This window comes from Schistocerca cancellata, chromosome 5 (genome assembly GCF_023864275.1).
Source record: "Schistocerca cancellata isolate TAMUIC-IGC-003103 chromosome 5, iqSchCanc2.1, whole genome shotgun sequence".
Lineage (NCBI taxonomy): Eukaryota > Metazoa > Arthropoda > Insecta > Orthoptera > Acrididae > Schistocerca > Schistocerca cancellata.
In genome coordinates, this window is record NC_064630.1 from 475,895,146 (window position 1) to 475,967,234 (window position 72,089).

Genomic DNA, 72,089 nt, shown 5'->3' on the forward strand with positions numbered 1-72,089 from the left:
ACGTTTTACGATTTTCAATCTTCTGTCGTAACTGTTTGGCAGACCTACTTCTTTGTTTTGATTAGCGGATAGGGAAGCCGTATAAAAGTTATAAATTTACACAAGAATTAAGTGTGTCTCACGAGTAATCTATTCTGAACATAGGACATACTGTAGAAATTAATAATTACACATTCATATAAGCGGGTGTTAATCCAGCAGTTAATGCTGTTTGTGAATAACATATTTTCAAGGACGTTATACAACGATTTTTGGTTCCTGAAGCAGATTAGTAATATCTATGAAGTGAACATTCACACATGCAAACAAAATTTTTATCACCAACATACACCAAGTCCAGAAGTCATAAAACAACGGTGCAGCGGAAGATTTACCCCTTAGCGGTCTCCACGTTCTGAATGTCGTTACAGTGTTATGACAGCAAGATTACAATCAGGAGGACCGTAGAGTTTGTATACACGTTTCGTATTCATACAAACAATTGGTATTTGATATTTGGAATGTACACAGCTTTAAGTTCTGAAGAGACAAATCCAAGGACATTTCGATTTTTATTAACAAATAACAAAGCTCGTATATCACTAATCTTTTATACGGGAAAAAGAAGGAATAGCCTCTGCTAATTTAGATTTTGTACTGCGTTTGACCATACTGTCTTTGTTTTAATAAATTAGGCTGCTGTGGCATTGTGAAATTGCTTTCAAGTAAACCAGAGAGAAAGTGTCACGAAAAACCTCGAATTTGAAGCTGACATGCAGCAAATTAGCGATTTTTCACGTACTGAAATATTTTTAGGGAAGAATTTTTTTCGGTTTTACTTTCTGGTCCAATCTTCGTTTATCTTTAGAAAAACTAACACATTAGTAGCATGCAATCATTCGTCACGTCTTAGTAACTTAACGACTATTGTAAAATAACCTCAATGTTTTGGAAAACTGAATGATACGAAGGAAATGATTCAGTCAGTCATATATAGACTGCACAGTATTCTTGACTGTTTCTCTTTATTTATGTTAACTATGGAACAAAAAAGGAATTTATTATAGTGTGTGTTATGTAAATTTTAGCAATTTTATCAAACCAGCTATCCCATATACCGCGTGATTAAAAAAGGAAGAACAGATTTCAGTTGTTTCTTACAGACAAACTATTAAAGGCTGAAATGATTACACACGTCATTGGATAGAGGAAGGTTCAATGGTTTGACAAAGCTGCGCCGTTATTTGTTTCAAGCACCATAAGAGAAATAGTTTCGTGTGTTGGAATATGAGCGAAGTCAGCCCATTGCTCAGGAGCAACGTGCATTCCGCCGTCGACTCAGCAAGAAACCGCCTCTGCACAAGCAGAGTGGCATACAAAACTCACGGAAGTTGGTTGCATATACAAAGGGGAAAACACTAGTCGGTCACGCAGTAGATGACAAAATCGAGAGTATCCTAGATGTTTTCGCACAGAACCCTCGGAAGTCCACAAGACGTACAGCCCAGGAACTTTAAAGCTCTCAAACAACGTTGTGGCGTGTTCTGAAATGACGTCTGCATATGAAGCCTTACGAGTTGCAGTTACTGCAGCAATTGCATCCCGGCGACCACAACAGAAAGTACGAATTTCGCGTTTCATTTCTCCAGGATACAGCAGAGGACACTTTTTCCGACCGACTCATCTCTTCGGACGAATTGATGTTTCATCTATTTCTGTTGGTTTTTTCCTCAACTTCATCAAGATTCCAATGTTTTAATTTTTATGCATGACGGAACCCTGCCTCACATTCACCTTGATGTTCGGCGTTATCTTAACAACACCATTCTCCACAAAGCTGGATTGTAAGAGGTGGACAACAAAATCTTATTCATTGCTTTTGGCCTCCTACGTCAACAGACCTTAGAGACCTTGCCTCCCCCTTCCCCCGCTCTATGGAAACTACTATTCAAGAGTTGAGGAATGGAATTGTTAAAGAGCTGTCGATTCAACAAACAGGGACCTGTTGATTCGCGTGTGGAATAAAATGGACTACTGTTTCCATGTTTCTCGAGTAACGCATGGTGCTCATGTTGAGAATATGGTACACTTTCTGTGCGATCATAAAACATTGAATCATCCTCTGTCCAGTGACATGCCCAATGTGTTTCTATCTTTCATTGTTTGTCAATAATAAACAATTGAAATCTGTTCTTTCTTTTTGAATCACCATCTAGATACTAGCTTTTACTCTTTGTAACACCCATGATTGTTCTATGTTGTAGTAATTAGAAGATCGTTTTCGCTTTTGTTCTTGGCTTTCACATTATAATCGCTTGAACTGACTGAAATGAAACTCATTTTACGTAGATTGTATCCGAAACGAGTAAGTATCGAGTCTGTTACTCCATTATTTGCTATCTTTAATTGTGTGATCTACCTGGAATCAACAACTGCCCTCGTTCAACACTACACATGTTATGAATAAAACTGAAGAATTATCAAAGTAAATCACTTTACTACCAACCAATAATTATTTCCGACATTTGCGATAAGAGTTTTCTCATTTTTTATGTCTAGTGGCAACGAATTAATATTTACATGACCATTAATAGACACGTAAGGCGCGATGTCGCATATCTCCATATTAACCAACACATAAAGGAACTCTTAATAGTTTGATAACTATAATTAGGCAGGTGTGATACTTACCTAAGGAAAGTAGCATGTACTGCTTTGAGGAATTTTGATTTGCGTCCATATCAGCATCAATTATTCAACACAATAAATATAAACGCAGAGCTTTGTAGATACAAAACACGTGACAATTTTTGCTTGATTTTCGCGACGTGATCACCCCATATATATCGCTACTCTGTGGTTATTCAAGCTAAGAAACTTAAGCTAAAGAAAGTACATTTGTGCTGATGAAAAATTTTGCTTCACATTTACTAGACTCAATTACACGTAGCTGACATAGTAAATATAACACTGGCGAGCATACCCACTGAAAAATACACAATACGGAATTCAACAATACTGGTTTCAGTGAAAGGACGAGAGGACGAAAAAACGTCAATCCATGTGGAGGTCTTCTATTGCGTCTGGTGGACTAGAATGGGTACGGAGATGAGCTGTAGCGTTACTGAAGAAAATATCCTGTCTATAGCGTGAAGTGCATTTGAGAAATTCCAGAAACCCTAAATGAGAATACAGTATGGCGATTTCAGTCTCGCTCCTCACGGACATTATTCCTGTTTCTTAATTACTGTGCCAATACTTGATATGTGTTTCGAATTTCCTCATTACACACGCAGAGCACAAATGCACTTAAGAGCAATAACTGTCATTTTACATTTGCGGAGAGCCGTTTGGATATGAACCACAGACCAATAGATAAAAACAGTGATCTGAAAATTCTTAAGCTCAGCAGCATGCCTCCACAGAAACGTATAATACACTCCTGGAAATTGAAATAAGAACACCGTGAATTCATTATCCCAGGAAGGGGAAACTTTATTGACACATTCCCGGGGTCAGATACATCACATGATCACACTGACAGAACCACAGGCACATAGGCACAGGCAACAGAGCATGCACAATGTCAGCACTAGTACAGTGTATATCCACCTTTCGCAGCAATGCAGGCTGCTATTCTCCCATGGAGACGATCGTAGAGATGCTGGATGTAGTCCTGTGGAACGGCTTGCCATGCCATTTCCACCCGGCGCCTCAGTTGGACCAGCCTTCGTGCTGGACGTGCAGACCGCGTGAGACGACGCTTCATCCAGTCCCAAACATGCTCAATGGGGGATAGATCCGGAGATCTTGCTGGCCAGGGTAGTTGACTTACACCTTCTAGAGCACGTTGGGTGGCACGGGATACATGCGGACGTGCATTGTCCTGTTGGAACAGCAAGTTCCCTTGCCGGTCTAGGAATGGTAGAACGATGGGTTCGATGACGGTTTGGATGTACCGCGCACTATTCAGTGTCCCCTCGACGATCACCAGTGGTGTACGGCCAGTGTAGGAGATCGCTCCCCACACCATGATGCCGGGTGTTGGCCCTGTGTGCCTCGGTCGTATGCAGTCCTGATTGTAGCGCTCACCTGCACGGCGCCAAACACGCATACGACCATCATTGGCACCAAGACAGAAGCGACTCTCATCGCTGAAGACGACACGTCTCCATTCGTCCCTCCATTCACGCCTGTCGCGATACCACTGGAGGCGGGCTGCACGATGTTGGGGCGTGAGCGGAAGACGGCCTAACGGTGTGCGGGACCGTAGCCCAGCTTCATAGAGCCGGTTGCGAATGGTCCTCGCCGATACCCCAGGAGCAACAGTGTCCCTAATTTGCTGGGAAGTGGCGGTGCGGTCCCCTACGGCACTGCGTAGGATCCTACGGTCTTGGCGTGCATCCGTGCGTCGCTGCGGTCCGGTCCCAGGTCGACGGGCACGTGCACCTTCCGCCGACCACTGGCGACAACATCGATTTACTGTGGAGACCTCACGCCCCACGTGTTGAGCAATTCGGCGGTACGTCCACCCGGCCTCCCGCATGCCCACTATACGCCCTCGCTCAAAGTCCGTCAGCTGCACATACGGTTCACGTCCACGCTGTCGCGGCATGCTACCAGTGTTAAAGACTGCGATGGAGCTTCGTATGCCACGGCAAACTGGCTGACACTGACGGCGGCGGTGCACAAATGCTGCGCAGCTAGCGCCATTCGACGGCCAACACCGCGGTTCCTGGTGTGTCCGCTGTGCCGTGCGTGTGATCATTGCTTGTACAGCCCTCTCGCAGTGTCCGGAGCAAGTATGGTGGGTCTGACACACCGGTGTCAATGTGTTCTTTTTTCCATTTCCAGGAGTGTAGAAGAAAATTGCTACGCTACTGGCCATTAAAAATGCTACACCAAGGAGAAGTGCAGATGATAAACGGATATTCATTGGACAAATATATTATACTAGAACTGACATGTGATTACATTTTCACACAGTTTGGGTACATAGATCCTGAGAAATCAGTACCCAGAACAACCACCTCTGGCCGTAATAATGGCCTTGATACGCCTGGGCATTGAGTCAAACAGAGCTTGGGTGGAGTGTACAGGTACAGGTACCCATGCAGCTTCAACACGGTACCACAGTTCATCAAGAGTAATGACTGGCGTATTGTGACGAGCCAGTTGCTCGGCCAAAATTGACCAGACGTTTTCAATTGGTCAGAGATGTGGAGAATGAACATTTTCTGTATACAGAAAGGCCCGCACAGGATGTGCAACATGCGGTCGTGCATTATCCTCCTGAAAGGTAGGGTTTCGCAGGGATCGAATGAAGGGTAGAACCACGGGTCGTAACACATCTGAAATGTAACGTCCACTGTTCAAAGCGCCGTCAATGCGAACAAGAAGTGACCGAGACGTGTAACCAATGGCATCCCATACTATCACGCCTGATGATACGCCAGTATGGCGATGACGAATACACGCTTCCAATGTGTGTTCACCGCGATGTCGCCAAACACTGATGCTACCATCATGACCCTGTAAACAGAACCTGGATTCATCCGAAAAAATGACGTTTTGCCATTCGTGCACCCAGGTTCGTCGTTGAGTACACCATCGCAGGCACTCCTGTCTGTGATTCAGCGTCAAGGGTAACCGCAGGCATGGTCTCCGAGCTGATAGTCCATGCTGCTGCAAACGTCGTCGAACTGTTCGTGCAGATGGTTGTTGTCTTGCAAACGTCCGCATCTGTTGACTCAGGGATCGAGACGTGCCTGCACGATCCGATACACCAATGCGGATAAGATACCTGTCATCTCGACTGCTAGTGATACGAGGCCGTTGGGATCCAGCACGGCGCTCCATATTACCCTTCTGAACCCACCGATTCCATATTCTGCTAACAGTCATTGGATCTCGACCAACGCGAGGAGCAATTTCGCTATACGATAAACCGCAATCGCGATAGGCTACAATCTGATCTTTATCAAAGTCGGAAACGTGATGGTACGCATTTCTCCTCCTTACACGAGGCATCACAACAACATTTCACCAGGCAACGTCGGTCAACTGCTGTTTGTGTATGAGAAATCGGTTGGAAACTTTCCTCATGTCAGCACGTTGTAGGTATCGCCACCGGCGCTAACCTTGTGTGAATGCTCTGAAAAGCTAATCATTGACATATCTCAGCATCTTCTTCCTGTCGGTTAAATTTTGCGTCTGTAGCACGTCATCCTCGTGGTGTAGCAATTTTAATGGCCAGTAGTGTATATACAAAAAGCCACAGCTGAAGAAAAAGAAATAGTGCATACCCAGACCTCTGCAATATTATCTGCTCTGAAGCAACTATCAGAAGATCCAAAGAAATAACGTTAGGGGCCGGCCGCGGTGGTTTTGCGGTTCTAGGCGCTGCAGTCCGGAACGGCGGGACTGCTACGGTCGCAGGTTCGAATCCTGCCTCGGGCATGGATGTGTGTGATGTCTTTAGGTTAGTTAGGTTTAAGTAGTTCTAAGTTCTAGGGGACTGATGACCTAAGATGTTAAGTCCCATAGTGCTCAGAGTCATTTGAACCATTTTTAACGTTAGGGAATGCGCCCACGCACGCACGTACACATCCATGGAAGTGCGCGCATGCGCGCGCACACACACACACACACACACACACACACACACAGTCACACACACACACACACACACACACACACACACACGCGCGCGCGCACGCACGCACATAAAGGCCAATTTACAAAGACCACCACGCGTAACATGTTCTCAGATCATTTCCTAAAGCCATTAAATTAACATAAGCAACAACTAGTAGAAGTTATTTAATTTATAGATTCACTTTAGTTATATTAATTATTTATTCAAACTACAACCGGTTTCATGATGTGAAAATCTCATCTTCAGGTGTATGAAATGATTGTATTTGGTAACACGTAACATGCGGTGGGGCCAATCACTGCAAGAGCTCCAATCACTGCATGTTGGCAGAAACTGTCCGCCGCCACGCAGCCGCATGGCAGGAATGCCAGCCTCTACTGTAGTGGTCGGTGTTCCTGCCGTATGACCATCCACTCGCAAATACAAGGGTTAAACACCCGCCTGTATGCCTCCGTAAGAGCCCTAATTTCTCATACTTTATATTCGTGGTCCTAACAGGCAATGTATGATGGAGGCAACAGAGTCGTTCTGCAATCAGTTTCAAATTCCGGTTCCGTAAATTTTTTGAATAGGTTCCTCTAAAGTAATGTTGTCTTCCCTCCAGTGAGGGGTTCCTATCTCAGTTCCCGAAGCATCTCCGTAACTCTTGCGCGTTGTTCGAGCCTATCGGTGATAAATCTAGCAGGCCGCCTCTAAACTGCTTCGATGTCTTACTTAATCCGACCTGGTACGGATCCGAAACACTCGAGCAGTACTCAAGAATAGGTCGCACTAGCGTCGTATTGCAGTCTCCCTTACAGATGAACCACACTTTGCTAGAATTTTTCCAATAAACCGAAGTCGACCATTCACCTTTTCTACTACAATCCTCACATGCTCGTTCAAAAAAAAAAAAAAAAAAAAAAAAAATGGTTCAAATGGCTCTGAGCACTATGGGACTCAACTGCTGAGGTCATTAGTACCCTAGAACTTAGAACTACTGAAACCTAACTACATCACAAACATCCATGCCCGAGGCAAGATTCGAACCTGCGACCGTAGCGGTCTTGCGGTTCCAGACTGCAGCGCCTTTAACCGCATGGCCACTTCGGCCGGCACATGCTCGTTCTATTTCACATAGGTTTGCATCGTTGCGCCCAGATATTTAAACGACGTGACTGTGTCAAGCAGGACAGTAGCAATACTGTATCCGAATATCACGGGTTTGCTTTTCCTACTCATCCTCACTGACTTACATTTTTCTACATCTAGAGCTAGCTGTCATTCGTCTGCGTGTCTAAAACAGAATGCTGATTTGAATGTCGCCGACGTCAGGACACGTTGCTCGAAATATTCCATCAGCAGATAGTCAATAATAGATGACAAAGGACTCAGCATCGCAACCTGTTGAAATATCGATGGTTGTCGAAGACGTCTCCTTCTACATTCGTGTGAGTTGTCTGAATATTTGATACCTAGTGAGATGCTCGAGTTTCATAATATCGTACACTTGTCCGAAGTACTTGCTTAACAAAGACACAAAATTTCATATGGTGAAAGAAGCACTCCGGAAGAATGGAGGATGAGCTTAGTCTTGAACCAGCAGTATAGAGGAAATGCATCACACGGTGTGTAGTGTTGGTGTGTACTGTGGATTTCGTCGTCCTTGCCTCACACCTTGATTAGCCACATGCGAAGCTACTTTTACCGTCCACGTAGGAGCTGAATCTGCCAGTGATCAATGAGTTATTTCCCACATACAGTGACTACTGCACTGAGCTGGCAATATGCCCGTATTGTTCCTCTCTGTCGTTGTCACAGTAAAGGAAGGCACCCGAACCATTAAGCGCATTACATGGGTCTGAGTACACATGGTTAAAGTTAATTTTATACTAACTGAAATTGCACAATGAGTTCTTCTCGGCAAACAGGAAATACTATTAATTTCTGGTCGTTATTGACTTGGAAGGAAGGCTATTGCAACTTCGGTAACTACTTCCCAAAGGGGAACATGAAAATTCGAGAAACTTAGCAGTTTAAAATGTGTTCATAATTTTTAATTGGTCAAATACCGAATCCTGTACTAACTGGAACACCATACTGGAGCTCCATTATCACAGCATACAAGACCCAACGTATCAGTTATTATTCAAGATGATAACTTGATGTTACATATAACTTGACCAGCCCCAATTTTCGTAATGCCTTACATCCAGTAATACTGCATACCTGAGTCTGTGTTTGTACATATGCTGGTGAAGATCCATTCTTCATCCATTGAGATATTCAAGGTCTTATGGTTTTATAAAACACAACCATGTATTTTTATTAACGTCATTCTATACCTCCTAAAATAACGGTAAAATAACATAGCCCATGTTAATGTTTAGAGAGAAATATTAAGAAAAGATAACTCTGGAAAGTGCGAAAAGTTTAGCAGAAAGCTGCCGACATTGCGCAGTGTCATAACTCTTATCCGACATCTGTGCGGCGATATTTTTCAAAGCGGTCTGTCGGCAGCGCTTCTCACTATTAGTACATTCCCCTATACCTTTAGTGAATCTGTGGTTGAACATAGGTGTATTTACTATATCAGTATTTCTGTTTTTAAGATGTGCCAACAACAATTAATTCAATCGATGAAAGTACACTCCTGGAAATTGAAATAAGAACACCGTGAATTCATTGTCCCAGGAAGGGGAAACTTTATTGACACATTCCTGGGGTCAGATACATCACATGATCACACTGACAGAACCACAGGCACATAGACACAGGCAACAGAGCATGCACAATGTCGGCACTAGTACAGTGTATATCCACCTTTCGCAGCAATGCAGGCTGCTATTCTCCCATGGAGACGATCGTAGAGATGCTGGATGTAGTCCTGTGGAACGGTTTGCCATGCCATTTCCACCTGGCGCCTCAGTTGGACCAACGTTCGTGCTGGACGTGCAGACCGCGTGAGACGACGCTTCATCCAGTCCCAAACATGCTCAATGGGGGATAGATCCGGAGATCTTGCTGGCCAGGGTAGTTGACTTACACCTTCTAGAGCACGTTGGGTGGCACGGGATACATGCGGACGTGCATTGTCCTGTTGGAACAGCAAGTTCCCTTGCCGGTCTAGGAATGGTAGAACGATGGGTTCGATGACGGTTTGGATGTACCGTGCACTATTCAGTGTCCCCTCGACGATCACCAGTGGTGTACGGCCAGTGTAGGAGATCGCTCCCCAAACCATGATGCCGGGTGTTGGCCCTGTGTGCCTCGGTAGTATGCAGTCCTGATTGTGGCGCTCACCTGCACGGCGCCAAACACGCATACGACCATCATTGGCACCAAGGCAGAAGCGACTCTCATCGCTGAAGACGACACGTCTCCATTCGTCCCTCCATTCACGCCTGTCGCGACACCACTGCAGGCGGGCTGCACGATGTTGGGGCGTGAGCGGAAGACGTCCTAACGGTGTGCGGGACCGTAGCCCAGCTTCATGGAGCCGGTTGCGAATGGTCCTCGCCGATACCCCAGGAGCAACAGTGTCCCTAATTTGCTGGGAAGTGGCGGTGCGGTCCCCTACGGCACTGCGTAGGATCCTACGGTCTTGGCGTGCATCCGTGCGTCGCTGCGGTCCGGTCCCAGGTCGACGGGCACGTGCACCTTCTGCCGACCACTGGCGACAACATCGATGTACTGTGGAGACCTCACGCCCCACGTGTTGAGCAATTCGGCGGTACGTCCACCCGGCCTCCCGCATTCCCACTATACGCCCTCGCTCAAAGTCCGTCAACTGCACATACGGTTCACGTCCACGCTGTCGCGGCATGCTACCAGTGTTAAAGACTGCGATGGAGCTCCGTATGCCACGGCAAACTGGCTGACACTGACGGCGGCGGTGCACAAATGCTGCGCAGCTAGCGCCATTCGACGGCCAACACCGCGGTTCCTGGTGTGTCCGCTGTGCCGTGCGTGTGATCATTGCTTGTACAGCCCTCTCGCAGTGTCCGGAGCAAGTATGGTGGGTCTGACACACCGGTGTCAATGTGTTCTTTTTTCCATTTCCAGGAGTGTATAAGAATTTTAGCCACACATTGATCAGCCAATAGTGTGTTTGCCCACCTTTGGAGCGTAATACACCCGATTCTTCTCTGCGCAACGTTATTAAAGGTCAGTTTTTTGAAACCCCCGCAAGTGTCTTCCATTGCGACAGATAAGAATTAAATTTGGCTCGAAGATTCTACAGGCTTCCTCTGTAACCGTCGCTGTTTCGGCGACGCTTGAAACAGCAAGAGGCCGACACATGCGGCAAGAATGCCAGAGGCAGAAGTTAATTTGAGATGTAGATTGTATTAACTGCGTCGCATTGGCAACAAATTTCACAACAACTTTGCCCAAAGTCACCGTTGACGTGTCACACGATAAGAAGGTCGCCACATCCCCTCTTACCCACCTTTAATCCTTTTTTTTAAGGCCTGTGTGATGAAGCTCAGAAGCGCTTCTTCCAGGGTTTAAATTATGAGGTTTTGTTATAGGTGGCAGAGGAAAACATTTCAGACACATCTCCCCTCAGTATCGACAAGCCTTAGAGCGTGGCATAAAGGGCGTCAATGGAAACACCCCTTCACACACATTTCGCGGTCAAAAACAACAGTTCGCAGGGCAGTGAGCAAGGACGACGTTCTTAACAAATGTTCAAATGTGTGTGAAATCTTATGGGACTTAACTACTAAAGTCATCAGTCCCTTAGCTTACACACTACTTAACCCAAATTATCCTAAGGACAAACACACACACACATGCCCGAGGGAGGACTGGAACCTCCGCCGGGACCAGCCGCACAGTCCATGATTGCAGCGCCCCAGACCGCTCGGCTAATCCCGCGCGGCGACGTTCTTAATAGTCTTAGACATTGCTGATAGCATGCGGATGATTTAACCTTTCACGAGAAACATCGAGGGCCTGCAACGCCACTGAATGTAATCACGCTGCTTTGGAGGCGACAACAACGTTTGCTCTGGTATTAATTTTCGAACACTAGAGACTATTCAAAGACATCCGACTAAATTTGAAAATGTTTCGAAGCAGCCAAGGGTGTTCATGCATTCAGAGACCTCTTGTTTCGCGCCCTGCTGTGATATGATCACGAGTTGCCGTGACATTGATACATGCATGAATAATGCAACAAAGTTACCTCAGTTCTCCCAGTTATGCAACACCTTCGTTGCTACCTACGCACCTTTAAAAGATTCCTCTACTGAGACAGTCATTGATTTCTAGGCACCGGAGTGACAGGCATCCTTTCCGACAGCAATGAGATTTCGACACTGTGCCACTCAGCTCAGAAGTGTCGAAGTGAAATGATTCGAAAATGGCTCTGAGCACTATGGGACTTAACTGCTATGGTCATCAGTCCCCTAGAACTTAGAACTACTTAAACCTAACTAACCTAAGGACAGCACACACATCCATGCCCGAGGCAGGATTCGAACCTGCGACCGTAGCAGCAGTGCGGTTCCAGACTGTAGCGCCTTTAACCGCTCGGCCACTCCGGCCGGCCCGAAGTGAAATGAAATGATCGTATAGCATTGTTGGCCGGGAGGCCCTATTCGGGGAAATTCGGCCGCCGTAATGCAAGTCCTTTTTAGGTGACGCCACATCGGCGACTTGCGAGTCACTGATGATGAAGGACACACAACGCCCAGTCCCCTGACGGGAATCGAACCTGGGTCTCCCGCGTGATAGGCAGTAACGCTACCGCTACGCTACGGAGGCGGACAGTGTCGAAGTGGTGTGGCTGTTTGTCACACTGGCGCCTAATAATCAGTGATTGGTTGTCTCTGTACATGAACGCTTTCAAAGAGCCCAACAAGGGTGTGCAGGCGGCACTCAGGGTGTGGCAAAACTGAGGGATCTCGGAGAGGGCATTTACCGTTTTATTCACGCATGTGTCAAGTCCCACGATCACACCGCAGGAGGGCCCGAAGCCGGAGGACTGAAATAACATAAACACCATTTGCTGTATCGGATCACGTCCAAATTTCGTCGAATGGTTTTGAAAAGTATCTAGTGTATATCAGAGGAGAAACAGTGGTCTCACTGCACTCCAAAGCGGTGTGACCACGTTCATGACGTTTTTAGAGGAGGGTTCAATCGTCCGCGAGGTGTCAGCAGTGTCTGAGAGTGTCAAGAACGTCGTCCTGTTGTTCGTCGCACTGCAAAACTGTCGTTTCCGACCGGGAAATTTGTTGGAATCAACGTCCCGAAAGAAGAGGGTTTCCACTGACGCCCTTTATGCCACCCCTCAGAACGTTTCGTGGTGGTGTGTCAGAAATATTTTCCTCGGTTCCTCGTAAGGAAACCGCGAGATTATAACACGGGGCATCACGGTTCTGACGTCCATCTCATAGGCGAGAAAAGAAGGGGAGAAAGAATCATTTAGCTACAATATAGCAGCTTCACTCCAACTTTAAACGCAGCCAAAACCTGTCAGACAAACAGAAGCTAAACGATGTCAAAGTTAGCGTAAGGAGGGCTATGCGTGAAGCGTTCAGTGAATTCTAAAGTAAAATTCTATGTACCGACTTGACAGAAAATCCTAGGAAGTTCTGGTCTTACGTTAAATCAGTAAGTGGCTCGAAACAGCATATCCAGGCACTCCGGGATGATGATCGCATTGAAACAGTGGACGACACGCGTAAAGCTGAAATACTAAACACCTTTTTCCAAAGCTGTTTCACAGAGGAAGACCGCACAGCAGTTCCTTCTCTAAATCCTCGCACAAACGAAAAAAATGGTTGACATCGAAATAAGTGTCCAAGAAATAGAAAAGCAACTGCAATCACTCAACAGACGAAAGTCCACTGGACCTGACGAGATACCAATTCGATTCTACACAGAGTACGCGAAAGAACGTGCCCCCCTTCTAACAGCCGTGTACTGCAAGTCTCTAGAGGAACGGAAGGTTCCAAATGATTGGAAAAGAGCACAGGTGGTCCCAGTCTTCAAGAAGGGTCGTCGAGCAGATGCGCAAAACTATAGACCTATATCTCTGACGTCGATCTATCGTAGAATTTTAGAACATGTTTTTTGCTCGAGTATCATGTCGTTTTTGGAAACCCAGAATCTGCTCTGTAGGAATCAACATGGATTCCGGAAACAGCGATCGTGTGAGACCCAACTCGCTTTATTTGTTCATGAGACCCAGAAAATATTAGATACAGGCTCCCAGGTAGATGCTGTTTTCCTTGACTTCCGGAAGGCGTTCGATACAGTTCCGCACTGTCGCCTGATAAACAAAGTAAGAGCCTACGGAATATCAGACCAGCTGTGTGGCTGGATTGAAGAGTTTTTAGCAAACAGAACACAGCATGTTGTTATCAATGGAGAGACGTCTACAGACGTTAAAGTAACCTCTGGCGTGAGACAGGGGAGTGTTATGGGACCATTGCTTTTCACAATATAAATAAATGACCTAGTAGATAGTGTCGGAAGTTCCATGCGGCTTTTCGCGGATGATGCTGTAGTATACAGAGAAGTTGCAGCATTAGAAAATTGTAGCGAAATGCAGGAAGATCTGCAGCGGATAGGCACTTGGTGCAGGGAGTGGCAACTGACACTTAACATAGACAAATGCAATGTATTCCGAATACATAGAAAGATGGATCCTTTATTGTATGATTATATGATAGCGGAACAAACACTGGTAGCAGTTACTTCTGTAAAATATCTGTGAGTATGCGTGCGGAACGATTTGAAGTGGAATGATCATATAAAATTAATTGTTGGTAAGGCGGGTACTAGGTTGAGATTCATTGGGAGAGTCCTTATAAAATGTAGTGCATCAACAAAGGAGGTGGCTTACAAAACACTCGTTCGACCTATACTTGAGAATTGCTCATCGGTGTGGGATCCGTACCAGATCGGGTTGACAGAGGAGATAGAGAAGATCCAAAGAAGAGCGGCGCGTTTCGTCACAGGGTTATTTGGTAACCGTGATAGCGTTACGGAGATGTTTAGCAAACTCAAGTGGCTGACTCTGCAAGAGAGGCGCTCTGCATCGCGGTGTAGCTTGCTCGCCAGGTTTCTAGAGGGTGCGTTTCTGGATGAGGTATCGAATATATAGCTTCCCCCTACTTATACCTCCCGAGGAGATCACGAATGTAAAATTAGAGAGATTCGAGAGCGCACGGAGGCTTTCAGACAGTCGTTCTTCCCACGAACCATACGCGACTGGAACAGAAAAGGGAGGTAATGACAGTGCCACGTAAAGTGCCCTCCGCCACACACCGTTGGGTGGCTTGCGGAGTATAAATGTAGATGTAGATGTCGGCAACTGGAAGCAGTTAGCTCCATAAATTATCTGGGAGTGATTTAAAATGGAAGAATCCTAAGGAACTGCAATCCGAAAACAAAGGAAGTAGGTTACAGTACACTTGTTCGCCCACTGCTTGAATACTGCTCAGCGGTGTGGGAACCGTACTAGATACGGTTGATAGAAGAGATAGAGAAGATCCAGGGGAGAGCAGCGCGCTTCGTTACAGGATCATTTAGTAATCACGAAAGCGTTACGGAGATGATAGATAAACTCCAGTGGAAGACTGCAAGAGAGACGCTCAGTAGCTAGGTACGGGCTTTTGTTGAAGTTTCGAGAACATACCTTCACCGAGGAGTCAAGCGGTATATTGCTCCCTCCTACGTATATCTCGCGAAGAGACCATGAGGATAAAATCAGAGAGATTAGAGCCCACACAGAGGCATACCGACAATCTTTCTTTACACGAACAATACGAGACTGGAATAGAAGGGAGAACCGATAGAGGTACTCAAGGTACCCTCTACCACACACCGTCAGTTAGCTTGCGGAGTATGGATGCAGATGTATCGGTAGGTGTAGGTGTTACGACCTTCCCATTGTGTGACGCGTCCACAGTAGCGTTGGCCATAATTGCAGTGAATTTTGGTGACAATGTGACACAATCAACCTCTCTTAAACTTTTGAGCTCTGGTCTTTTTTTCGCACTCTGCTGTTCGAAGCGTCGCTGAGCCCAATGGTGGCGTCACAGTGCGGCACGCGCTTGCACGATCACAGGGTGGGGTTTTTAGCATTTTGAGCCGAATTTGCTCAGTTGCTATCACGCTTGTATGAAGCAGCTGCACAACGATTGGAATTCACGATATCCAGTGTTATGGCGCTATACGATAAGTTCGTTGATTTGAAAAAAGCGTGTGGGGCCTGAAGATGACAAAAAAAAATGAATTGCCGAAACTGGTTGCTTTCAGAATAAAATAAAACATCTTAAAGTGTACGACTGTTGGTTAAGTTTGTTGACATTGAAAAATACGCCGATGTCCCCTAGCCGTAATGGACCAACAGAGATTGCTACACAATTTGTCAGATCATTTATTATATGTAGAACGGGAGTGGTCCTGTCACATTTCTCTGGGGCACTGCTGATGATAGCTTTGTGTGTGTTGAACACTAGCCGTGCAGGACAGCGTACTGGTGTGATGAGAATTGTTTGAGCACCTCACGTACCAGGGAATTTGTTCTGGGAATCTGTTCTGACAATCAGCAGTGGGACACTGAGTCAAACGCTTTCTGGAAATCTGTAGTCTGTTCTGTTGTCCTACATCGTTGGTGACGCATTGAAATGAAGTGAACTACGCTTCGTTTTTGAAGTACTCAAAGATGTAGTAAGTCTTTACCAGGTTTTACTTTCATTTCACTATCACAGCCGAACTGATGGAGTTTTTGTTTACATTCAAAAGGGGCGAATTCTGCTTCCTTTGTTCTTTAGTGCTGTCAACGGCAGTGTGTCTAATTGTAACATTGAATCTCTAGTTGACGTCCAAGTCCTTAGAACTGAAGAGTCAGCTGAGACTGGACACTGCTACTGGGTACCCAAGACTAGCATTCGTAGGAGCAGAGTGCACATCTCCATCTAGACATCAATATTAAGGTCTTCCACGGTTTCCATCAATCACCTAAGGAGTGGTACTTTGAGAAGGATTCAACGACTTCCTAATTGAACTTGTGCTCTGTCTCTACGAACCCTGATGTAGACTGAACGTTGCAGACTAGCTTCCAGCCTTCTTCCTTAGACAAAGATATGACATAAAACTGGCAGTGTGTGGCCTTTTTGAAGAATCTGGAAGTTTGGCAATCACTTAAAGTGATTTATGGGAACCGCGTGAAGCTTAAATCGAGATACATATACGTTTCTTGAGTATTTCACTAAGAGGAAAATATAGTTCCTTGTTTTCCACAACTTACTCAAACAACATAAGCGACGTTTGATAGAAGTATGTGTTCTTGTTGTGGCCTTCGCCCGAAGATTAGTTGGATGCAATTAAAAACTTCATAGAAAATTAAAATACAAAACGAATTTTTTCTTATTTTCTCGCCCCCACCCGCATTCTTTCCCCCCTTCTCCATTTCTCTCTCTCTCTCTCTCTCTCTCTCTCTCTCTCTCTCTCTCTCTCTCTCTCTCTCTAGCTCTCGTCTCTCACCTACGCCCCCACACAAAGTAAAAGGAAAAAAAAAGGAAAACGAGGAACTACGAAAGAATTATCCAAATGGGGCGGGAAGCGATAGATTTGATCCTCATATCAAGACAAACAAATGATTATAATTTAAACGTTTGCATTTTTGTGGCCACGAACACGCTGAAGTCGTTTCTTCGGTTTCTCGAGGGTAGTACAGAACACTTCTGGATCGATCATTTCCCCGTGGAGCACAGCAAACAGAGTAACCCCTTTAGATTTCCAGAGAGCCGTCACCATCACCTTACTGGCTGAGGGTGCGACTTCGAACTCTTTCTTCCGAGAAGAGGTCATCTGACGCCATTCCGTAGAATGCTATTTTGTTTCCCGTTCGAAGCGACGAAATCGCTTGTGACGATGTTCGACAAAAAATTGTCACGAACAGGCTGTGGAATCTGGTTTCGCAGGATGGAGAGGATCAGGTTATGGTTATGGAGGGGACCATAATAAGTTACTGTTAGTTGCACAACACACACAAACTTTTATTTTCCTAAGAACAACTTAATTTCATATTGTCTTAAAAGGATCAAAATATAACAATGTGGCTCAAGGCCAAGTTAAGAAAACTTGAGATACCTCCTTAGCTGAAGGCCCAATACCACGTCAAAAACAGGAACGGCTGAAGGCCTGAACAGAAGTTATTAAAAATTGCTTTAAAGAATACATGCGGCTGAAGGCTTTATTAAATAGAAATAAATATCTGGCTGAAGGCCACACACAGGACACTGAACAACTCAGGACTTAGGGCCTGTATAACAAGAATTTCAGAAAAAAAATTTAAAAAAATTAGTTTTAAACAAACCAGTTTTCAAATTTTAATTTAAGATGGCTGAAGGCCTTATTTTAAAATTAAAACAAAGTAAATTAATAGATGGCTGAAAGCCTCGCACAGTACTTCAGACGAAAATGAAAATCACAATCTAAAACCAACAGAACAGTGGTGCTCAGAAGTATTCTAAGGGTCAGCCTGAGGAGGTAGCACTAACGTAACATGGGGTGAGACAGGCAGCCAAAAGTAAGGTTAAATAATCGGATGGCAACCCGACCCAGGGACGGCTGAAGGACCGATCAACAATGTAATCAATTCCCTTCCGCCCGACCAATGGCACGGCAACAGAAAGTATCAGCCGAGGACTAAATACCAGCAGCACTACTTCTTCAAAATTAGCGTCTAAAAACAGCCAAGGCACAATAACCACCCTAAGAAAAAAAGATGAACATACAACTAAAAGGCTGTCGAACTACACGCCATGCCGGACAGAATCAACATGGCGAGGAAAAACACACTGCCGGAAAACTGCGCTAACGACCGGGGCAGGTAACAGAGGCGTTAACAGCCACAACGCAGAAAATACCGCTGATGCACTTCACTGATAAGTAATAACCAACTGAATAGTTAATGACCATACAGGAAGATGGCTGCAAAATTTCACCGACTACAACACACCATACATTGCTGCTAGCTCGAACGGCTCAGGAAGCAACAATCGGCAATGAACGTAGAGATGTCACAGCGGTTGAGGTTTCACAACAGGTTAACTGATCACTCAACTTCAGTGTCCAGGTTCGGTGGGCAACGAACTTTGTATCTCTCGCAGCCAAGGCCTCACGGTCCGACCGCGCGTGCACGCCGCCAGCAGGCTCGGCCTGCCCTCACGCTGCGGAGACTTCCTCGCTGCTCCGTTCCAACCGACCGACTGAATCCAAGACGCAGAGAGCGTTAGAATAAGTGGTCAGTCATAGCTACACACGGTTCCGCAGAAACACTTCCACAAACAACTCGAATGATACTAAAACCAGTCACTGAGAACACAGAGAACCCAGAAGCGGTCGGCGACCAAATACACATCGTCTGATGAGACGACCGACCGAACGACCAACCAAGATCGTCCCCACTCAAATCGTGTGTGTCGGCAACGATCGGGCGAGTCATGGCTATCCGGACCCCACTGCTGCTCCATCCCATCTCAACTCCCAACACACGACTACCTGGAAATACAGGGCTATTACAAATGATTGAAGCGATTTCATAAATTCACTGTAGCTCCATTCATTGACATATGGTCACGACACACTACAGATATGTAGAAAAACTCATAAAGTTTTGTTCGGCTGAAGCCGCACTTCAGGTTTCTGCCGTCAGAGCGCTCGAGAGCGCAGTGAGACAAAAGGCGACAGGAGCCGAGAAAGCGTATGTCGTGCTTGAAATGCACTCACATCAGTCAGTCATAACAGTGCAACGACACTTCAGGACGAAGTTCAACAAAGATCCACCAACTGCTAACTCCATTCGGCGATGGTACGCGCAGTTTAAAGCTTCTGGATGCCTCTGTAAGGGGAAATCAACGGGTCGGCCTGCAGTGAGCGAAGAAACGGTTGAACGCGTGCGGGCGAGTTTCACGCGTAGCCCGCGGAAAATTGGCTCATGCCACAACTGGAGACCGACAGCGCCGACTTCATCTTTCAACAGGATGGTGCTCCACCGCACTTCCATCATGATGTTCGGCATTTCTTAGGAGATTGGAAAACCGATGGATCGGTCGTGGTGGAGATCATGATCAGCAATTCATGTCATGGCCTCCACGCTCTCCCGACTTAACCCCATGCGATTTCTTTCTGTGGGGTTATGTGAAAGATTCAGTGTTTAAACCTCCTCTACCAAGAAACATGCCAGAACTGCGAGCTCGCATCAACGATGCTTTCGAACTCATTGATGGGGACATGCTGCGCCGAGTGTGGGAGGAACTTGATTATCGGCTTGATGTCTGCCGAATCACTAAAGGGGCACATATCGAACATTTGTGAATGCCTAAAAAACCTTTTTGAGTTTTTGTACGTGTGTGCAAAGCATTTTGAAAATATCTCAAGTAATAAAGTTATTTTAGAGCTGTGAAATCGCTTGAATCATTTGTAATAACCCCGTACAAGCGGTCGCTCAAAGATAATACGACAGTGCTCTTATCGATAAGCGCTGCTGCTGTCACTGATGGCAGGCAAGCCAGTAACTTAGTGCCGCCACTAAATAGAATAAGAAACGAGGCAGCAGTACCATAAACACAAGATGACAAGCAACAACAGCCGTGCTCGGCTCAGGCTCGCAAGGCACAAGCAATTCTGCACACGTGGTCCTTTGTTGCTCTTTATTGTTTTCTGTAAGGTGGCGAGGAACCTAGCGGGCACACACCTTTGAGTACCCCAATTGGTGGACGAGTGTGTCAGCACTACTAACAGAGACATCCATTTGTGCGGCGAGGTGTTTGATTGTGACTGTCGATCACCTCGAGTGTCCGCACGTTCCAACACTGCAGGAGCCACAGTTATGTCGTTCGGCCGGCACGCGGCAGATCGTACAGACAAGCGCGATGTTGTTACGATAATGACAGATGTTTCGCCCAACGACTCACCATGCTTTTGTTCACTAGCGGATCTCAGTAGACATTCTGCAAGCGCGTATCAATATCTGCGATGCTATATTACAATTATGTTAGAACAAATAAGTCCTCGGTCACAAATATTAAGTCAAAATTGACCAGGTTTCAACGCTAGTATGAGCGTCGTCTTCAGAATTAAACTAACTGTTCTCAAACATAATAGGTATATGGAACATTAATAAACTAAAGTGTGTGCTGACTGGAAAGAGATGCAGTACTTACAAGTCACATTCTAAAAAAATTTAAGGAAAGGCGACGTCATGAAAAGTTGTAAATAAGATAAGATGGTGAGCCGCTAAGGGCTGCTCGTTCCTGAGTGAACCCGGGTTGCAACAAAACTGAGGCGCCCACGTTAGAAAGTGTGGGCAAGTAAACATGGTGTTGCTACGAGCGCCATCTAGTAGCCGCAGAAACAATTAGGCTACTGTACATTCAAAATTAGACACATGAAATTGTAATGAAGCTGATTCAGGCATAACGTAAGCACTAATAATAATAGGATGAGATACATTTTGTAACGTAAAAAAACGTCAGTTGTGACACACAAGAAAACAGCAAAGAAGTAACAGGAAAATAACATTTCGGCAAACTGAATGAGGAAATCTGAAACAAAGATCAAGCACCGGCTTTATACAGTCGAAAAAGTTTTTATTTCGCAGCTGCAGATGTTCGTTGAAAATGAGGCCATCATGATGAGATAGATGTTTCAAAATCTCCAATTCCTCTAAAATATCTAACCTACGCCCCTTCTTTTCGGTATGCAGAATATTGCTATCGCCAATGGCTTTAGCCAAGTGTCCACTAATTAAGAGATGATCGGCAAGGGATGAATTTAGGGGACTGGTGCTGTTTTTTCTCAAAAGATGTTCTTTATGTCTGATGGTGAAAGCACGTCCAGTTTGCCCTATATAATAGGAGGAGCAGGTATCTCAGATGATCTTATAAACGCCAGAACTTTCTGTAGGGGAGCGAATGGATTTCAAATTATCTGCGATGCTCTGATTTACCTGCAAAAGAAACTCAATGAGAGCTCTGTCCTTGGAAAGCACATCTGTTACAGAAGCCATTTTGACGGCTACGTGCGGCGCCGGCACGTGTCGGAACTTCATTACACTGAAGCGGCTGAAGTAGAGAAATTCCACGACGTCCCACAGGAAGATACGAATTTTTTCAACCGAAATTGGCCGAGAAAAAAAATGTGTAGCATTATTTGTTGAATGACCCTCAAAAATTATTACTTGTGCTGAAAAACTTACAAGTTCTTAGTCGAATAACACGTCAGTTACAATCAAGCATGTATATTTTAGAAAAAATCACAAAAATCGTAGAACAAAAGAGAGACGGGAAGTAAACACAATTAACATTAATTTTTGGACAACATAGTTGCGTGGAGATAGCAGCGATTGATTTACTTATAATCAGTCAATCAAAATGACTGTCACAATCGCGTTATTTATTTTATCGCCAACCGGTTTCAACCCGAGATGAGGTCATCTTCAGGTAAATTTACACCATTTGGTCGCTCGCTGGAGTTGTCACCCTGCCTGTGCACGGTTGGTAACCGGTTGAAACCGGTTGGCGACAAAATAAATAACGCGACTGTGACAGTCATTTTGATTGACTGATTACAATTAACATTGTATATTTCCAGAAGTAGTAAGCAGGACGTAAGAACAGAAAGTAAGAAACCATAATAAAGCAACAAAATAGAAAAACACCGGCAGTTCCGTTAGAGGTAAAGGATTTCCGGTTCATAAAAAGTAGAGTAGCACGAACAACTTTCTTTTCTTTAAACGAAAAAATGTAAACAAATATCACTTGTACTACGCAAGCCAGACAGTTACATGAACAACCAAATGTGCTGTTAAAGTATACTTTTTTCTAGAAACGTGATCTGACAACTGTCTTTCATGTATGCTTCCGAATACGTGTCCAGTATTTCACCACTTTTCATCTCACTCAGTATGCCCCATAAAAAAGAGTGGTTCAGTCCCCAAACAACATTTCGGATTTCAGTCTCTTAGAGTCTAAATTCGGTATATCGTCCACGATAAAAAGATTAAGAGTTGAGTGCTTTGATAGACGTTGGGAAATCCCTTGCTGAGTCATCGCTGCTCTGCTCTCCGCAGGCAGAGCACGTTGTCCAGCACTTGAAATGGAAAAGAGAAGCACATGAAACGAGACATTAGTGAGAGAAAGGCTGGCGGGGTGAGTGCCTTCAAAAGCAGCCGAAGTGGAACGACAGACTTCTATGCAGCGCAAATTATTCGGAGCGATGTTTTTTTTTTTTTGCTAAAACGGATACAATGCCGCGTATAGTAGTAGCCGTCGGCTGGGAGCAAGTGGTCAGTTAACAACCCAGAGACGGTACAATGTGAGAACCTGCTGGATCTCTTGTTTCTTTAGCAGGATGCAGTTTACCTTCCGAGCACTACCGCGGAAGTATCAGCGTTCTTTCCAGAGCTTTGTGCACGAGGCTTGACCTCACTCAGAGAAACTGTTCGTGTAAAACTGCATACAAGGAAACTGGTCACCGTAAGAAACACAACGTGAAATCAGAGGCCCACAAGCGAAAGAACGCTATTGATTGTCAACGAGAAGGTCATCAGCAACGAGTAGAGTAATTGTATTTTGTTCGGCCTAGCATTCCTTGAGGAAACTAAGCAAGTGTAATGCCGCTATTTCTTGTCTGCATATTGTTACAGAAAGTTGAGTCGCGAGATGGAACTTACGAGCTACTACAAAGTTTATCGAGGTCAGTGTGGGGAACTAACAGTAAATCACATGCGTTTTTCTGTTAGAGAATTCCGACTGAATTTCGGTGCGCTCTTGTTCACTTGATGCAAGAGAATACTTAATTATCGTCGTTCGTCGTCGTACTATTACTGTGAACGCTAAAAGTGGAACAATGTACAGTAAACAGACGCCTCCACATAACTGACGCGTTCATCATAATTTCCGTATTCTGTAATGTACTACAGACAGTAAAGCAACGATATACTGATACAGTGCTCTGATTAGCATAGTAGAATCAAAAGGATAGATCGCTACTCAACGTACAGAGGAGACGTTGAGATGCAGACAGGCACAACCAAAAGACTGCTTTACATTTAAGCTTTTAGCCAGAAGGCCTTCATCTGAAGTAGTAAATAGACACACCTTAACACAAGCCCAATTCACACACACATGACTAAGGTCTCTGGCCTCCGACACAGAGAGAGTGGTCATGTGTCTAGATTGTGCTTGTGTAAATGTGTGTATGTTTTCTACGTTAGAAAATGTTCAAATGTTCAAATGTGTGCGAAATCTTATGGGACTTAAACTGCTAAGGTCATCAGTCCCTAAGCTTACACACTGCTTAACCTAAATTATGCTAAGGACAAACACACATACCCATGCCCGAGGGACGACTCGAACCTCCGCCGGGACCAGCCTTACAGTCCATGATTGCAGCGCCTGAGACCGCTCGGCTAATCCCGCGCGGCTTTCTACTTTAGAAGAAGGCCTTTTGGCCGATAGCTTAAATGTATAGCACTCTTTTCGTTGTGTCTATCTACTGCTCAACATCTCCTCTATATGGTGAGTAGCAGTCTATCCTTTTCATAATACTGTAGTTATTCCATCCTTTCCACTGTTTCAAAGGTAGACTACGATGACACCGCCTATAACCGGCTCACAACGACGAGCTAAAGTTAAGTGAGGAATTCGAAGCATAGTGCAACTGAGTTTCTCCGATACACAAAACACTGCTGGTCGCTTTAAGGTAACAGAAATCGCAATGCTGACTAAGAATTGCTCCAGACTTGTGTTCCAGGGTTTTATTTAGTATATGGATTACATGGATTTTGTATAATATAAAAAAAATAATATGTATAAAACAAAGCGATAAAATTTCAGTGAAGCCACAAGCATGAAACAGAACACACAAACAGCGTATGTATCAATTTATTTTTTAAAGCCGAGTCTATAAATCCATCAAATACACAGTTTGAAGCTTCAAAGAAATCACTTTTTTCTCCTGGATATGCTGGATGTAAGGGGGCATTCGGTAAACAGTCTGACCAGTTTCTCCGTTGTCGCGGGTAGGTGATTTGGTTATTGCCCATTTGTGGAATGAGTTACGAAGGATGCCATGTTCTTATTCTATTGAGGATTTTCCATACGTGGCGATGCAGTTCCATTCTTGTAATGGTAAAGCATGGTCTATAATGTGTGGCGCTATAAGGCGGTTTCAGGTCTTCACAATATTCTCGACACATTTCATTAATTTTCAAACTGTCCCTGTGGACAGCGGCGGAGATCTAGACTTTAGCCTCTGCAGAGCAGCATGATCCAGGTCTCTGTGCATTGGAAGCCTACTATATTGTTGTATCCATTAACTAATCTATCTTTCCTGCGGATATGAGGAACAGCGATTTATTTCAATGTCTGACAACTATGCATTACACACACCTGAGCTGTGCCACAAATATTAGCGGTATTTATTCTGTTTGGTTAGTGTCTCACGTAATTTATGATAAGCGTTAGAAACACTGTCATATGCAAGCATAAATAATATATTGCATGCTAGGTCGAACTGTACGCTTATGTTCATCTAAAAGTGTTTTGTCACTGGTGCGATATCCTGTGGCGCCACAGCCAGACTGAACTATGGTTCCCCCCCACACCAGGAGTAATAATTACTAAATGACAGCGTCTAGTACGCTCAAGTGAAACAATATTTAATTTTATTGGTATCAACATCTATGTACTGCAGCGATGCATGAATTTTGTAACCAGTAATGTGATAAATATTACGGAAAGATAACACTGTGAGAATATTGTAAAAGAACATGTACGGGAGTGAAAAGCTCTCTTTTTATCTTATTCTCTTACATAGGCCTTTGAAGCTGAGCTATAATAATAAAAGTGAGCCTGATTTGCGTATGTAGGCTGAATGTTCATTAAAGCATAAAAAAATAAATTGCGTATTACAACTACGTTATTTGAAGATCCTCCTTCATTTTAGGCAAAAGGAAAAATACGGAGCCTTTCGTTCAGTCCACGGTTATTTCAAAAGCCATTATGTGTGTAATTATTATTTGCATCCTACGTTCATTAGATCCTACAGTCATTTATTTTTCTGAAAATCCGATAATTTTTCTGAGAGCAGTAATTAATAACTTGATTGATTTTCAGTCAGTAAATTACCAAACGAAGTGTTTCCAAGCTAACTGTGGGCTGCAACTATTTTGCAGTTTGAAAAGTAAATGAAGCTAACAGAATTATTATCATTCTTGTTTTTTACGAAAATAATTGAGATTAGACAAAAGAGTATTCGGCCGCACTTTTCAAATAGTTTTACGGGACAGTTCATGCGCTTGAATACCAGATATAGATTATAAAGCAAATTTCACATAATTGCAGGCGGCAATGTTATAATCCTTAGTGAGGTTTTAATAACAATGAGGTACCACTAAACAGTAATAATACACTTGCATTGTCATATTTGTGTCGAAACATATTTGGGTGAACGTAAAAATTATTGCCGTACTTAAATATGCAAGAACTAAGTACGATTACAGATGCTCAGCTTCATGTCAGTGTTGAGATGTGAAGACTACGGCAAGTCCTTACTCCGCCTATGAATTAAGTAGTGCAGTTACTATAGGTATGACTTTAAAAAACTGAAACTAACCTTCATTTAGACACATAAAGTCTTTTGCTGATCAGTCGAACTATCTTGTCTGAAAAACTACCGCCAGATTTGAACGGGTAATAACTACGAGACTGGTAATGCGATTCATTATGTGTCGTAATGTGGTTCAGAAGAAGGGTGGCTCTACACAGGAAATAAGACGTTGTATTGTCCGGGTAGGAATGCTGCATCGAAGATGACAGTGATTCGGAAAGACCGAACCATAACCAGACATACTGAGAGCTGAAATCTTTAGTGTCCTCAGTTTTCCTTTACGGCGCTGAAACGTGGACAATAACTGAAGGGGATCGCAAAAGAACTGACGCTTTGAGATATGGACATATAAGAGGTTACTGAGAATATCAAGGCTGGACATACGGACCAAAAAATCAATCCTTTAAGTGAATCCTGTATTTCTTTGGTCACATGATTTGACGACAGATGATCATCCAAGTCGAAGAAATAAGATGGAAGGGAAGACCACCGAGACGATGAATAGACCGGATAAAGGAGAAGACATACCAAACGTGGGATCAGCTACACCGAGATGCAGAAGATCGGGTAAAATGAAGACAGGCCATTGAGAGGATTGTGTGATGGGTCACCAACTTTCAAATGTTGATATAGCAATGCGTAAAATTGGAAATTTGTGGTAAGGATTATGGGACCAAACTGCTAAGGTCATCGGTCCCTAGGTTTACGCACTACTTAATCCAACTTAAACTAACCTACGCTAAGGACAACACACACACACCCATGCCCGAGGGAGGACTCGAACCTCCGACTGTGACAAGACGCCTCGGACCGCACGGCTACCTCGCGCGGCCAATGCGTAAACAATGGTTAACCCTGCAAGGGACAGATCATGACTGTTCGTGTCTGGCTCACAATATTTATTTTGACCATGACGCCATGGTGCCAGTGTAGATGCATGCGCGTAGTTGTTACGATTCAGCTTTGTGTAATGTTATAAACTGATGTAGCGCGAAAACGCGTTTAGTCTGGCCATTGATTCGGGTGTCACTGTGAAGAGCATGTGAAGCACTACCAGGACACAATGCCAGACAATAAAACTATTTCTCGGAATACAAGTGAACATTGCTATTAAGCTGAAAGTTAGACAATACACTGAGCTGATCAAAGTCATGGGATACCTCCTTTTGCCCATTGTAGTGCAGCAACCTAACACGGCATAGGCTCAACAAGTAATTGGAAGTCCCCTGCAGAAATAGCGAGCCATGCTGCCTCTACAGCGGTCCTTAACTGCCGGTGCAGGATTTTGTTCACGAAATGACCTCTCGATTATGTCCCATAAATGTTCGGTGGGATTCATGTCACGCAGTCTGAGTAGCCGAGTGATTCCCTCGAGCTGTTCAGACAGTTCGACAAACCTGTCGCGAACAATTGTGGTTCTGTGACGTGGCGCATTGTCATCTATAAATATTCCATCGTTGTTTGGGACTATGAAGTCCATGAATGGTTGCAAACGGTCTCCAAGTACCCGAACATAACCATCTGAATCTAGGAATAGGTTGCAGGAGGTTAGTTAGGACATAAGATATAACGAAACAGGATTCTCCTCAATATTACTTATACTACATATCACTTTTTACACATAATAATTTAGAAGTAAAAAATTGAACTCTCAAATTAAAGCAGAATCTGATGTATTAACGCAGGAATGAGTATAACACCTCTTGTATGTACCCTTGCAATAAATCAAATACGAAAATATTACTGTTTCCAGAATTCGCTTGGAGTAAAGCTATTACTAATAGTCACCAACAAAGGTAAGTACAATGGTTCTAGAATACTTCACTATGAGGAGGTTTGAGAGGTAAGCAAACTACAGTGCACACGTTGAAACCCTCCCGTCCCCTCTAGATCTCTTTCGTTATGCAACCTTCCCTTCTACAATAATTTATGAAACCTTCCCTTAGGATTTCTATCTCTTGCTCAATAATAACAAATGAAATGTTCCCCTTGAAATTAATTCTCTTGCTCAGTAATAATAAGTCCAATCATCGTATACAAATTTAAATGCTGCTTATTAAAAGTGATTTTCTGATTATTTCGACGAAACATAGAGTGTGTCGTCGTCATGGCCCTCAGTCGTTACCTCCAATAACCCAAAACTGTTCCTTACCTTTTTTACTGTTACTGGAGCGCCATCTGACTGCTACATCGAACTGCGACATGAATATACTTACTCTGTTTAACTATACTCTATTAGCTGCTGGCGGGCTGTCATAATAAGGGGCTGTATTTATTACCAAAGCTGGCGTTATTCTTTAATTAACTTGACTGAAGTTACGTAATTCATAGTTAAACTTTTTCTTGACAACAATAAAATTTAGCAAAATTTTACGTTGATGGTTTTTGGGATATATTATAATCAGTAATGCAATATTGCTGGCAAAAATTAATTATATTCTGAAAACGATTCTTCAAATATTTACTGTTGGTAATGAAATGATTTTACAGTCGTTCAAATGGGACTTACTTTTTACAATAATCTTACAACTAGCACTGCGCAAACATACCTTCAGCAGTCTTGAGTTTCTCAAAAAAATAATTCAATAATATTAGTTCCTCTTATGATAATAGTTGGCTGATGTCTCTGTACATCCGCTTATAATCGCTTGTAAATCATAGCTAGTGGCTAGCAGGCACACCGCTCCTCTCAATCTCTCGCTTCAGACCTGCTACCGACTCGCTGCACGTCTCGCATACTACTGACTTCCTACGAACGCTAAAGTGCGGTCTCTCCCGCCAACATTGCTTTCTGGTGCAGACAATCCCTGCTACCATTACAAAAAGTATCAATTCGCCGTCTTTCCCGCTCTTTTCTTAAAATGTATCCATACGCGGTCTCTCCAGCCCTTTTAAAAATTGTATCAATGCGTGGTCTCTCCCGCCAAAAATACTTTGGCGCAGACAATTCCCTGTTACCACAATTATTTCCAAAATGACAAATATTAATTATTCCTACTTAATCCTATTAATAAAGTATAAACATCTTTCATAAATTGTGGTTTGACGATGGACAATAGAAATATACACGTCTTACAACTTGTCTTGAGAGGTGACATGCCACTTTAAAACAGTATCATTCAGATTAATGTTCACATTTAAGGTCATGATTTCGTTATCCCCCACTACTACATTTGGTATGTGTGGCTTATGACTTTTTTACGTAGGGAAATTGTAGGCAGAATGTTCTTATAACTGGATGGGTAACCTGTAGAGAACTTGTACCCGAGGGGCCATAGCAGAGGCGATGGAGAACAGGGAGAGAGATGAATTATGGGCCATAAATGCTGCGTGCAGTGATCCAATCAGGTGAGTGATTCTGGGAAGCACGCTCAGTGGTTCTTACCCACAGAGGGATTTCTGGCCGATGCCCTCTCCTCGTTCCGCTTAGGTTTGGACAGAAGGGCGCTGGTTCACTTAACATGTTACCTAGGCCAAGCGGGAGTCCATCGCGAAGGCAGTTGGATGGCGGAAAGTGGATGAAGGAAGCCGTTTAAGAGAGACTACTGTAGGCTGATGTTTTGTGCAAATACTGGGAAGGGCATAAAACTCTGTGCATTCTCATGTTCGATGCTGCGGCGATATTGACAGAGTGGCTGGTGTATGTGTTTAGTGGAGGCAAGACCGTACCCTCCCCTGGTGCCAGGATGTCACCCGGTTCTTTTAGTGAGTGGCAAAAACATATATTTCACAGGTACAACTGTCTGGACAACTTAACAGCCTTCTTTCAGAAACTGGAAATGGTCGGCCTGGAAAGATTAGATCCCTCCGTATGAGGACGGCCGGTGTGGCCGAGCGGTTCTAGGCGCTTCAGTCTGGACCCGCGCAGCTGCTACAGTCGCAGGTTCGAATCGTGCCTTGGGCATGGATGTGTGCGATGTCCTTAGGTTAGTTAGTTTTAAGTAGTTCTAAGATCTAGGGGACTGATGACCTCAGAAGTTAAGTCCCATAGTGCCATTGTATTTGAACCATTTTTGAACCTCCGTATGAGGGACCGTGATCCCAGCTAAGCACTCCGTCTTCAGGCCACAAGTGGCCCATCGGGACCATCCGACCGCTGTATCATCCTCAGATAAGGATGCGGATAGGAGGGGCGTGTGGTCAGCACACCGCTCTCCCGGTCGCTATGATGGTTTTCTTTGACCGGAGCCGCTACTATTCGGTCGAGTAGCTCCTCAGTGGGCATCACGAGGCTGAGTGCACCCCGAAAAATGGCAACAGCACATGGCGACCCGGACGATCACCCATCCAATTGCCGGCCACGCCTGACAGCGCTTAACTTGGGTGATCTGACGGGAACCGGTGTTTCCACTGCGGCAAGGCCGTTGCCGTGATCCCAGCTAGGTAGCTTGCCGTTCTGTGTTGCCGCCTGAATCAAGGTGAAAGGATAAAATATTGCTGCACTGGCACACGGTTGTTAAATGGTATTCACAGCTCCCTGTCCTCGGTGAACCAAGTACTCCGTGTTCAAGCCTCAAGTGGCCCATTGGGACCATCCGACCGCCATGTCATCCTCAACTGAGGATGTGGATGGGAGGGGTGTGTGGTCAGTACACCGCTCTCCCGATCGTTATGATGGTTTTCTTTGACCAGAGACGCTACTGTTCACCTGAGTAGCTCCTCAATTGGCATCACGAGGCTGAGTGCACCCCGAAAAATGGCAACGCCGTACGGCAGCCCAGATGGTCACCCATCCAAGTGCCGACCACGCCCGACAGCGCGTAACTTCGGTGTACTGACGGAAACCGGTGTAGCCGCTGCGGCAGATGAACCATAGTTTGTGGTATACTTGATCGTAGCTGATTCCATTTGAATAGAGTTGGGCTTTACTAGAGTCATATTGCGTTGTAAAAGGTATTACCTCAAGGGAGAGCTTGTATACCTTCCACCCCAAGGTATGATTTCCAATCAGACACGATGCCTTTTCTGGCTTGTGTTTGTCTTTTTTGTGTAAGATTTATCAGCTAGTTGTAGTTAAGATAGGGTTATTTAAACTTGTCACTATTTTGTAAACTTAAATACTCCACTACGCTCATTCATATTCTTTCTGCTATTCACTGTTTTATTTTTTTGTGGCGGTACACGAGAACACCAGTAATTTAAAGATCAATCTTATTAAATTAGATAATTTGATTACCAGTTTGAGTAAATTTACTAATTAATTTATAAAAATTAAGGGTGTAGCTCACGATTTGAAGGTTATTTTCTTTACGTAAAAATAATAGTATTGAGCAAAACTCAGACATATATTTATGATTAAAGCAAATGATGGCTTGCAATCTATTAGATGTAGGGTTTTCATCTAGTGTAAAGACTTCGCCAACGACAATCCACTCTTTTCTGATTGCTCGAAGTCAAATTGTTTAGTGGCTGATCCTATCTGACGCGCGTTGTTTACCAGCAAACTCCATAAAATACCATATAATTCAACATGCAAAAACACAGCAAATACACCTTTATTTCCAGTAAAAGACGAAAAAACATGAAATGGAATGGTTTGTATCGCTGCAGAAAGTTAAAGGAATGCCACAAGTAAGGAAGCATTGTCAATAATAAAGCCCCTGTTATAGCTTTTAAATAACTGAGCAAAAAGTTTAACTGCAAATTTAAGCTGCAGTTTTTTAAATTAGTAAAAAATATTGAAAAGACATGGGAATAAATTGACGTGATTCAGATAGCAACGAAGAGAAGTTGTGCATGTAAATTCTAAAAATGAATTATAGGCCCGAGACATATCGTTCTCCAGACAGAATTACGAGAGAACAATCACAATGTTCACTGGAAACAGCAGTCGGAAACGGTATGTCGTTATCTCACGTCGGTGACTCATAAACCATGTTACAACAGCGTTAAGCGCTATTAGGAAGTGCAACCGTAACTGTCTTCCTAAAGTAGTCACTTACTTCACGGTCCAGTAGAATGTGTCGTTTATAATCTCCATGTTAATTGAAGTAACCGAAGTTGATGATCTAGAGCGAATGTGATTCAAAAAATGGCTCTAAGCACTATGGGACTTAACAGCTGAGGTCATCAGTCCCCTAAACTTAGAACTACTTATACCTAATTAACCTAAGGACATCACGCACATCCATGCCCGAGGCAGGATTCGAGCCTGCGACCGTAGCAGCCACGTGGTTCCGGACTGAAGCGCCTAGAACCGCTCGGCCACCGCGGTTGGCGAATATGATTCACACAGGGAACGTGCTGTCTGCCAACTTCACTTCATGCAATAAACATTTCTCACCACAGTTCGAACTTCGTATTTTTTTTTTTTTTTTTGCACACAAGCCATTTCCTTTCTTACAGGCCAAGAACAACGTCATTCAATTACTGTACTTACTTATCGATTCGTACTTCTACCCAACAATACGATACTGAGTGGTCTCACTCTTTCGCAGGATATTAACAAAACTACAACTGTTAAACTTGTTCAAACTGGCTGCGTTTCAGATGTGTGTCACTATAATTTAAAAAAAGAACAAAACATATTGCGAACGAGTTTAATCACACAAACAGCAACATGTATTTGTGGGTTAGATATTATTTGAAGCTGTCAGATGTTACTAAACTCCGCCACAGCCGGTCTCAAGACCGGTTGAGACAGAAGGAGAGGGAAGAGCGACACCTTGTTAAAAAACGGTGTTTCACCTGGCCCGGGTGACAGTTCTTCATGAGGGCCTCTTGGCAGGGTACGGCCATGACTTCAACGGCAATGAAGGCGGAGATGGAGAGCATCGGGAAGGCGGAGTTTGCGAATGAACAATCCTGCTTTTAGGAATAGTACGGAACCGTTGGAAAGAGATATCTCACAGTCGCAGTGAAGGCGAGAGCATACCTAAAAGAAAAATCCCCTGGGTCTCCACGTTGGGGGTTCTGCTACAGACCGGCTCCCTGTACGGGTAAAAGAGTTATTGCTACGTATCTCAGAAAGAAAGAAACCGATGGATCTCATGGAAAACGGCAATGGATTCGTAACAGTACTATTCGAATGAAAAGTGGAACATACAGAGCTTGAGCAATAAATTAAAAGAGATGGTATCAGACGTTGAGAAACAGCAAGCAGATGTTTTAGTTTTGACAGAGACGAAGAAGATAGGTAGAGACATTGAAAATCTTAATAAAATTCTGATTATATGGAGTGGTGGTGCCAAAGGCGCTCTTGCTAAAGGTAGGCTGTCTGTTTTGGTGTCAACTTCTCCGTATGAACAACTGTTTGATCTGGGAGACTTAAACAGTGAAACTGGGTCTCAATTAAATAATAAAGTGGTTGGAAAATTTGGTGAAGAAACAGTGAACAACATTGCAAGTGTCATTGACTGAAGTTTACAACAGGCGCAATGTCATATTATGAATGAGTTTTTCCGACAGAACGACATCCATAAATGTACATGGATTCAACCAACGAGGAATTTCAGGTTAATTATAGAATTAGTAATTACCAAGCCGGATAGAAGACCGATAGTTCTGGATGTGAGTGTATTACTAGGGCAAGAATGTGGATTAATTCATCTTATGGCATCGGGAAGAGTTACAATCACCCTATGACCCAAATACGCAGAAGGGGAACAGGAAGGAATCAGCGTCGAAATGCTAAGGCTAAATGTAGGCTTTTTCAGGATTGGAGTATACGAGACCTCTATCGGAGGTGATCTAAGCGGAAGTCAGATTGGGTAAGGACGGAACTGTTACATCACCATACGGGGATTTAAAATGCTGTTAACTAGGAGCTACTGAGGGAGCTCTTAGAAGAGGAGGAAGAGGGAAGGGTGCTGAGTGGTTCACTCAGGCCTTAAGAGAAAAGATTCGAGAAAAGACCACTGCTTATCAGAAAAGGTTAAGCTCTAAAAGTCAGGAAGATAGAGATCACTATGACTCACTTAAGAGAGAAGTTAAAAGGATGATTATCCGAGCTAAAGAGGAGTCATGGGAGAAGAAACGTTTCGACGTTGAACATATAGTTGGATACAACAGAGCGTCAGAAGTTTGGCGACTTTTATGTCAAGTGAGAGCTCCTGCTAATACGATAAGAGGAGCTAGAATGATTGTCATTTCGGACTGGAAGACATATTTTAAAAAGTTTCGCGGAGAACTTAATGAAGTGGAGATTTATCCTGTGGAAGATGTGGCTGCTAATGAAGTTTACCAGACCCTTCAAAAATCGAAAAAATGGAAAGCCAACCGGTCTTGGAGGAACGGTAATGAAATTAATGAATTACGGAGGATCTAAAGTAGTAGCAGCACTAGTAACTACTTTTAGTAAAGTGGATAATAGGGGAAATGTTGCAGTGAATGATGCATTAATAGAGGTGGTGAAAAGGATGTACGACCAATGCGAGGCAGTTATGAAGGTTGGTGCTAATATATCGGAAAGTCTTAAAACAATTAGACGATCAATACAAGGATGTTCTATGTCGCCAACTTTATTTATGTTGTATTTAGTAGCAGCTGCTCTTGGTTACTGAAATAGACATTACAGAAGTTTGGGCGCGGCAGTACAGCATCAGTGTTTACATTCAGTACTGTTGGCCATATGTCAAGTACTAATGCCTTTGGGTAAGGATGATGCCATGTATCAAATGAGAAAGTTAATGGACGCTTATAAACAATGGGGACTAACATTCAATATGGATAAAACAGAATATCTTTATTGGAATTGGGCAAGGTGAGAGTTTTGATTTTGAGTATGACCAGGTAAGGAAGATTGAAGTGTTCAAGTATCTTGGTTCACTAATCGATGAGGCTGACCAGTGTGAAGTGGACATATCCGACAGGATAAACCATGCGAGGTTAGCTGTAAGTCATTAAACGGTGTGTTTTAGAGTCGAAGCTTATACAGACGGACAAAGAAAGTAGTGTTGCATGCTGTGGTTGAAATCATTCTAACGTATGGCTCGGAGTGTCGGACACTAAACGAGAGACGAAGGGGGAAAACTGAGGCTGTCGAAATAGACGGGTTACGGCGGGGCACGAGAGTGACCCACCCGGATCGGTTGCGGAATGAGTGTGTAAGATTGGTTGGTTGATTTGGGGGGGAGGAGACCAAACAGCGAGGTCATTAGTCCCTTCGGATTGGGGAAGGGTGGGGAAGGAAGTCGGCCGTGTGCTTTCAAAGAATCCATCCCGGATTCCGCCTGAAGAGATTTAGGGAGATCACGGAAAACCTAATTGAGCATGGCGGAACGCGGGTTTGAACCGTCTTACTTCCGAATGCGAGTCCAGTTTGCTAACCATTGCGCCACCTCGCTCGGTAAGTGTGTAAGAATGCAGATGGGTGCAGTGGAATCAGTGACAGATAGGACTGATGGACGAGTACGACGAATGGAGGAACAACGATGGCCGCAGTGTTTACTCAACTGGTTTCCACCAGGGAGAAGGAGCCAAGAGAGGTCGCATGCAACATGGAGGGAAAGGAGAGATTTGTCGGAAAAAGATGGCGGGAGAGAAGTTTGTGGCATGTGAGAACAGGAAGCACTTGTGAAGTGAAGTAATAAGTAAATGTTGCCGAAATTCGATGTTAGTAATCGACAGTAACTGACAAAACTGTTCTTCTAGCAGTGTAATCTCACAAGAACTGGCAAGTCCGATCGAGTCCAAACACATTGTCATACATATCTGCTTTATAACTATTGTTTTTATACGCGAGAAATTTGTCGTAGTGCGATCGTAGGTACTGAGCTTTTGGAAGTCTTGTACTGAACCGTGAGGCTGTCAGTTAAGACGGAAGAGCTGTTGGACGGAAAAGACGGACTTGGCGAGATTTATCTGAACTGAATTAACGAAATTTGTTTCTGTGGAAAACATAAGTGTTTTGTTTTTAGTGCTTTTTTGATTTACGTGGTTGTGAATTGTTATCCAGTTTCGTCTTCGGGGAGAATTTAGGGAGACAGGGGGAGCCATTGCGTTGTGTACGGCGGTGTGAAGCCGGCTGGTGTGGCCGAGCGGTTCTAGGCGCTTCAGTATGCAACCGCGAGACCGCTTCTATCGCAGGTTCGAATCCTGACTCGGGCATGGGTGTGTGTGATGTCCTTAGGTTAGTTAGGTTTAAGTAGTTCTAAGTTTTAGGGGACTGATGACCTCAGATGTTAAGTCCCATAGTGCTCAGAGCCATTTGAACCATTTAGCGCTGTGACCATAGGTTAGCACTAGCCGCCTAAGTTCGCCTCGGAAAATGAATCGAGCTCTGGGAGTAGCGCTAGGGGGCGGAAATTGTTTCTGGTCGTCGCGTGGGGATGTTGTCTAACTCGGCGAATTGACTTTGTTTTCCTGTAGTGCCCATGCGAAGAGAAGGTTAGCCGCGGCACACCTCATGGTGCTGAATACTGAAGCACAAGTAAACTGTGGATGAAAATATATTGCACGTAAAAGATCCGGCCGGACAGGGAACCCGGCGTCGTTATTGCATCTGGATTGTGCAGTGTTGTTCAGGTACCGTGTACGGGTCGCCACGATTACCGTCTTTCTTTCGCCTACGTAGTGGCGCTAACTGATGAATGACATGTTTTGTGCTTCCGTGTAATACAAATTCCGCGGGTATACACCGGTATTGTGGCCTCAGTTCGAGGGTAGAATGTGCTTGATTGATTAATATTTTTGCGGTTGCTACCGTCTCTGTTATGGTAATGTTGTATTTTGACGTTGATGTGCGCTGTGCTGACTGACTTGGTTTTGAGGCTCATTGTTGTATTACACATATTGAACGGTGCTCTGAGTTGTATGCCAAAGGGCTGGATGTAAAGGCGCGTCACCAGGGATCCAAACCGACTGACAAATAATGGCAGGAACGCTTCTTATAGCCTCTGATAGTTGCTAATATGTTTGAGGCATTGGTTGTGACATCCTGATAAATACTGCCGGTTTGACATTGTCTGAATACCTGTTAGTCTACAACTGCAGGTCAGGATTAATTGTCTTTCACGTAGTCCTACTCTGGTTAAGAGTAACAATTTCCACATTCGCTTTTAAGAAAAGGTTGACAGTTATATATACGTCATGTTTCGTGTGGCTGTCTTTTTTTTTTTTTTTTTTTTTTTTTTTAACTCTACGTGACTGCGGAGAATGAAAGACAATATTACGGTTAGGTTTTTTTTTAATTTCGTAAAATTGCTGACTGGCTAATATTACAATTTTTAACTAAAATATACCTGAAAATTGTTAAAAGTTAATAACTTGAATGTAAAACTTTTGTATGGTAGCTTGTCGTGGTTTTTGATTAAGTGATTTCTCACCTTTTCTTTTATTTATCACAGTAGTCGTTATTTCGTTTATTGTTTAATGTATTTCCAAGACCGGTACCCACTTGTTACCTGAGTCGAAAGCTAGGGATAAGAGACATATCTTACTGAAATTTAAAATAGTTTTGCTATTGTGCTGATTTGTGTGGGTCATTGTTTTCTGAAAAGGCTCGTTTTCCAATTGCTTTCTATCTGTATGATACAAAACGTGTTGTTATATTAAATGGCGTGTATTAAAAGTGTAAATGTCTCTGAACTCAGTCAGTCGCTCCACCCTTTGTTTGTTTTATTGTCCCTAACCGTGCTCCACCAGCTAGAGTTGTTGAGTTTACAGCAGACAGTGTACATCCTCCAGAGCAGTGGCCGCATGTTGGAGCCGTTCTGAGTCCAGTCAGCTTGTATCATTAACACAGGAACCGTGACTATTTTCTGTCTCGTCTGGTCACCTTCACCATGAAAGTGAAGCGGTGTCGACAGTCGATGTGGAGAATGCCGCTAAACGCATTCCTGATTAATAATAATAACATCAGACTCAACAGTCAAGTGCAAGTCTTTCGACTACAAGTCAGTTCGGCGATTTGTGTCCCTAATTTACCCCACTTGTCCAACCGGGAAAAGGAGCCTACAGTTTAACGCAGTATGTAAACCATGAGTCATTCCTGACGAGTCCCCGCATCATTAAGAGGTGAAGGTTAGATTCCAGGCAGGCTGAAAATTTCCATGATCGGAGCCGGTTTTGATCCAACGGTCTGTCGATTTCTAGGCGCTCGATTTACTGCCACGTCAGACTATTTCAATTATAAGCTACCTAACACACCACTATAACAGTTCACAAAAGCAACAAGAATTGCTCAACAACAAAGTTGAAACTAACTCCGTTAATTTGTGTAAAAATATTTGTCTCCCACTAGAAGCACAGGTTGGAAAGAAGGAATCCTCTCTCGCAACACATTGCTAGGCAAGCCTATATACGGGGACGCAAAAAAATGTAACAGCCTCAAGGACAAGACCATTTTTTGACACGTGAGATGACATCGTTGTAGGAGTACTTGATAAATACTATACGTGTACAGCTGGCGATAGATCTGGTGCCCTTGCTGGCCAGGGCACGCGTATGTGGACGGGCATTGTCCTACTGGAAAAGTACAACACCGTCCAGTCGAAGAAATGGAAGTAACGCGCGGATAGCAGCCTGTGCATTCTATTGAGTGTTGTTTCCTTTACCATGAAGAAACAACAAATGTGACCGCTAGTTGTAAATGATGGTTCCCCAGACCATGAAGGCCAGGATGGGACTTGTGAGCGAATGGGCTCTGGATTCGGCATCTACGCCATACACTTATACGTCCATCACTTCCACCCAGACAGAACGCACTCTCTTCGCTGAAGATAACAGGACGCCATTTCACTCTCCAGTCAATTCTTGCACGACACCGGAGTAGTCATGCTTGGCGATGTCGTTGTGTAAGTGGTAACCTGGCCAAAGTTTCACGTGATTTTAATCAAAATGCACGCAGATGGTTCTCAATAGTCCACGGTGTCAAAGGAGATTCGACGTGTGCCCTGATTTTGTCTCTGGATGATGGTTGATCGGCCACTGCTGCTTGCACAGTGCGTCATCTTGACCTGTGTCTGTTCTACGTTGACGTCTACAACCTGGTCGACAGGTGTTGGAATGTCCCACAGATCACTGTTCAAAGCAGCGACACAGCAACGATACATTGCGCCCAACATATGCAGTAGTTCGTCGATAGATTCGTGCAGCTTCCCACAGCCGCACCATGAGACCCCGTTCATATGTCTGAAGCTGTTCGACAGCTGTAACAACTCGTTGGCGGAGTGTGATTGTACCATGGAATGAATGCTGCGAACGCTGTTCGCCTCTGAAGTCAGCACAGTTACTGCCTGCAGATTAACAAAAGAGGATGAACAACCAGGCCTCCTGAGTGCCATCTAATGGTCAACAGGATGTATGCGACCCAGAACAACCGGGAGATCCGGGAAAAACCCGGGAATTTTTTCCATTCGGGAGAAAACCGGGAAAAACCCGGGAATTGTTTAGAATTCCGGGAATTTTTCATTGTTTTAGTTTTCAGTTAAATTTTTGTGATTTTGACCGGTAAGAACCAATGCTCTAACAAAGGATATTACTGTATCCCGCTATTGCAGAGTAATACTGCAGCAACAAAACATGAATGAGAGAAAAAAAAACGAAAATAAAAGTTAAGTTGCAAAGGAAATGCTCCGTGTACAACAACAAAACACAGTGCTCATACAAGCGTCTGCCAACAGCAAAGTGTGCCAAAGCGTTTAGGAAGACTGTGCAATGCTTCATAACAGCAAATTGCCTCCGATGAGCGTGGCGTGACAACTGTTTGAATTAGATTCGTTTGAGCAGTTGTGGGCGGGCTCTTGCGCATGCGCAGTTGAGTCGCGTATGAGTAGTACCTTCTTTCGTTTCTGGTTACGGAAGTATGGCTGGACGCCACTACTCATAATATTGCCCCGGTCCGGAAACATAGTAAATCTGGAGCTGATGCCCAGAGCAGTCTGAGCTGTGGTAGGGAGATGGGTCGTCTCCACGTGACCTGTGTTTACGTTCAGTGATTTGGTTGTTTTCTCTTCGTTTATTGCTCCCACGTTAAACGATAACAAATGGATTTTTGCTGCCGTGAGTTATCAAATGAATTAAAATACGTTCGCATAATTACGGAAGGCTAAAATATGGTATTAGTTTTAGATTTCATTTGCGCCTTCCGCACAGTCAAGCATTAATCGACTTGCAGAACAATGAAGTTATGTTTGTCGGTTTGTTAAAGAGATTTGGCTTTCATTAATCTTTTCTGCTTTATTTGAAACGAAGTGTTTAATTTCACACTATTGGCTAGTTTCAACTGTTCGCTGCATTTCAAGTGCACGTATGGCATATGCTATAATAAAGAAGCAAACATGAGATAATACAGTACTGGTTCAAAAATGGCTCTGAGCACTATGGGACTTAACATCTATGGTCATCAGTCCCCTAGAACTTAGAACTACTTAAACCTAACTAACCTAAGGACAGCACACAACACCCAGCCATCACGAGGCAGAGAAAATCCCTGACCCCGCCGGGAATCGAACCCGGGAACCCGGGCGTGGGAAGCGAGAACGCTACCGCACGACCACGAGATGTGGGCAATACAGTACTGGTACTCTAAGAAAATTTACATACGAATCCGGACATATGAATGTGCATTTTAAGCCGAATTATGCATTTTAGTGTGGTTCACGAAATTCCGATGCTCTTGAAGTATTCTCTGATGTCTTGTTTCTTTTATGACTTAATGTAAGATCTTTTAACGTTTTACATGTACGAACATATGGGTTTCCTGCGTCATCGTATCTGCGTAAGCGCGGTCACGCCTATTACCTGGCGCTCTCTTCCAACTGCTGAAACGAACCTATTTCTAACAGGTCGCAGGAAAATATTGCAGATGTTGGTTTGAGAAGCGTTACATTCAAACCAAATTTCCTTTTACGTAAGATGAACTATGTGCGAGAATGTACGATGAATTTCTTAAATCACAAAGCGTTTGACTCGTCTTTCAAAACGTGTTTTTCCCCCCTGAGTTTCGTTTTCTAAAGTGCCGGGAAATTCTACGTCGGTATATAAAACCTTAAACATTCAAAGAATTGATGAGTTTTACAAAAAAAAAATGGTTCAAATGGCTCTGAGCACTATAGGACTTAACTGCTGTGGTCATCAGTCCCCTAGAACTTAGAACTACTTAAACCTACCTAACCTAAGGACATCACACACATCCATGCCCGAGGCAGGATTCAAACTTGCGACCGTAGCGGTCACGCGGTTCCAGACTGTAGCGCCTAGAACCGCGCGGCCACACCGGCCGGTAGAGTTTTACAGTGTACTGTCACTTAACACGGAAAAAGTGTATTTTTACCCGGGAGAAAGTGTATTTTTAACCGGGAAATCTGGGAAAAATCCGGGATTTTTTTCCCTTGTCTACGTATACACCCTGGTCAATGACCATGACACTTGAACCACCAGCAGCACAGCCGCTCAGTATCCACATATCGTGGTGCCAAAAAACACACACATTTAGGATGGTACCTTTCTTTCCCGGCAGTGTACGATATTTGATTCGTAGCATAATCGCACACAGATATCTGCTTTTTGCAGGCAGACTGCTACACATTACGCCCAGTGCACCGCACGAAACACCTGACAAACTCAGCGTGATGGTAGGACTGGTACCAAACGTTGTTACTACGTATCAGGTGTTCAGCAGTGTTTTTCTGATAAGCAAAATGAATGTTTTCTAAGCGAAATAATAATATACGCTATTTTCCTCGTCTAGCAGATAAGGTCTGTATCACAACATTCAGTGAGTGCAGCTTCCGAGGTAGCACACCGTCAGGGCGGCAAAAATATGAACGAAGGGTGGCTGATGCAGCGCGGTGTGTTTGCTCCGTCGGCTGTGGAAATTTTCGCGATTGAGATCTGCCACTTCGGCAACTGTACTGCAGCGGCGAGTGAACGGGACTTTATCAGACGTGTAACGGGCAAACCACTGGCAGCGCAGGCGATGTGGGAATGCCCGCCTCTCGCCACAGGCAGCTGACGTAAGCCTGGCCGCGTGTTGTGACAGGACAGAGCTGCAGACGATTGTCGCTTAGGACAATGGAAGCAGCCTCTGCGCTTTCGCCGTGGCTGTTCAAAGCACCGACCCAGAGCTGCGGTTTCGTGCCGAATTAGCCCTACCTACTTCTGCTGCTCACTAATCCTCTCTTGTTGCGGCACGTTTTGTGACAGTAATCATTGCGATATTAACTTATCCCTTCTGACATTTGTTGTCATAAACGAATTACAGTTTGGAAACAGTAGTGATGGGGAATGCGAAGTTGTAATACTCGCAGAAAAAACCCCTTATAAAGTCCAAAGTTTTCAAGGCAATGTCTCTAAATGTGGCACAGTAGTTAAGGAATGTTATATGGATAAACACACATTTTCCTGCTTATTGAAGCTCCAATTTTTAATTATAAACAATTTAAATTTTTTCAGGAAGGTGCGCACAGAAGTTCATTTTTTGGAAACTCTCTTAGAACGAGATTAATGTATTTTTCTGTAACGTTTAATATACCATTATTACAGATATCTGTGGAACAGAATATTGATATCTTCTTTCGCTAGATTTCTACAGCTCTCCAAATTTCTGTAAAAAAATATCCATATCTTGGAGCTTTTCTCTTACATAAATGCTTTACTACTGTAGTAAAAGAAAATATCTTCCACAGAATGTTTCGCTGTAGTATTGACTAACTGCATGCGAAATTAAAGTACTGCAATGTCATTAGTTTGTGATCAAAAGGTACCCAAAGTTGCCATAATGTAAGTTACTGGAAAACTAAATCGTAGATTTGACAGTGTTCGTGTTAGACGGTGTCTTACCTGGGTGAACTAGAGCCTTGTCCTCTTAGGTAACCTGGTTTCAAATTGAGTAACAATAATATTGTAATGTCACAATTTATCATGAACAATTTTATTAGTGAAGTGACTGTCTGACACTGTGGGATGAACTTATGAATCAAAGACTCTATAATCTTGTAGAGAGATATGAACAATACTATCATTTCTGATTTATACATAATTTTTGTTGTTATCTGGAACGTTAATTGTTCTGACTACTGTTCTTTGGACTATTGTTCTCGTTAAGATTATCTTGAAACTACTACAGTTCAATAGATGTATTGTATTGTGTCAGAAGAAATAAAAAGCTCATGTCAACCGATTAATACGAGGTGCATTCAAGTTCTAAGGCCTCCGATTTTTTTTCTCCAGACTGGAAAGAGATAGAAACATGCGCATTATTTTAAAATGAGGACGCGTTCATTGTCAATACGTCCCAGAGATGGCAGCACCGTACGGCAGATGGAACTATACCTCCAGCGGCGAGAATGAGAACTGTTTTAAATACTTAAAATGACGACGTTTTCCTTACTTGAACAGCGTGCAATCATTCGTTTTCTGAATTTGCGTGGTGTGAAACCAATTGAAATTCATCGACATTTGAAGGAGACATGTGGTGATGGAGTTATGGATGTGTCGAAAGTGCGTTCGTGGGTGCGACAGTTTAATGAAGGCAGAACATCGTGTGACAACAAACCGAAACAACCTGAGGCTCGCACAAGCCGGTCTGACGACATGATCGAGAAAGTGGAGAGAATTGTTTTGGGGGATCGCCGAATGACTGTTGAACAGATCGCCTCCAGAGTTGGCATTTCTGTGGGTTCTGTGCACGCAATCCTGCATGACGACCTGAAAAAGCGAAAAGTGTCATCCAGGTGGGTGCCACGAATGCTGACGGACGACCACATGGCTGCCCGTGTGGCATGTTGCCGAGCAATGTTGACGCACAACAACAGCATGAATGGGACTTTCTTTTCGTCGGTTGTGACAATGGATGAGACGGGGATGCCATTTTTCAATCCAGAAACAAAGCGCCAGTCAGCTCAATGGAAGCACACAGATTCACCGCCACCAAAAAAATTTCGGGTAACCGCCAATGCTGAAAAAATGATGGTGTCCATGTTCTGGGACAGCGAGGGCGTAATCCTTACCCATTGCGTTCCAAGGGGCACTACGGTAACAGGTACATCCTACGAAAACGTTTTGAAGAACAAATTCCTTCCTGCACTGCAACAAAAACGTCCAGGAAGGGCTGCGCGTGTGCTGTTTCACCAAGACAATGCACCCGCACATCGAGCTAACGTTACGCAACAGTTTCTTCGTGATGACAACTTTGAAGTGATTCCTCATGCTCCCTACTCACCTGACATGGCTCCTAGTGACTTTTGACTTTTTCCAACAATGAAAGACACTCCCGTGGCCGCACATTCACCAGCCGTATTGCTATTGCCTCAACGATTTTCCAGTGGTCAAAACAGACTCCTAAAGAAGCCTTCGCCGCTGCCATGGAATCATGGCGTCAGCGTTGTGAAAAATGTGTACGTCTGCAGGGCGATTACGTCGAGAAGTAACGCCAATTTCATCGATTTCGGGTGAGTAGTTAATTAGAAAAAAAATCGGAGGCCTTAGAACTTGAACGCACCTCGTAGATGGGACTCGAGATTAATTAGTCTTCTACGTTTACATTCTCATAAATGTCTTGAGAGTTCCAGATATCTACGCTGAAGTGCATTTGGAGAGACGCTGGAGACATGGCGAGTGAACCTGCAGTCACTCGGCGGTTCTCTAGAGACTCAAGAATTCTCAAGTAAATAACGTTAACATCATTTTAGCAAGATTTCATCACTGAACACACTACGCATACGACGAGTTTCATTAACAGTACATCACTTGAAAGCCAACAGCACAAACCAAAATCTCGTCCAAATAATATTCCAGCACAACATAGAACACCACAACAAATAAAATAACAACTGTCGTCCACAGACAGAACGTGACTTGTTACTTCACAGAAACGGAAATATTATAACGTACTGTATTTTACGGTAAATGATAACAGCCAAACAGTTGCAGGATAAAGATTTATTGAAATCCTTGAACACGGTTTCAGTATATCAAAATATATCTTCATCAGAAACAAAAATACACCTGAACAGGAAGACACCATCATTAGCAAAAAACTTAGTAACTTAACTAAAATAGAAGAAAAAACAAACACTTATAGCTTTTAAGTAACCATGAAAATTCCGAAGTAATTACAAGCACAAAACTATTAGTCACATACTAAAATCACACCCTGCTCTGAAGATGCATAGAACAATCGTGCCATAGGCTTCGACAGTAGTTAAAATAAGATTATCACCTCCATATGTACAGCATCTGTACAGCGTAAGTGTTTGTTTTTTCTTCTGTCTCAGTTAAGTTACTAAGTTTTTTGCTAATGATGGTGTCTTCCTGTTCAGGTGTATTTTTGCTTCTGATGACGGTACATTTAGATATACCGAAACCGTGGTCGAGGATTTCAATAAATCTTTATCCTGCAACTGTTTAGCTGTCATCATTTACTGTGAAGATTTTCAGTAGTTGCTGCTTCAGCCATGTTTAAAATTTTGAAATATTGTATTTTACAAATATCGTAGGTACTACTGTTACAAGGAATAAAATTGTACTTCTTTTCCGTCTATGATTTCTCGAGTACTATTGGCGGAGAGGTGTACATAATAGAAAGCTGGAGAGCAAAGAACTGTAACAGCAGTACACTATGTAGTAGTATCCGGAAAGAAGGCATACTTTTTCACCTCAATCTCCGATGACTTTTCTACTGGTGTTATAGGGAAGAATTAGTGGTAGATAGGCACTTTCCTTTTTGTGGATTAGACGTAGTTACTACCAAAGTTTATTTGTGTCAACTATCTGTGCGACGTTATCGCTACGTAAACGGTATTAGATTGTTTCTGGCGTGCTGTTGTGTCACAGGTGAACACGCTTTTGTTTTGTTGAGGACCTAGTTGCAATTAATTTAAGTAATATAAACTGTGTCACACGATCTGTTTAAGATATTAGTAATTTTGGGGTCAGAACAAGAAAGCAGGCTAAAATGGCAAAACAGAACGAACAAAATGTTCCGCAGGCGAATATGCAAAAGGTTGCTAATCTGAGTACGTTACTGTTAGCGCATACTGAACAAATGTCAATTGAATTAAAAACGGAATGAACTGCAGAACAGCCAACAGTGCTGCATAGAGAATTGTAGAACAGCCAAACAGTTCCAAAAACAGAGTTAAAAACGGAACTCAAAACTGAATTCAAAGTAGTCAGACAGCTCCAAGAATTTAATTGCAGAATAGTCATACAGCATTAAAAATGAATTTCAAATACAATTTCAAAACTGTCAGATTGAATTAAAAACCGAAATGCAGCCAACTAAAACTGCATTGCAGAATCAAGTAGTAGAGTCGCAAACTGTACTTAACAGTGCAATTCAACAGATATCTAATACGAGAACGAGTTAAGCCACTGAATGTGTCAGTTCCGATATCAACGTAAGCATTTGACATATACATTTAATTCTTTCAAATCGGTATTTGAAAAAGTGAAATTAGGCCAAGATGAGCTGTCGAACGCTGTTGCTGAGCTGTCACAAGCAGTATATAATGTAACTCGGGGTCAGCGTGACATAAAAGCGCTAATGATGCAACAAACGGAACAATTTACAGACTTTTTCGGGCAGTGGTCACGTAGATCAAGACACACAGCTGACTAATACTACCGAACAAAAGGTTTAGTCTGCGGTAAAGGATGTCAAGGCGGACAAAAATTTAACCAATCAGGAATTTGCTAGAAGTTTGCAAGAAGTTTGTAAGTAGGTCGTAGATGTGAGCAAGCAGTTAAATGATTTACGTCACGCTTGCCAGGATAATAATTTAGTTGTCGCCGACAATGAATCCGTGAACGAAAGATCTAGTCCAAACATAACGCGGCAAGTTTTTAGAACTAAGGGACAGGGTCATACACGAACTTTACCTCATGTGAATGTAATGACAAATCATTATGGTGATCAAGCGGCGATATATATGGAGGAGAAATTAGGTAAGTACATACAGTTTCCGTCTTATAATCAGCAAAAGAAGACTGTTCATCGAATTGTTTTTATTAGATCATTTATAGGAGTTTTACTGTGAATATAGAAGGAAACCAGAAGGTTAGTTATGTGAGTGGGTATATTTTAGGAGATGGAATCCCATGTGCAATTGAAGGTTGAAGCAGCAGAAACCTGCAATACATATGCTGAGCTTGAACAAGCATTTATTGAGAAATACTGATCTGTGATACATGAGGGGATTCGTAAGCAGATGCAACCACGAACTTTAAGATTCACGTTTAAGCACACTACGTAGATACTTTGGGAGGTATCATAATAAGACTAACTACTTAAGAGAACCAGTATCTGCCAAAGACCTCATAAGAATATTGAAAACATACTTGCCACTGAACATACAAACTAAATTGTTGCTTGTAAGTGAAACCAATTTCGATGGGTTTTTGACTACAGTAAGTGCCATAGTTATTTTCATGGAATACACTGACAATGACAATGAACATAATGGGTCAAACAGAAAGAATTATGGAAATGGACATACAAACAACTGTCAGCAACATACGAATACTGATGCAAACCAACAAACAGGTTCGCTCAACACAGGATTTAACAATGGCAATAATCAAAGAAATGTCAATGCCCGTGACCACGGATACAAACACAGGAACAAGAAACATGATAGGCGATTTACTCTGAGTTATCAACCGAATTCAAGAACATCACACTGGAATCAGAATAGTAATATTCAACCAAATCAATATGAAACCAGTAATGATTGGTGGAATCAAAAAAAAAAAAAAAAATGGCTCTGAGCACTATGGGACTCAACTGCTGAGGTCATTAGTCCCCTAGAACTTAGAACTAGTTAAACCTAACTAACCTAAGGACATCACACACATCCATGCCCGAGGCAGGATTCGAACCTGCGACCGTAGTGGTCTCGCGGTTCCAGACTGCAGCGCCAGAACCGCGCGGCCACTTGGTGGAATCAATCACCAATTATTACTGATATTACAGATGAACAACATCAACGAACCATAAATGGTACAAAAACTAGACACAACCAACTTTAGCCCCAAAAAATGATTGGAGTTTGTGAACCGGTCTGTGATGTAATATTAAGATGATAAAGTACAATCATGGTGCTGACATTAGGGATGAATGATTGCGTGGTAACAGACCTGTAATTATAATCCGAAAAGTATGCTGCAAGCAGCTATTGATGCGAACGTTGTTGGATTCAGTGTTATAGCAATCTTAGACATGGGATCAGGTGTAAATACTATCTCCACAGCTCTTATGAAGAGACTGCAGGAACGAGCAAATTTGCCAACTTTACTTGTGGTGAACTGGAAAATACTTGGTGCTGTAGGAGGACACTCTCATTCAATTAAACTGCAAACAAGAATCAAAATGGACCTCGATAATGAAGCCGTTAGACTGCACATGCCTAGAGTTAACTAATGTTGTTGTGGACTTAATTTTGGGCCATAAATTACTGAGAGAGATGAATGCAAGAGTAGACTTTGTCTCCAGTAGGTTCGTGTTGACAACAGACGGAGTACTTCAGACAGTTAATCTGGTACAGATGCAGGAACTGCATGGGCACTTTGTCAAAGGACTGCTATAAAATTACTTACTCAAGATAATCATGCGAAGATCACAATGCAGTGACTAGTGATTCTAGCCTAAACATATTAAAGCAGATTAACATGAATATAACTGAACCTAATGTGCCAGTGCCACAGTACAATAATAAAGTAAAACAGTTATTACAGGGTTATACTATGGCATTTGAAGAGGAACCAGACATAATAAGAGGATATGTATATGATTTAAACATGAGACTTCGTAAAACATACTGTCACAGCTATTACTCTATTCCTTGGACACCAAGGTCTGCCACCAACTGAGAAATAAAGCATATGTTTAGCTGGGGCATTAGTGAGCCATCCAATAATCATTATTGTGGTTCATTACATGTTGTACCCAAGTCAGATGGGAGCGTTCACTTGGTTCTGGATGCCAGAGAAATAAATAAAACTTTTCTTCCAGTAAAAACACAATCTCCTGAAATAGAGGAATTAATCCAAAAAAATTCGGGTATGAAAATTTTTTTCCACAATATATTTAAGTTCCTCATTTTGGCAAGTCGCATTAGACTTGGAATCAAGAAAGTATACTGCCTTGCCTTTACTTGGGGTGCAGTTAGTAATTTACTGTACTACCAATTGGTCTTAATGTGAGATTGTGTCTAGTCATTTCTGCACCAGATACTGTCTTAGCACATGGACTCTGTGATTGTGTCACACCATTTGTGGATGACATGTTAACTGCAACATCTATTTGGGATTAATATGTTGAGATTTTAAGATGAGTGCTGGAGAATTTCCCACAAACAGGGTGACTGCCAACCTCAAGAAATCAAATTTTGCACTAACTGAGATAAACTTCTAGGAGATCTGATTTCTCATATGGGATTTTACCTACAAAAAAAAGAGATTAGTGCTATACAGAACGCACCATCACCACATAACAGAACCCAGTTACAGCCATTCTTAGGATTAGCTTCATTTTACCATTGTGTCACATCAAATCAAGTCTTAAATTCTGAAGCATTGTTGTCTTTATTATATAAGAATGGGACTCATGAGTGTGAGATAGCATTCTACAACATTAAAACCACTCTTATCAATACCTGAATTAGGCGTCGCTTTGCTGTCGATTTTGATAAGAATAATCCTATCACTAAAGTTTTCACAGTTCACACTCTCTGCCCTATCTCCCCATTCATGACTTCAGACTTCTGAAATTCGACGCTCTCATCTGAGGAGAAATCCTTGTCGTCTTTCTGTTTCAATTCACTAACCCGTTGGCGTCTTGTCTCGGTTCACGCAGACCCTCCCGTCGGAGGTTTGAGTCCTCCCTCGAGCATGAGTGTGTGTGTTGTCCTTAGCGTAAGTTAGTTTAAGTTAGATTAAGTACTGTGTAAACCTAGGGACCGATGATCTCAGCGGTTTCGTCCCATAGGAACTTACCACAAATTTCCAAAATATTTCCACTAACTCCAATGCTATGTATCTATAAAGGCCTTCGTATTTCTATTTTCAGTTTTTCTAACCTCCATACGACCTTCAGAATTCTGAAATTCCAAGCTACGACTTGTAGAACATTACCCTCTCTTTGGTTATACAACATTTTCTTCATGCTCATATTCTCTTGCGCATTCCACTCCCAGAGATCTGAATGAAGGACTAATCCGGAAGCATTAATAGCCTGTGAATGCACATGATATGTCTTCAATGCACTGGTTTACATTGCCCTTCTGCCTCATAAAGCCGTTGATCATTGCTCATTCTTCCGCTTTGTAGGGACAGTTTCTCATCCAAAGGGCAACGGGGTGACCTGAACCTCTATCCGCTCCTCCGTTCTCATCGACACGGGCGTTGACAGAACGAGAGTGACTACCGATAGTGGAACTCTTCAGATTCGATTGCCCATGATGTTATTAAAAATTAAAGCGGTGGTTGGTTTCGAACCCGGGAGGCAGGACGTTTAGATTACTTGTCAACGACGTTTTGCTTTTTGCCCTTATTATCCTGCTGTCATTAGAGTTCTGTTTACTGCTGGTGACGTTGGAGTTACGAACATTATCCCGCTGTCATTAGCGTTCTGTTTACTGCTGTTTACTACTGGTGACGTAGGAGTTACGAACATTACTACAACGAAAATCCGTTTGAAATCTGCTCACTTCTCGGTACCAAAAGTCTTCTTTTAAAGATGAAATTCAGGATCCTGATAAACCTTCCTCATCCCTAGACCAAGATTATCACCTACAATTTCTTCAACCTACAACTTTCAAAATTGTCAATGTCCTGAAGAACCTCAGTCCAGTACCTACTGGAGTACATTGTTTACAAGTCTTCATAAAACTGCTCATAAAAAATATCACTTCGTCTTCAGGCCACAAATGGCCCATCGGAACCATCCGCCCGCCGTGTCATCCTCAGTGGAGGATGCGGATAGGAGGGGTGTGTGGTTAGCACACCGCTCTCCCGGTCATGATGATGGTATTCTTGACCGAAGCCGCTACTATTCGGTCGAGTAACTCCTCAATTGGCATCACGAGGCTGAGTGCACCCCGAAAAACGGCAAGAGCGTATGGTGGCCTGGATGGTTACCCATCCAAGTTTCGACCACGCCCGACAGCGCTTTACTTCGGTGATCTCACGGGAACTGGTGTACCCACTGCGGCAAGGCCGTTATCCCATAAAACTGCTCATTCGTAAAAAAAATAAAAGAACTCAATGGCTACATAAAACTTTTAGTTTGTGTGTTGTTACTGGACTTGCATACGAAGACGTTTTGATGAGCTTTGTAGGAAAACAAATAAAGAAGAAAACAAAAACCATGCAAAGCAGAGACTAAATTTGGAAGGAAAAGAGACTAATAAACCAAAACAGATTAAAGCTGAGAAACCCAAAGGAGAACAGAAAAAGAAACGCAAAGGAAAAGTTGTGAAGAAACAACTGAAGACATTACTTCGTAAGGAAACACGTTGATGACAAGTTACATGGAAAAAGTAGTCTGGCGATGGAGACGCAGCCTACCTTTTCTGCGAAGGACTACTTTCAAATGACAACAAAAGGGCGTCAAGTACAGCCTTTGTGCACATAAAGATTGTGTGGGAGTGCAAAGGGTTATTTACACCCCGTCTATGGCTTTTGTAAAAAGATTGAAGGAAATTTAAGTAGCTTCCTATGTTCTAATTTTAAATGTTCTACAATATTACGTTAATGGTACGACGGTACTGGGCACTACGCACTGTAGATGAATAATTAGCTCGAGCCCCCACGTGCTATGGCACAAGAATATACACTCCTGGAAATGGAAAAAAGAACACATTGACACCGGTGTTTCAGACCCACCATACTTGCTCCGGACACTGCGAGAGGGCTGTACAAGCAATGATCACACGCACGGCACAGCGGACACACCAGGAACCGCGGTGTTGGCCGTCGAATGGCGCTAGCTGCGCAGCATTTGTGCACCGCCGCCGTCAGTGTCAGCCAGTTTGCCGTGGCATACGGAGCTCCATCGCAGTCTTTAACACTGGTAGCATGCCGCGACAGCGTGGACGTGAACCGTATGTGCAGTTGACGGACTTTGAGCGAGGGCGTATAGTGGGCATGCGGGAGGCCGGGTGGACGTACCGCCGAATTGCTCAACACGTGGGGCGTGAGGTCTCCACAGTACATCGATGTTGTCGCCAGTGGTCGGCGGAAGGTGCACGTGCCCGTCGACCTGGGACCGGACCGCAGCGACGCACGGATGCACGCCAAGACCGTAGTGCCGTAGGGGACCGCACCGCCACTTCCCAGCAAATTAGGGACACTGTTGCTCCTGGGGTATCGGCGAGGACCATTCGCAACCGTCTCCATGAAGCTGGGCTACGGTCCCGCACACCGTTAGGCCGTCTTCCGCTCACGCCCCAACATCGTGCAGCCCGCCTCCAGTGGTGTCGCGACAGGCGTGAATGGAGGGACGAATGGAGACGTGTCGTCTTCAGCGATGAGAGTCGCTTCTGCCTTGGTGCCAATGATGGTCGTATGCGTGTTTGGCGCCGTGCAGGTGAGCGCCACAATCAGGACTGCATACGACCGAGGCACACAGGACCAACACCCGGCATCATGGTGTGGGGAGCGATCTCCTACACTGGCCGTACACCACTGGTGATCGTCGAGGGGACACTGAATAGTGCACGGTACATCCAAACCGTCATCGAACCCATCGTTCTACCATTCCTAGACCGGCAAGGGAACTTGCTGTTCCAACAGGACAATGCACGTCCGCATGTATCCCGTGCCACCCAACGTGCTCTAGAAGGTGTAAGTCAACTACCCTGGGCAGCAAGATCTCCGGATCTGTCCCCCATTGAGCATGTTTGGGACTGGATGAAGCGTCGTCTCACGCGGTCTGCACGTCCAGCACGAACGCTGGTCCAACTGAGGCGCCAGGTGGAAATGGCATGGCAAGCCGTTCCACAGGACTACATCCAGCATCTCTACGATCGTCTCCATGGGAGAATAGCAGCCTGCATTGCTACGAAAGGTGGATATAAACTGTACTAGTGCCGACATTGTGCATGCTCTGTTGCCTGTGTCTATGTGCCTGTGGTTCTGTCAGTGTGATCATGTGATGTATCTGACCCCAGGAATGTGTCAATAAAGTTTCCCCTTCCTGGGACAATGAATTCACGGTGTTCTTATTTCAATTTCCAGGAGTGTATATAATTGTTACACTCAAAACTCAGCTTAATTGGGCGGCCCAGAGATGTGGCTGCTCTCAATGTTTGGCTACGTTTATCGTCATAGGGTGCCAGCTCACACCTGTCCTAAGCTCAATTTTCAAGCTGAAATGAAATATTAAAAAACAATGTAGGCAGGTATTGCAGTGAAATTTAAAAATATTGAGTCACTCACGTTGATTTATAATTCGAACAAGTAGTCTATTTCTATTTTTCCACGAATAGTCATCAATATATTGACTATACACTTAAAATGCACTCTGAAGGGGCTTTTACTTAAGGGCAGCCGTTAATAACTGATGCTACAACTGCGCTTCACTATAAAATTCATATGTCGTGCTCACGGCACTCGACAGTCTGTTCACAGTTCACAAAATACACTGTTGTCTGCTGTCCTAAACCACTATATTGCGTTCAGTTTGATCGTTTTCGAATGTCGCTACATACATACTTGTCCCCAATTGTGGCTACCAACCCAATACTAACCCTAGATGGGCGGCACGTCCGGCTCTTAGCGTAGCTCAAACTCAACTCCCCTCAAAGATGGTCGCCCTATGCACCCTTCAAACGACTGCCTAACTCAAAACAATGTTTGACAAAAAACTTACGAATATTCTAAACACACAAACACATATGACACATTGAGAAATATGGAAATTTTCCGGGCAACAACGACCTAAAGTCTAAGTTTTTGTACCTGCCACCGTCTTTTCACAAATAATGTTCTTGTGGTGTGACTTTGCTTTTCCCGGATTTTTTATACTAAACATAAATAAACAAATAAATATTTAATTACTCACCTACCTCTTCAAACTAGAATGCTGCCACCAGTTTCGTCTCTTTAAATTTATTTATTACTAAAAATACAGTTTCTCTCAGTCGAATCCCATATTCCGACTGCTCATTCAAAAATGGTACATATTCTGCTCAATCGGCTATGACTGCTGGATGCAGGTCTACTAGCCGCATCTGTAAACACTTTGTTCATCTTAATAGGCCGAAGAATTACTGAGATATTAGCTTTTGAACTTTCATAAATTTGCAATTTTTAAGACTATAATAACTTTTAAACTAGTACATATTTTTGTGGTGCATCTAAATAATTTAGCTTTTCATATTTGTTTGTTCATGAGTGCCAACTTGCACCTCCGTGTCACTCTTAGTTCTGTTTTTATCAATTTTTCTCTGGCACATAAATTCCTCCAAGAGCTCCAACACGGCCATACGCACCCCTGCCAAGCTTCCGCTCGGGTTTTTCCATGGCCGCGTAATCGCTAGCCGCTCGCCACGGCCCCGTAGCAACCTCCAGCCACGTGCTCTGCGGAGGAAAACTGCAGCTCTTCTCTCCCCCCACAGCTTGTATGTTCACAGCTACCCCACATGCTACTCCATAGACGCAGCGCACGGTGTCGCAAGTAGCACCAGACACAATCTGCACCCTCAGAAACGAAATAATACACAAAAATAAACTCTACATGACAGCAGAAAAATCGAAATGAACAAGTCCCTGTATCATGTTATGCGGCAGCACTTGCCACCCCAACTTAACTAAACTTACCCTAAACACATTTATTCATTAGCATTTCCATGTCGCTGATGCGACTGGCCAAAGGTTGTAAGTAATAAAACATAAACGAATCGAAGGTGGACCAGCAAATTTCTTAAAGTCTTCTAACTGTTGTCCCTCTTTTTCCAATTTTTTATTTCGATGCACTGTATTTCTTAGTAGAAATTACGGAGCACATGCAGTAAGACTACACCTTTTGTTGTCTGCTGTGGTGTGCCTCTGCCTTGTATCAGTGCTGCAACTCAGACCTCAGGCGCCATTTCTCAAGTTCTACTGCCAGTCAGCTAACACAATTCTACCAGGAACAAACAAAATTCAACCGATCAATTTCATGCTAGCAGAGCTGTCTGGGTACACAAGAACTAGTCGGAGGTAAACCCACCCTGTTAAAGCCAAATTCCAGGGCGAAACCTGACACAAACATACAGATGGTAGTGTTTGTCAAGAGATACATGCTGGCTACAGATTTTCTTTGATCGCAACAGTTTGTTCCGCTCAAGAACAGAAACGGCCCAAATCGTTGCAACTGCACAACATTGAGAGAGGGTTTCTCTAATCAAAGTGAAACTAGAGAAATATGTGACCAGAATAGTAATCAAAAATTTATTATATGATGGATTCCATGGTAGGTTCCAGCAATACTGTCTCTAGTTTTAACCCAAACAATAATCCAACTGCTGCTCAATGACAAATGAAAATTACAACACTGTAAACTGAATAAAATCAAATATATAAAATACCCCAGAAACAACATGATCCACGAATCAGCCTACATTTTCCTGAAACTAAGTAATCCTAAACAAATAGACAAAAATAAAAACAAATTATATATCCCCCCCTGATCTAAACATTTCTTCAGTGAATACAAGAACATATTCTCATCAGTCAATCCCATGCTGAACTATCTCCACCCCCACACACAAAAAAAGTGTGTGACTAAATCACAATCACCACTCATCAAAAATTGAATCAATATTTGTGTCATTATAAACAATAAGAAAAATGCCACTCAATGTCCCTCTCTGACATTCACATCCTATCATATACATATAAGTGCTGTATAGTGACTACAATGGTTGTAGCCTGTATCACTAGTCATTATGAGAGAATTAGCTATCTCAACCAACTGTTCCACAACTTTAAGTACCACCATGGTTCAAAATGGTTCAAATGGCTCTGAGCAATTTGGGACTTAACTGTTGTGGTAATCAGTCCCCTAGAACTTAGAACTACTTAAACCTAACTAACCTAAGGACATCACACACATCCATGCCCGAGGCAGGATTCTAACCTGCGACCGCAGTGGTTCCGCGGGTCCAGACTGCAGCGCGTAGATCCGCTTGGCCACACCGGCCGGCGGTAGTACCACCATACTTTTACCAAGATAAACATGTAAACCACTAGGCAATCCAGAAAGTTCTTAAAACTAAACACACATGTAAATTGTATACAGCAAGGAGTCCCTTGCAAAGAAAAAAAAATACACATGATAAATTATCCTCTATATATAAGCACCATAAAGTAAACATCTATTCTTACTATAAAAAAAAGGATTCAACCCCATTACAGTGTCTGTTTGTACAGTCGCAACACAGTTACATTCCTCAATACCAGTGGTTTATGTGACATAGGATACTCCAACGTGTAAGCATTTGGGTGAGGGCAGATTACCAAAACAATTCAAAAAAGCTTTTTGATCTCACCATCTAAACACTTTGACCGTTCCTTTGTCTTTACTAATACAAGGGCTGGAACTTAAATAGTGGCAACTATTTATTCACAACCGATACAAAAGAGTTACATGTTTGCACCTGTTACTGTTCTTCAAAGTATTCACCACCGTTGTGTAGAACCCGTTGCTAGCGATGTGGAAGGCGTAGTATACGTTTAGCAGAGCCTGTTCAGTTGATGGTGCGAATGGAGCGGTCTACTGCCTAACGAATCTCTGTAACAGTCCTAAAGCGAATGCCACGAAGTGGTTCTTTCGTCTTCCGAATGAAATCAAAGTCACAAGGACTTAAGTCCTGGGAGTACGGTGGTATGCTCCAAAAACGAACAGTAATACTGTGCATGACTCCCTGTGGCCTTTCTCTGACCTCCATATCCCACTTGCTCACACTGTGTTTTCACGCTGTGTTTGGTTACTCAACCTTCTACTGAGATGCTCCGATAACCAGGGAACCATGTTGTAAGGTGTCTATCAATTCGTCTCTCATATAATTTTGGTGGTTTTGCTTTGTCAAGTTCGGTAGAGTACCTTTTCTCTGTTTGTATTTGCTCATATTTTTGGTGCCCATAGTTTCCGTGCATCATGTGCTTATAACTCTGGAGGCCTATATTTGTGTGTCTTTATTCTCATATTAATTACAAATAACAATCAGCAAAACAGGTACAAACAATCATGTGTCCTGAATGTTTATGCTCTCCCATTTTGAATGAATATGGGTGCAATTACAGATGCATGCATCTAGACCAATTCAGTTGAAAGCTCTTGGTTTATCTATGCAGTAGCAGATGGGAAGGCAACTGAATGTTACTTTCGAAGACAGCTCCGGTGACGACGGTCTGTCGCAACACTCTGAGTCACTACATGTAGCTGAGCGTCCCCAGCCGTGTGGCCACACGATTGGTGCTTTCGAATCCAAGCGCTGGGATGTCGTCTTCAAAATTTCAGGAGGGGGAAATTGTATGCCAAAAAAGCCTGGCGTCTCCTCTCTTGTCTTCTCATTCGAGGAGATGCCTACTCTTTCTGAAAAAGTATCTTGGTGATTACTCAATGTGCCTCCAGCAAGTTGGTTGCTCTTTGTAAGCAGAGCTGAGGCAATTTATGATTTTGGAGAGAACTTTCTGGGCGCAGACAGGGCCTGTTGCAGAAAGTAGTCACAACTACTAATCAAGTAGGTAGTGATAAGCAGTGATTGCTCGATGGGTGTTAGTTCTACGTCAAGCTAGGTTCGTCTATATCGATGAAACTATGTCGTTAGGTGCATTGCGGATTTCTCGCGAGTGATGATTTCGGTATCGTTTTACGTCAATTCAGATAGAGCCGAATACGGTGTTTTATCAGTTACGATGCACTTTCTAACTCGTGTGCTCAATTAATTTTCATGATTCTTTTCCCTGTGAGTCACTTGTTTTCCCTGATGCTTTATTTATTAAACTTCGTTTTCGGATTTTTGTGTGTGAAAAACTGCGCGTTTCCGCAATCCAACCATTCCTTTGCTGACAGATAAGTGATATTTTATTATTATTTGCTCGTGTGGAACCATAGGGCCAGTATTTTTATGTGTATTCCATGTAAGTACAGTTTGAAGAGTACGCTCCATCTGTTACAAACATTGATCATTACTCATCTACTCGGTTCGTTAAAATTCAACCTAACGTACATGGAAGCACGTTTTCCCTCGTCCTGTGATCTTCAACATCCTATACCCTGTCAGAGAAGATTATTTAATATTTTTGGTAAAGTCCAGACACTGATCGGTCATTCTGGAGTTGCTAATTACTTTTTAGGATACAAACTAGGGTTAGTAATCAATCAAACCTAATGGAACCTCAAATGATTTGGCACTCAGGTAATGTTAAGCATGGTATTTGTGCACTGTTAGCTCTCAGCTACCCAAAGAGGTTGTTATAAGGAGAAACTAGGCGGTACCCAGCTACACTCTTAAAGACTTCTGTTAACATAGAGGTAGAAAGTTGGAGAAATGAGGTGATAGAGGCTAAGAGAACTCTCTCATTGATTTCTTGTAATTGCATAACAGCCGAATAATTTGTCCATCAGATCAGGGAAACTTTTGCAATGTTCCTATTTTCATGCTTCGACGCATTTTCACTTTCGTCACATTGGCTACAAGCATGCTTTCTCCCCTCCAGTAGAGATCGGTCTGAGAACATAACGTTGAATATTCTTATCACTCACTTTCTGCCTTTCATCCCGTGCTGATTGTGTGGTTTGAAGATGTAAGCGCCAATTTTGCTAACGAGGTGTTGGTTTCATATCTTAGAGTCGTCACTCTGAGAAACTTGCATTTAATTGGTTCCTTATGCATCTTGGATGTGGAGTTCAATGGGTGCCTTTTCTTGTTAATTTATAAATGCGAATTGAGCGAATGAGGAACTCTGATTTTTTACTTCTTTCAGTTTTCCTAACGATGTCAGTTAAAGTCGGACGTAATCAGATTCAGTATTTAATGTTAGTTTTCTAAATTTTTGTTTTCCTAGAGTGACAATGCAATAAGGTTCCATTTCTGTTTTTAAACTTGAATTGACTTCCATTTATGAACCCTGCTTATTTTATTTTACTTATCTTCTTTTTATTTTTTTCTTTGGGGAGAGAGGGTCAAACAGCGAGGTCATTGGTTCTACATATCTATTTATGTAGGACTGAACTCAGGAGTAAATCTCCATAGACGTGGAATTGGTCGGTACATGAAATTAACACCACATACTAACAATATATATAAAATAAAATTTACAGGAACCCTTTGCAGACGACAAACTGCTGATAGTATATTACCATAAAGAACAATATAGCACTGTAATCAGCTTAATGTTTTTCTCTATAGGATATAAGGAGAGATCAATGTGGAAATTCTTCAGTTTAGACTAGAAAGTGCGAGGACTACTGTTAGGATAATTTGGGTCCTTTATTAACTCGTTGAAAATGGATACAGGAAAATAATGCACTCCTTTGTACACAGTAGTGAAGGAAATGCAATCCCAATGGAGACTGGATTACCGTCTTGTATTAACTGAGTGAACGCTGCTAGTTCTTGAGAATAAGCTCATATTGTTAACAACAGACATTAAAGAAAATGACCCGAACATACATCACATATTCCTCGAAGTATTTCTGAGCCAAAAATACTCTTTGTGAATGGGAAGAGTTATCCAGAATATAATGCTGTATGTCATTAGCGAAGCAGACTAATAATTTTTGAGCTGGTCTATCACTCACTGTAGATACTGCTCTGATGGTTAATATATCAGAATTCAGTTTTTGAACAAGATCCTGAGCGTTTGCTTTCCAAGACAGCTTACCATCTATTAAACAATATAGGAAGTCTGAATGTTCCATGTAATGAAAATGTCAATTTTACTTGAACTGTTTGTTAGAACCTGTAAAAACTAAGTATTACTGTAATTTAACTCAAATTTATTTTCTTTAAGTCATGAAAATACTTCTTGAACTATGCTGTTTGATACATTGCAAGTACTGCACTCAACATTGTTTACTACCAAGTTAGTGTCATCACCAAACAGAAAATTTTTTATTGAGCACGCAGGTTGCAGATGCTACTCTAAGATGAAAAGGGGTGCACATGAGACGGATCTGTGGTGGGTCGCATCAAACCAGTCATAAGGCTGAGTACTCAGAACAAAAAGATCATGGAAGAAGTTGTAGGAAGTATCTGTACTTGTTCCTTTACGAACAGTCTGTTTCCTGAATAAAGTGGTGTGTGGACAGGAGCTGTCCCAACACTGACCCTTGAAGCAACCACCAGTTGTCCACGTCCCAGTCAGAAGCTCAGGAACATCGTCATAGCCATTCTCATTACTGTGGAGAATGATCTTTTGCTGTCTGTTCTCAACGTATGAGAGAAGCCATCTGTGAGCTACTACTCTTATCCTATAATGGTCCAGATTCTCCTGGAATAGTATTTTGTGATCAACACAATGAAACGACTTCGTTACATGAAAGAAAGGGCGTAGTGTTTTCAGCTTTTAGTTTAACCCGTGCAGTACCACACAGAAAAAAGAGAATGTAGTATTTTAAGGTGTTAAACCACTTCCAAAGCCAAACTGTACGTTTAATAGCAAATTATGAGAACTAAAATAATCAGTTACCCTTATATACACAGCCGTTACATAATTTTTACAAACAATAGATCTGAAATTTTGTGCATTACCCTTTTTTATGAAGTGGATTTGCTGTTGAGTCTTTAATCATTCAGGAAACAGACCGTTCGTAAAGGAACAAGTACAGATGCTTCCTACACCTTCTCCCATGATCTTTTTGTTCTGAGTACTCAGCCTTATGACTGGTTTGATGCGACCCACCACAGATCCGTCTCATGTGCGCCCCTTTTCATGTTTTAGTAGCATCTGCAACATGCGTACTCAATTGTAACATTCGTCTGCAGCACCACATCTCAGTGCTTCGATTCTTTTCTGACAGTTCACGTGTCTCTGACATGCAATGCTGTGCATCCATGATTAGGCGACTCTTGGTTAACAGATATAATCAAGATACCAAAAGCTGTTCTTTCAGTGTTATGGTACTTCTGTTTTGCGCAGTGGCCAAATTACACAGGCCAACGATGGAAAAACTTTTTTACTGAAAATATCTAATTCTTATGTTTTTTAGGGTGGGAAACCCAAACATAATTAAAAAACTGTATCATCCACGATTTCTTCACATTTTACAGTTAAATTTATTAAATTAAGCTATTTATTAAGGAATTTAACAGCTTCTATATAGTTAAAATAATTTAAAAAGGAGGTGTAATGAATGTAGATGACGTTGGTAGCACTGCTGAAAAACATTTGCTGGCAAAAAAAGGTCGATTCTATTTTTGTGTTAACAGATGGTGTTTTGTTTACTGTCAACCTAACCTCACTTACCCGTTTCCCGTACATGTGCTCAGTACAATATCTAATCATGGTCATAAAATCTCTGCTGACAGTTTTTGTTATATTTGTTGTGAATTTGTGATTAAAAACACCAAAGAAACATTACAGACTTTGTGAAAAAGGTTTATCTATCATACTTTGGATCTAAACTTGGTGATCAAGATAAATCTTGGGCGCTGCATAAGGTATGTTATGTGTATGTTGAAGATCTGAGAAAATGGTACAAATAGGAGAAAAAAGCCTTTAGATTTGTTGTTCCTCTGATATGGAGGGAGCCAAGAAATCATTCCGATGCTTGCTACTTTTGCAGTGTTGATATTACTGGTCAGAATTCGAAAAACAAGAAGGTAATAAGTTAACCTAACCTTCCGTCCGCCATCCGACCAACAGGGCATGATGTAGATTTGCCGCTTCCTGAACCACCAGAAGAATTTTCTGATGTTCAACGTCATTTAGGTGAACCAGATGAAGATTAGTTCCATTGTAATACAGAAAGTCTAGATACCAAATTGTTTACTCAGGCTGAGCTTAACGATTTTGTTAGGGATCTGGGCTTAACGAAACAAAGACTAAAAGAAAAGAACTTGTTGGCAGTTGGAACCAGCATATACAAGTGTAGAAGAGAGAGCAGCAAATTTCCAAGTTTTTTCAACAGGAAGGTAATTTAATGTACTGCTCAGATATTCCCAGTCTGACGAATGAGTTTAGTATTGAATATGAAAAGAAAGACTGGAGGCTGTTTATTGGTTCATCCGAAACTAGTTTAATGGCTGATTTATTACACAATGGTAACATGTATGCACTATACCTGTCGGGCATTCTGTACATATGAACGAAAGCTATGAAAACCTAGAAATAGTGCTAAATAAAATAGGCTATTCTGCTTATGGTTGGATGATAAGTGGCGATCTAAAAGTAACATGTGTGCTCCTTGTTCAGCAAGGTGGCTTCACCAAATTTCTATGTTTCTTGTGTGAGTGGGACAGTAGGGCTAGGGATCAACACTGGTGCAGAAAGGACTGGCCTGTGAGGGAGTCTTTAAGACCTGGTGAGAAGAACATTCTAGGTAAACCATGTAGATTCAAAAAACGTACTCCTACCACCTCTACATATAAAGTTAGGCCTAATGAAACAGTTTGTAAAGGCTTTGCCTAAAGATAGACCATGTTTTAATTATCTCTGCCAAAATTTTCCACATCTTTCAGAAGCTAAACTAAAACAAGGCGTCTTTGGCGGACCTGACATTAGAAAATTGATGTTTGATGTTAACTTTGAATCCACGATGACCTTAAATGAGAAAGAAGCATGGGTATCATTCAGGTAAGTCGTTACAAAGTTCTTAGGACATGAAAAAGACCCAGAATATGTTTCTATTATAGGTACAATGTTAAAGAAGTATAAAACTTTAGCATTTTTAATGAGCCTGAAAGTTCACTTTTTGAACAGTCACCGTAATTACTTCCAGGACAATATGGAAGATGTCAGTGAGGGGCATGGAGAGCATTTTCACCAGGACATTAAATTGATGGAAAAACCGCTACCAAGGTCGCTGGAACTCCTACATGTTGGGGGAATACTGTTGGTCACTTCACCGAGAAGTTCAGCAAGCGACTCATGGTAGAAAAAGCTACACAAGAAGCTTCAAAGAAAGAAGAGAAAGAAAATACAAACCATTTCTAGCTGGCAAGTGAAACCTCTATTAACACATATCATTGTTTTAAGGAGCTTACTGTAAATACAAACCATGCTTATGTTGTGACAAAGCGTTTCATTAATTTCCCCATTTACCGTATAGCATAGGATTTTTATACTATTTAATAAAAAGCGTATTGCTCGAAAATCGTGGGTGATACAAAAAAACCACGGCTAGATTTGGATCCAGTTCATAAAAATCTTCAAAGATCAGATATCAAAGTAAAAAAAGTTTTTCAAAAAAAGTTTTTCGTTGGCCTGTGTTATGAGTGACACATTGTACGATATGCCAAGCTCTTAATTGTAGTGGCGAGTAGGTAGCGCTCGCACGTTTTATTTCAGTGTTCAGACCAGTTATTAATGAAGATTAATTTCAATTTATTTTTTATTACATGTAGCTACGTACAACTAAAACGTAAAATTTTAGTAAACGCATTCCAGTGGTTTCATAACTCGGTGTTATAATTATAACGTGGCGATAGAAATGTGGACCTTCTCCTCTCTCATCTCTTATAATGATGCTTGATCAATGGGGAACGGACAATTGTTGGAATATCCAACTTATATGCCATATCTGGTACCCTTTCCCACAACTATAAACATTTCTGGCCGGAAAATGTTTTAGTCCAACGAAGGGGTTAGGCAGCTGTAGATGGGTATTTCAGAGGCCATGGAAGTCTAGCTCCATGGATGATGTCTGCCCACTAGGATAACGTTGGGCGTAGTGTGATGACGTTCAAGAGAACTGCAATGAAAAAAATACCTACAGTTTTTACGCGATAAACAGTCTGACACTGTCATGGCCTCGTAAGATAAATCTGTGCAGTTACAAGATGTACGTGAATAACCATTTCCTATTGACTTGGATGTCAGGATCATGTAATTGAAGAGTAGTCGGTCATGACGTTCTCCTCTCTTGCATCCAGTATTCCCACTTTGCATTTTGGATATGAAACACTTTGAACAGCAGCTTTTAGGTAGAACTGTGTAGACTGCGGGATATCATGGAGCTGACGTAACTGAGCCGTGAGTTACACAGAAACTCGGTGAAGGCGAAGGCGAATATCGCGGGTGCTGTGGAGCGTGTCAGCTGCACCGTGTGCTCCTTCCCACAAAACAGTCTGCCTGAGAGACCGTGCATAGCGGGAACAATGCGGTGTTACGCCTCGGGAGTCAGATACGGTAAAACTTCTCCCGACGGACACCTCTACATTACCGACAGAAAACCTTCGAGTTTAATTCCAATACTTCTTCTTAATAACTCATTTTCTTGGTAGCAGACGCGAAGACTTAAAACTACAGACACAATCTAAGTAAAAATGTCGAATCAGCGTGCAATGTTTCATTTTACTTCCATCATGTACCTGGTTTTGAAGTACTAATGGTAGACGGAATTCTCTGTAGTCTCATTTTAATAAAATTCTCTTACGCACATTATAATGTCTCCGAAACCCAGACGACTGACTTTAACGGAAAAAGTTGGTCTTTAAGGTCAATGAAAAAGATAAACGCAATGTTGAAGCTATTACACTGTTGTTTGCCGTGCGTAAAGCATGTGGCAGTCCCTTTATTGTACACTGCCGAAAAAAAATTAATACACCCCTTCAGAAGTTTTCAAATCACGCAAGATTTATTGTTGCAACAGTGCATACTGAATAAATGAATTGATTACATCTACAGTTCATTACGCAAGTGGTTCTGAGGTACCAGATATCGATCCGTACTGAAACACCCATGTTAGTATGTGGGGTAGCCTTCACGGCCCACAATGCAGGCGCTGACTCTGGCATCGAGTCGATCGTACAGATGGCGAATACTGTCGTGGGATGCGTTATGGCCGGCCGCGGTGGCCGAGTGGTTCTAGGAGCTTCAGTTTGGAACCGTGGGACTGCTACGGTTTCAGGTTCGAATCCTGCCTCGGGCATGGATGTGTGTGATGTCCTTAGGCTACTCAGGTTTACGTAGTTCTATGTTCTAGGGGACTGACGACCTCAGATGTTAAGTCCCACAGTGCACAGAGCCATTTGAACCATTTTGATGCGGTATGCAACACCTGCTTGACCTGTGTACGTAGTTGTGTGAGAGCTGTTGATTGATGACTCGCACGAATCACTTCTTGTCCTATCATATTTCACACACGCTCGACTGGAGACAAGTCCGGAGATGGTGCTCACCAAGGAAGTTGCTGCACGTCTTGCAGAGTACAATGAGCTTCACAGGCAATGTGCGAGTGAGCATTATCCTGTTGAAACTACACATAATCTTCCTGTTGAAAAAAAAGAAAAGAAAAGAACGATTCTAACAACATTTTATACGTACCCACCGTTTGTTATTGTCCTCTCCAGGAACACGAAAGGTGACGAGAGTTGTACCTTATTGCATCCCATACTATAAGGTCTGGTTTGGGGCAGTGTGTCTTGGGCAAATGCACTCTACGAGACATCACTCAGAAGATCTATGTCGTACTTGGAAACGACCGTCTCTTGCGTGCAGGCAGAATCTGCTTTCATTGCAGAAGACCACGAGACGCCATTCCATGATCCAAGTGATCCCCTACTGACACCAGTCGAGCCGTGCACGTCGATGCTGTGGCGTGAGTGGAAGACTAGTTATAGATGTGATTGTCCATGGTCTCGCTGCTAGTAACCGGTTCGTAACACTGTGCGTTGACACGTTTGAGCTCACAAGCCTTCTTATCTGTGCTGTGGTAGCTATACGATCCGCCACAGCTGCCCTTATAATACAATGATCGTGGCGGGAGCAAATGCTGTGTGGACGTCCAAGACCTCGGGTGTGGGTGTGATAGTGTTCACTTGACCACTGATACCAGCATCGGTGCACAACAGACGCAGCACGTCCAACGTGTGTGGCAGTTCTCCGAAAGGGCCACCCTGCCACTCAGAAGGCCACAATTTGACCCCTTTCAAATTCGCTCAGTTGGCTGTAGGAAGCACGAGTGCGTCTCCGCAGCATGGTTTCCTGCTTGCTTGACACGTCTGCACGACCCCGACCCTTCTGGCTGTGAGCGTTAATTAGTAAGGGGTACACACAGATGGCGCTCTACTATCCCCCAGGTGGCATATGCCGTCATCGGATCAAAATCGACGTCGTCTTTCCATGTGTACTAGTTTCTCCGGCAGTGTGTAAATCACTGAGTTTATTTGAAAGTGATCCCAAGCACTGAATAAAAATTAAAGATTATCTTGGCTTAATCAGTACATTTAGGGGACTAAAACGCAAATATACTTCAAATTTTAACTAACCAGATTGAAAATCATGACTAGGAACATAAAAACGAATCTGACTGCGTAAATAATTATCAAGCTCCATCGCCACGTAGACCATTGTTATGTATCGTCAATGTGCCGGCCTCTGCTGGCATCCAAAGAGTCCTTACTGTCAAAACTAAGAATGAACGCCGGTCTCACCTTCACACGGCCGTTACTAATAAATACAATGAACCTCCAAAGGAACTGGTGTAGGCATGCGTATACGAATACAGAGATATGTAAACAGGCAGAACAAGGCGTTGCAGTTGGCAACGCCTATATAACACAAGGGTTTGGCGCAATTGTTAGCTCGGTTACTGCTGCTACAATGGCAGTTTATGAAGATTTAAGTGAGTTTGAACGTAGTGTTATAGTAGGTGCACGAGCGATGGGGGACAGCATCAACGAGGTAGCGATGAAGGGGGGCATTTTCATGTACGATCATTTCACGAGTGTGGTGGTGGTGGTTAGTGTTTAACGTCCCGTCGACAACGAGGTCATTAGAGACGGTTTTCACGAGTGTGCCGTGAATATCAGTAATCTGGTAAAACATCAAATCTCCGACATAGATGAGGCCGGAAAGAACGGGACCAACGACGACTAGAGAGAATTGTCCAATGTGACGGAAGTGCACCCTTCCGCCTGCCGCTGTGGCCGAGCGGTTCTATGCGTTTCAGTCTGTAACCGCGCTGCTGCTACGGTCGCAAGTTCGAATCCTGCCTCGGGCATGGATGTGTGTCATGTCCTTAGACTAGTCATGTTTAAGTAGTTCTAAGTTTAGGGGACTGATGACCTCAGATGTTAACTCCCATAGTGCTTAGAGCCAGTTGAATCATTTGCACTCTTCTGCAAATTTCTGCAGATTTCAATGCTGATCCATCAACAAGAGTCAGAGTACGAACCATTCAAAGAAACGTCATCGATATGGCCTTTCGGAACCGAAGGACCATTCGTACACTCTTGATGTCTGCATAACAACAAATCTTTACTCCTCGCCTGGGCCCATCAACACCAATATTGGACTACTGATAATTGGAAATATGTGGCCTGGTCGGACAAGTCTCGTTTCAAATTGCATCGGGTGGATGGACGTGTAAGGGTATGGAGACGAGCTCATGAATCGATGGACCCTGAATGTGGTGGAGGTTCTGTAATAGTGGGGGGAGTGAGCAGTTGGAGTGATATGGGACTCGTGATACGTCTAGATACGACTCTGACAGGTGACACGTATGTAAGCATCCTGTCTGACCACTTGCATCCATTCATGTCCACAGTGCACTCTGAGGGGTAAGATAGATACTGCCTACAGGAAAATTAAAGAGACATTTGGAGAAAAGAGAACCACTTGCATGAATATCAAGAGCTCAGATGGAAACCCAGTACTAAGCAAAGAAGGGAAAGCAGAAAGGTGGAAGGAGTTTATTGAGGGTCTATACAAGGGCGATGTTCTTGATGACAATATTATAGAAATGGAAGAGAATGTAGATGAATATGAAATAGGAGATATGATACCGCATGAAGAGTTTGACAGAGCATTGAAAGACCTAAATCGAAACAAGGCCCCGGGAGCAGACAACATTCCATTAGAATTACTGACAGCCTTGGGAGAGTCAGTCCTGACAAAACTCTACAATCTGGTGAGCAAGATGTATGACACAGGCGAAATTCCCTCAGACTTCAAGAAGAATATAATAATTCCAATCCCAAAGAAAGCAGGTGTTGACAGATGTGAAAATTACAGAACTATCAGTTTAATAAGTCACAGCTGCAAAATACTAACACGAATTCTTTACGGACGAATGAAAAAACTGGTAGAATCCGACCTTGGGGAATATCAGTTTGGATTCCATAGAAATGTTGGAACACTTGAGGAAATACTGACCCTACGACTTATCTTCGAAGAAAGATTAAGGAAAGGCAAACCTAGGTTTCTACCATTTGTAGACTTAGAGAAAGGTTTTGACAATGTTAACTGGAATAATCTCTTTCAAATTCTGAAGGTGGCAGGGGTAAAATACAGGGAGCGAAAGGCTATTTACAATTTGTACAGAAACCAGATGGCAGTTATAGAGTCGAGGGACATGAAAGGGAAGCAGTAGTTGGGAAGGGAGTGAGACATGGTTGTAACCTCTCCCCGATATTATTCAATCTGTATATTTAGCAAGCAGTAAAGGAAACAAAAGAAAAATTTGGAGTAGGTATTAAAATCCGAGTGCAGCCTCTCCCCGATGTTATTCAATCTGTATATTGAGCAAGCATTAAAGTAAACCAAAGAAAAATTTGGAGTAGGTATTAAAATCCATGGAGAAGAAATAAAAACTTTGAGGTTCGTCAATGACATTGTAACTCTGTCAGAGACAACAAAGGACTTGGAAGAGCACTTGAACGGAATGGATAGTGTCTTGAAAGGAGGGTATAAGATGAACATCAACAAAAGCAAAACGAGGATAATGGATTGTAGTCGAATTAAGTCGGGTGATGCTGAGGGAATTAGATTAGGAAATGAGACACTTAAAGTAGTAAAGGAGTTTTGCTATTTGGGGAGCAAAATAACTGATGATGGTCGAAGTAGAGAGGATATAAAATGTAGCCTGGCAATGGCTAGGAAAGTGTTTCTGAAGAAGAGAAAATTGTTAACATCGAGTATTGATTGTCAGGAAGTCGTTTCTGAAAGTATTTGTATGAAGTGTAGCCATGTATGGAAGTGAAACATGGCCGATAAATAGTTTAGACAAGAAGAGCATAGAAGCTTCCGAAATGTGGTGCTACAGAAGAATGCTGAAGATTAGATGGGTAGATCACATAACTAATGAGGTGGTATTGAATAGAATTGGGGAGGAGTTTGTGGCACAACTTGACTAGAAGAAGGGATCGGTTGGTAGGACATGTTCTGAGGCATCAAGGGATCACCAATTTAGTACTGGAGGGCAACGTGGAGGGTAAAAACCATAGAGGGAGACCAAGAGATGTATACACTAAGCAGATTCAGAAGTATGTAGGTTGCAGTAGGTACTGGGAGATGAAGAAGCTTGCACAGGATAGAGTAGCATGGAGAGCTGCATCATACCAGTCTCAGGACTGAAGACCACAACAACAACAACAACGTGCATTCCGACGGACTTGGGCAATTTCAGCAGGACAATGCGACACCCTACACGTCCAGAATTGCTACATAGTGGCTCCAGTAACATTCTCCTTAGATTAAACACTTCCTCTATCTACCAAACTCCCCAGACATGAACAATATTGGGCATGTCTGGGACAGCTTGCAACGTGCTGTTCAGAAAAGATCTTCACCCCCTCGTGGTCTTAGGATTTATCGACAGCCCCGCAGGATTCATGATGTCAGTTCCCTCCAACACTGCTTCAGACATTGGTCGAGTCCATGCCACATCGTGTTGCGGCACTCGCGGGAGCCGTACTCGATATTACGCCGGCCAGTGTGGCTGAGCGGTTCTAGGCGCTTCAGTCTGGAACCGCGCGACCGCTACGGTCGCATGTTCGAACCTTGCCTCGGGCATTGATGTGTGTGATGTCCTTAGGTTAGTTAGTTTAAGTAGTTCTAAGTTCTAGGGGATTGATGACCTCAGATGTTAAGTCCCAAAGTGCTCAGAGCCATTTGAACCATTTTTTTCGTAATTACGCAGTTGTACCAGTTTCTTTGGCTCTTCACTGTAGACTCTCCACACCCAGCAGTTAATTCAAAATACATAATCACAATATTACACACGTTCTTTCGGTAACATAAACGATTGATAACTGAACTAAAAGTCTGTATGCTTATCCGTCTGAGCTACCCAAGCACAACTCACGACCCGTCATCACGGTAGAGCACTTGCTCGCAAAAGGCAAAGGTCCCGATTTCGAGTCTTGGTCCGGCAGACGGTTTTGATCTGCCAGAAAGTTTCATATCAGAGCACACTCCACTGCAGAGTGAAAATCTCATTCTAGAAACATCCCCCAGGCTGTGGCTAAGCCATGTCTTCGCAATATCCTTCCTTTCACGAGTGCTAGTTCTGCAAGTTTCGCAGAAGAACTTCTGCGAAGTTTGGAAGGTAGGAGACGAGATACTGGCAGAATTAAAGCTGTGAGGACCGGGCGTGAGTCGTGCTTGGGTAGCTCAGACGGTAGAGCACTTGCCGGCGAAGGCAAAGGCCCCCAGTTCGTTTCTCGTTCCGGTACACGGTTTTGATCTACCAGCAAGTTTCATCGCAATCGTTGTCTCTCCCTGGGGATCTCTCTTGACCAAACATTTCAAAAACTGTGGCAAATGTCCACAAAAACAATAGTTCTTGTGTATTTGCACAAAAAATGTTCGTTAATACTAGAAAAATGTCGCTGGTATATGCTATTGCGCACAAAACTGTAACGAAATAATTTAAAAAAGAAGCAAATTTAGAGAAATGATGACTGCTTTATTTGGCCAGACTCATATGTTAAACGAAAATCTTACTAGCTAAATCCTAATATGACCATCAATCGCCGCATTATAAGTTTTTGCATATGCCTTGGATTTAATCATGCACCATTCTTCAAATGTTTATAGTGTGTTGTGTATATCAAAAATGGTTCAAATGGCTCGGAGCACTATGCGACTTAACTTCTGAGGTCATCAGTCGCCTAGAACTTATAACTAATGAAACTGACATGCAGGGTCCATGGATTCATGTCTCCATACCCTTACACGTCCATCCACTCGATAATACACTCCTGGAAATGGAAAAAAGAACACATTGACACCGGTGTTTCAGACCCACCATACTTGCTCCGGACACTGCGAGAGGGCTGTACAAGCAATGATCACACGCACGGCACAGCGGACACACCAGGAACCGCGGTGTTGGCCGTCGAATGGCGCTAGCTGCGCAGCATTTGTGCACCGCCGCCGTCAGTGTCAGCCAGTTTGCCGTGGCATACGGAGCTCCATCGCAGTCTTTAACACTGGTAGCATGCCGCGACAGCGTGGACGTGAACCGTATGTGCAGTTGACGGACTTTGAGCGAGGGCGTATAGTGGGCATGCGGGAGGCCGGGTGGACGTACCGCCGAATTGCTCAACACGTGGGGCGTGAGGTCTCCACAGTACATCGATGTTGTCGCCAGTGGTCGGCGGAAGGTGCACGTGCCCGTCGACCTGGGACCGGACCGCAGCGACGCACGGATGCACGCCAAGACCGTAGTGCCGTAGGGGACCGCACCGCCACTTCCCAGCAAATTAGGGACACTGTTGCTCCTGGGGTATCGGCGAGGACCATTCGCAACCGTCTCCATGAAGCTGGGCTACGGTCCCGCACACCGTTAGGCCGTCTTCCGCTCACGCCCCAACATCGTGCAGCCCGCCTCCAGTGGTGTCGCGACAGGCGTGAATGGAGGGACGAATGGAGCCGTGTCGTCTTCAGCGATGAGAGTCGCTTCTGCCTTGGTGCCAATGATGGTCGTATGCGTGTTTGGCGCCGTGCAGGTGAGCGCCACAATCAGGACTGCATACGACCGAGGCACACAGGTCCAACACCCGGCATC